Source organism: Patella vulgata, chromosome 6 (genome assembly GCF_932274485.2).
Source record: "Patella vulgata chromosome 6, xgPatVulg1.2, whole genome shotgun sequence".
Taxonomy (NCBI): domain Eukaryota; kingdom Metazoa; phylum Mollusca; class Gastropoda; family Patellidae; genus Patella; species Patella vulgata.
This window is the reverse complement of record NC_065884.2, coordinates 40,659,633-40,731,721: the sequence shown is the minus strand read 5'-3', so window position 1 is coordinate 40,731,721 and position 72,089 is coordinate 40,659,633. Positions and strand designations below refer to the sequence as shown.

General features: G+C 36.0%; 1 protein-coding gene and 1 long non-coding RNA gene across 5 annotated transcripts; both read left to right on the top strand.

The window, feature by feature from the left end:
* Nucleotides 1–5,264: 5,264 nt before the first annotated feature.
* Nucleotides 5,265–9,704, top strand: LOC126825433 (uncharacterized). Of its 4 annotated transcripts, none has more exons than XR_007681944.1 (4): nt 5,265–5,349; nt 6,822–6,977; nt 8,525–8,606; nt 9,592–9,704. It is a non-coding gene; the product is annotated as an uncharacterized LOC126825433 (long non-coding RNA). The 4 variants fall into 4 exon arrangements; XR_008788452.1 differs by having other exon boundaries at nt 5,300–5,349; nt 6,848–6,977; XR_007681946.2 differs by lacking the exon at nt 5,265–5,349 and adding an exon at nt 5,356–5,426.
* A 6,854-nt stretch (nt 9,705–16,558) lies between these two features.
* On the top strand, nt 16,559–70,224 carry LOC126825427 (autophagy-related protein 101). The gene is made up of 9 exons (XM_050555119.2): nt 16,559–16,860; nt 26,327–26,440; nt 27,551–27,587; nt 27,860–27,900; nt 28,029–28,112; nt 28,878–28,976; nt 31,611–31,725; nt 62,849–63,015; nt 64,243–70,224. Exons 2-9 carry the CDS (start codon nt 26,411–26,413, stop codon nt 64,324–64,326), a joined length of 657 nt encoding a protein of 218 aa, XP_050411076.1. The 5' UTR covers nt 16,559–16,860; nt 26,327–26,410; the 3' UTR covers nt 64,327–70,224.
* The last annotated feature ends 1,865 nt before the right edge of the window (nt 70,225–72,089 follow it).

Here is a 72,089-nt window from a genome sequence, read left to right as displayed (position 1 = left end):
CTGGGCATCCATTAATTGGGCATTTTTGCTCTCGGCCTTGCCTCCTCGTCCTAGGGTTTTCATTATGTACCGTCTGGTGGTATAAGGGCACTCGGGACAGTGACGCCGTTAGACGTGGGGGTTGTGAAAAATATAACGGCGTTATTGAGCGACCATCTGGGTGTTGCATCCAGTCCACCTGACTTAAGTTAGCCTCTGTCTGCTGTACCCATAGTGCATATGCCTGGTCTCTGGGTGGTTCATGCAAAAACCTCGCGGGCGTTCTCCAATTATCGTTCATTCTGCAAAAAATAAAAGCATACCCTGCCAATACCGTATAAGTCGGTAGGCAGTATTGTTGTTAGTTGTACCCCTTGACCCCCTTAATTTTGACCCGCCAAAATGACCGGGACCAGAATATTAATTGCAATTAGGACATACATAGTCCTTATCTTCCCAGCCATCGTTCGGATCTATACCGACACAACGGTAATGATACCAGTTATCACACTGATCGCAACAGATCATGGGACTGCCATCGTCGGGACCCTTACATATACAATATGTCTCGATATTCCCCGTCGGACTCGGGGATGCAGAATTAGGCTTATTTTTAAACGTCATGATCCAAGCGGGCAACTCCCGGTCTAGACACAATTTTAACCGATCATGATTCTCTCTTTTTTACGAGTTTTTACCTTAAACAAATATGGAGTAATTACTTGGGTTATAACACCCGGACCCTTCCAAGCCGATGATAGCTTGCGACTTTTACCTTTCTTTACCGCAGTATCTAGAATATATACTACGTCACCTAACGTATATTCATTAACCTTTGCACGTAGGTCAAAATCTCTCCTCATACGTTCTTGGTTCGCGTTTAAATTCTTCCGAGCTATTTTATGAACCTCTTTCAAAGTATTTTCGAGTTTTTCGACATAAGTAGGTATATCACCGCTATTTTCGCCAGGTGCGCCAAACATTAAATCAGCTGGGTGATTTATTTCACGTCCTAACATTAATTTATTACTCGATCGTAAAACCGGTCTGACGGTTTACACTAGACCGTAATGCACTTGCAATTTGTGGCAAAAAGATATCCCGTTTCCTGACATCCGTCTACATAACATTTTACCGCTTCCATCAAGATCCGGTTATACCGTTCAACTTGTCCGTTGGACGACGGCCGATATGGCGTAGTACGACTCTTGTGTATATGCAGCACTTTGCATAATGAAAGAAATAAGTTACTCTCGAAATTTCTCCCTTGATCCGTAAATAACTGGAAAGGACACCCAAATCGAGAAAAGAACTCATTCACCGCTGCCTTGGTGGTAATTTCCGCGGTTTGTGAAGGTAATGGAATACATTCGACCCACTTTGTGAATTGGTCTACTATCATCAAAATGTGTTCATTTCCACTCCAGCCTGCGTCAATAACAACGGGCCCAAAAAATCGAGATGTACCCTTTCCATTGGAGCTCCAGCATGATATTTATTTAAAGGATAACGAGCCTTCGTATGCTTATTTTTATTAATAGTACAGATAGCACACGAATTTACATAGGTACGTATATATTCTGTCATGCCGTACCAATAGAATTGTTGTTTAATTCGACTTTTTGTTCTACTTATTCCTTGATGACCTGATAAGGGAATGTCGTGACATAACTGACAAATATCCAGTTTTATTTCTTCTGGAACTACTAACAGCGTATCAAGTAAATTATTTAATTGTTTTACCCTAAGAATTCCATTATCATCGAGAAGAAATAAGTTACGGTTTATCCAGTAATATTTAGCTGTACGACTGGATAGCATCAAGTCACTTTCTTTAGGTTCAACCAAAGTTTTTAGCCAGGTTATTAACAATCCCAAATCTATGTCATTACCCTGTTTTTCTTTAATTACATCGGGAGAAAAATTACTTAATGATATTCCCTGATAGTCATCACTATCGTCGTCACTATCGTCGTCTATTGTAACAATATTTACCCGTGGTTTCTCAGGCCAGTCGGTAATTAATATACTAGCAGGTTCGTTAACCGGTTCATTCACGGTCACATTTTGCTTTGGCACCCCCTTAAACGACAAAGCCCTAACATCGTCAACATTTGTTGCGAAATCTACCCAATTTCGATGGGCTCTTTGACAATATTTACACCCACCGCACGGTAAATCGGTTACTTTAGTATTTATATCAAAATCAGAACAAGGTCGATCGGTTAAGTTCATCCGTGACAAAGCATCTGCATTTTGATGGTTCTGCGCTCTTCTATACTCGATTATCATGTCATATTGACTTAGCTCCTCTAGCCATCGCGCTAATTGTCCAGTAGGCTGTTTGAATTTTAATAGCCAAGTTAAACTATTGTGATCCGTACGAATGCGGAACGGTTTTCATAATAAATAATGTCTAAATTGTCTAGTAAAGCGTACTATCGCTAATAATTCCAAACGAGTAGCGCAATAACGGCGCTGTTCGGGCGTTAAGGAAAAACTGCTGTAAGCGATTACCCGTTCTTGACCATCCTGCACTTGGGACAACTCGGCTCCTATAGAATTCATGCTAGCGTCGCAATCTAAAACAAACGGATCTGTTGTATTCGGTAAAGTTAATACCGGTGTCGTAACCAAAGAATGTTTTAATTTGTCAAAAGCGCTCTGCTGTTCTGGACCCCATATAAATGGTTTCTTTCCAGTAATTTGATATAACGGATACGCTTTCTCGGCAAATTGCTTTATAAATGTTCTGTGATAGTTAGCGAAACCCAGAAACGATTCGGCTTCTCTAGTACAGGTTGGCACCGTCCATTTTTCCACGGTTTTAGTAAGATTATTGCCAGCTTTTAAGCCATGCTGACTAACAATGCGACCAAGGAATTCAACTTCCTGACGAAATAATTCGCATTTTTGAGGTTTAAGTTTAGCTAAATGACTGTCAACATCTTCGCCCATTACTAGCGTATCGTCTAAAAATGCTAATGCAATATTCCAGTTTAACCCATTTAAAATAAGACTGACCGCTCTAGAGTAGGTTGCGACAGCGTTACAAAGACCGAATCCCATTTTGGTGAATTCAAACAAACCGTACTTAGTTAAGAATGCGGTTTTTTTCCTATCTTCCTCTTTTCAGTGGAATTTGCCAGTATGCCGAATTGGCATCTAATTTCGAAAATCATTTATTTCCACCAATAGCCTCAATACATTTGCAACTTGTCCGTTAACATATCAATACGGACTTTATTGGTGCGCATAAAATCTAAACCTAGCAACATGTCATCTTCGATTGGAGCGACATACAAATGATCTAGTTCCATTTGAAAAGATCCAAGATCTACTACAGCAGGACCAACGATAAAGCCTGGAAAATCCATTTCGCGGCTAGCAGTATACAGTTTAACATCCGTAATTTTTGGAGTTTTTTTCTTAAGTATTTCATAGCGTCTATCACTAAGAATAGTGCATTGACTACCAGTATCTATGACAGATAAGATATCTTCTCCTTGTACTTTTACTTTTAATTTATACATAGCATCAGTATTGACGCGACGAATACTCGCAGACGCGAACACAGGAGTTTCGGATATTATACCTATGACACCATCATCAACAGTATCAGCTGGAACAATATTGACACCAACCTCCGGGGCAACGGTGTTTTCAACAGTGGCACCGACGGCTACGGAAGTATCACAAACCGGATCAAGAAGCTCACTCCTGCATTTAGGTGTACCGCTTAAACCGGCGTCGCTTAACGTCTCGTCAAAAAGTAATAAAGGCGAATCATAATCAAGTGGGACCGGACGCTCGCCCGTTCGTTCGATCCTTTCTAGTTTAAATCCGCAACGAAAGCCACGTGTTTGTCGGCATTCGTTTTACCGGACAAAGGTGTACTATGCCTTGGAGAAAATAAATTCGGACACTCCCGCTAATAATGACCTTGTTTTCCACAATGAAAACATGAAACTTGTTCCCTGGAAGGAGAACGAGATCTGGAAGGAGATCTTGAACGAGATTTCAAATGATCAATAGATTCTAATATCTTTTTTACAGTCAAAGACAATTCGTCAACACGTTTCTCTAACGTTTCCAGTCTATCATCATTTTTTGATTCATTCGAAGTTAGCGCTTTAGTATTTTTAGCAGAAGTAGCTAAAGTCTGAACACGTGCTTCGTATTCACGACTAGGACCACGTGAATTATTCCCATAGATAGCAATGTTATTATGCCTAAACCATTTAATTGACTGAATAGCCGATTCTATATTCGGAGGACCCATATTGCAAGCATACTGTCCCGCTTCTTTATCAAAGCAACCCTGACAGAACTTTAAAACAACCTGTCTACTTATGTGGGCTTCCGTACAATCGGAAAACGCTTTATTTGCAACCGTCAAGACGCGGTCGGACCAATCATTCAAAGACTCATCACAATGTTGTCTCAGGTTCGCAAACAAAAGCATTGAGGTTTCAGGCAGGTCCTGATTTCCAAAACGTTTTTCCAGTTTTCCCAATAACTCGAATAATGTCAAATGGGCATATCTATCAGATATCAAGCAATAGTACTCACTTGCCTTGCCTTCTAAACAAAAGCACAAACTATCACAACTTTCTTGATCGGAAAGGGAATTCATAGTAACGTAACGCATAAATTTATTCGCAAATGCATGCCAATTATATTGACCATCATAGCTCAACTATTTCGGAATAACTGCTGTATTCCTCCGTATATGACTATCGGGTCTTGCAGGCCTACCCGCATTCGGCCGGGTTGAAGTCGACGGACTATCCCCCTCTTCCTTACAGGATAACTTGACAAAAATACTTGCCGACAAATCCATCACTTCAGGAATGCCTAAAAGCCCACCCTGAGTTACATGTCCACATGCATGACGAAGATCTAAAATTCTTTCGGCCGCTATCGGACTCACGCCCATGTCCAATAAATCCGACAATGACGCGGTATTTATATTTACCGATATACTTATTTCATATACTACAAATATATCGAAATATCTAAACCCCTTTAAATACACTTTATAATTGTATAAACAATCAATTAGTTAATAGACACCTGAGGTTATCAAAATGTAAACACGTGCTAATCTGCACGTGCAATGCACACGCTCCTGTGTGTTACTCTCGATAGACCACGTGTATAATATCAACAATATATCAATCAACGATTAAGCAATACACACTATTATATTCCATCTATGCCCTTTGGGCATTTCGGATTAATATTGCATATTCCCGGTTATCCAGCCAGAATATGCTCGAACACTCAAGTTTAAAGAAAAACCAAAAAACTCACGAACCCTGACCTGTATCACGTGGCCGTAGTTGATGTCAGTCCGCGCAACCTCTGGTAAGTGTCTTTTTCTGCTATGATCTAGACCAGGATAGAGCTTGAATACTCTCTTCCTTTTCTTGAGGTGATCCTCAGTTAGTATTATAAGTTTTATAATTCATATTTATTTTTTATTGTAGCTCATATTATCTATTTTTGTTCGAGTCGTATCGCTGATTCGACTCTCATGGTTTATTGCTATTTTTAGCAACAAACAATATACAAACTGTAGTTTCGTTCTTTCAACGAAATAATAATATGAGTGATTTTCCCGATCAGGATTTTACTGGCTTTACAGCCCAAGATTTAAGTATTGCTGAAAATATTTTGATTAATAACAGTCAAGGTGATACAACCAAATTCGTTGATCTTTATTGCGACAAAGCAAATAATTCGAAACCGGAAGTTAAAACTTCTCAGGTAAACAAACACGGCCGGAAAAAGAAAATTACTGCTCCATGTAAGAAACAATTAAACATTGCTCGAACGGGTGCAAAACCTACTTGCACGGTCACTTCTGCAGCACTGGACCATGGTTCTGAATTTGCCGATGATTTTGCCCATTCGGCCGCTGTAACGAATACTAATAGGGCCAATTTCGAGGATACCACGAGCGGTGGTCAAGTAAAATTATCGAACGATCAAATAAACAAAAACGAACTTGTTGATTTAAAAAATCAAATAGCTTTATTGACATCTATAGTTGATAAACAGTTACACAAGCCTACTAATGCTGATCTAGGCCATCACGCCAATGATTAGAGAAATATAGAACAAAATGTTAGTCCTAACGATATTTATTCTACCAATATAAATCATGAATATGAAAATTTTTACAATGGACCGGTTATAGATCTGGTTGATCCTCAAGAAATGTACGATGAGTTTCAAGAGGAAACACTTTATGTTCTTGAGGATGATTTTGATATCCCTAAGATATTTCAAGGGGATGATACTTTTGGTAATCCAGTATCAGATAGTCTTGTAAAATTGGTTTCTGTTGCCACCACTAAGAAGGTGGAGATTGGAAAAATGACGTCCAAATATTCAATTCCTGAGAACTGTAAATGTTTGGTTCCACCACTAGTTGATGGAGACATTTGGAACATTTTGCCTAAGACGGCTCAATCTCAGGATTTATCGCTTCAAGATGTTAAAAAATTAATTAGTATTGGTATAGCCCCCCTTCTTACAATCTTGGCGTCCAAAGATCGAACTATCGATCAAAATAGTAAAATTGCAGTGATCGACTCAGTCGTGATTTTGGGAAACTCTTTGAATGAGATTTCGTTGAGACGTAGACATCTTATGAAACCTTTTCTCAGTAAGAGATACCATCCTCTTTGTTCCTCTTCTCGACCTATCTCAGGTACTCTATTTGGTCCAGACATTGCCACTAGGATCAAAGAAATAGACCAATCTGCCAAATTATATACTCCAATGAACTCGAACTATAATAACAAAAGATCTAATAATTATTCATATGGCAGGTCATGGTATAAAAAGCCTTTTTTAGGTGGAGGCCAGAGGAGGTATCAACCTCCAGATCGGAGAGGAGGGTATCAGAATTTACAGTACAACAGGGGCAGGTATTACAACACACGAGGCAGAGCCAGAGGCCGCTATACAAAGAACCAATAAATTGTGTAAGTAAGAATTTTGGTAACAAGAAGTTTATAGCGGGACAATTATCTAAATTTTCTCATAATTGGCAGTATCTCACAACTGATAGTTGGATTATCGATACAATTAGTAATGGATATACAATTGAATTTAATTCATTACCTGTCCAGTGGTCTCTGCCCAATTCGCCTTGTCTTTCAGTGACGGAGATTGATGTTATTGATCAGGAGGTTGCAAAACTTCTTGACAAAGGTGCAATTGAACCATCCGATCCTCTTCCGGATCAATTTATTTCTAATTTATTTTTAGTACCTAAAAAGAATGGGTCATTAAGGCCCGTAATCAATCTAAAAAAGTTGAACGATTTTGTATCTTATGAACACTTTAAGCAGGAAACTTTGGCTGTTGCTCTGAAGTCTATTACTAAGAATAGTTTTTTAACATCGATAGACCTTTGTGATGCTTATTTTTCTATTGGAATTAATCCTAGTGATAGGAAATATTTATGCTTTGTTTGGCATGATGTCATTTATCATTTCACATGCTTACCGTTTGGAATTTCGTCAGCGCCTCGGGTGTTCACAAAAGTTCTTAAACCTATTTTTTCTTTTTTGAGGAAGCAGTCAATTATATGTTTTTATTTTATAGATGATTCACTTTTTTCATCTACAACCATTGAAGAGTCAAATTCTAACACATATAAAGCTATTGATTTGTTTCATAATCTTGGTTTTGTAGTTAATTTGGAGAAATCACACTTAAAACCTTCGAAAGAATTGGTTTTTCTTGGGTTTATTATCAACACAGAATCTTATAAGGTTTTTACGACTCCTGATAAATTACATAAGATTGTATTGTTAGCTAGGAATTTATTAGTTTCTGTTTTTACTATACGAGATTTAGCTTCATTCATAGGCCTTTGCTCGTTTAGTAGAACTGCAATCCAGCCTGCTCCACTTTATATCCATTATTTAGATAAAGGTAAAACAAGGCTGCTTTCACAATCTGGTCTTAACTATGATGCTATTGCAGTTCTAGACTTTAATATGATCGATGAACTTCATTGGTGGATTCATGAAGCCTATTCGTTCAATGGTAATCATATTCAACCCCCGCCAGTGGATGAGATTTTAACCACTGATGCGTCTGAAATGGGATGGGGAGCTCATTTAAGGAATTTCCAAACAAATTCCTTATGGCTCCCATGCGAACAAGCAAATCATATAAATTTTTTAGAGCTATTAGCAGTTTCCAAAGCTTTAAAAAGTCTTTGTTCAAAATTTCGTGATATCCATATATGTATTCAATCTGACAATTCTGCTGCTATTGCTTATATCAACAATTTTGGAGGTGCAATTGATTCATTACATGGATTGTCTAAATCTATTTGGTTATGGTGTTATAAAAAGAGTATATACTTATCTGCTAAGCACATTCAGGGTAAATTTAATTTAGAGGCTGACTTCTTATCAAGAAATTTTTCAAACTCCACAGAGTGGATGCTCCATGAGAATACATTCAATAGGATTTGTAATTATTTTGGTACACCAGATATTTTTGCTCCTTTCAGTCTTATACCTCGAATCTTCAACAAGTTAATTTTGGACAAGGTATCAATGGCTATAATGGTTGTTCCGGCATGGTCAACCCAGGTATGGTATCCTTTGCTGTTAAGTCTTTTAGTGGATTACCCACTTCTTTTGCCCAAACGGAGAGATCTGTTGAGGTTGGTCCACAGCGGTGCGTTGCACCCCTTGAAAGGCAATTCCCTCAGGTTGACCGTTTGTCTTGTATCAGGGCAAACATTCAGAGTCGAGGCATTTCAAAAGAGTCTGCAGAACTCATCCTTAATTCATGGCGACCAAAAACAAACAAACAATATCAATTGGCTTGGAATAGATGGAATCTTTGGTGTGTGCAAGGAAAGGCCAATCCCTAATTTCCATCTATAGAAAATTTGTTGAATTTTCTTGGGTTTTTGCACAAATCTAAATTTTCATATAGTGTCATAAATGCAACTCGTTCTAGCATTGTCCAGACATTGCTTACGCTAGGGAATTCTCATTTGAAGGACCACCCTTTACTTACTCGCTTCATGAAAGGTGTCTTTGTCCATAAACCACCTAAACCTCGTTATTTGGCAACATGGGATGTATCCATCTTGTTGCATTATCTAAGTTCATTGTATCCGTTGGATACATTATCTTTACGTATGCTTACGATTAAAGCAGTTTCTCTATTGTCTTTGTCAACTGCTCAACGATGTCAAACGTTAGCATCTTTCTCTTTAGATTCTGTGAAAGATTCTGGAACAGATATGTGTCTGTCGGCATCGGGTGTCTTGAAGACATCACGTCCGTCTCGACCGTTATATACTGTCAACATTAATAATTATAAGGAAGTATCTATTTGCCCTTGTTATACGCTACGCACATATATTTCAGCTACCCAGAGTAAGCGTAAATCAGAATTTATTTATCTCTTTTTTCCACAAAAAAGCAGTATGTGCTGCTACTATAGCCGGATGGATTAAAGAAGCTTTGATTTCATCGGGTATTAATACAGATATATTTAAACCACACTCTGTAAGAGGTGCTTCATCATCTGCCGCTAATTTAGCAGGACTCTCTATTTCAGAAATATTGAAGACAGCAGACTGGAAGTCGGAGAAGACTTTTGCCGCTTTTTATAATAGAGATATTTTGCCTTCTTTTTCAGATGCTGTTCTAAATAAAATGTAAACACGTTTCCTCTTTAAATTATGCAATATTAATCCGAAATGCCCAAAGGGCATAGATGGAATATAATTCTACTCTCAGCCGAGCGCCCGAAGGGCGCGAAGGATAAGAGAAATTATATGAATATATAGCCCGAGGGCTTGAGGATTAATCTTCCCTCCTTAAGTCCCTCCCAGGTTATATGTTCATATAATTTTTTGGGTTGACAACATGCTTGACTTTAAAAAGACACTTACCAGAGGTTGCACGGACTGACATCAACTACGGCCACGTGATACAGGTCAGGGTTCGTGAGTTTTTTGGTTTTTCTTTAAACTTGAGTGTTCGAGCATATTCTGGCTGGATAACCGGAAATATGCAATATTAATCCTCAAGCCCTCGGGCTATATGTATTGTTTAATGGTAGAGAGCGAGACATTAAGTAATATATTGTAACAACAAGAGGACCGTCAGGTCCGAGTGTTTTTACAATATATTACGCAATGTCTCAGCTCGAGACCATTAAACATCTTAAAATACAGACACTCCGCACGTCCGTTTAAAGTGAAATACGTCACTCGAGTCTAATATTTGACTAGGTACGATTGGCAAGTTGCCCGTACGATTATTTGAAATAATGGTACGCCAACATCAAAGGGTGACGTCACATCTGTATTTTAAATTCATATAATTTCTCTCATCCTTCGCGCGCTCGGCTGAGAGTAGAATAATCCCTCCTCCCCGTCAATAGAAAAAAAACAACTTTTTTTTAATCAACGTAAACTTAAATAATTTTTATCCGGTACTACCAAATAATGTAAATCCCCGAAGTCCCACTTCGGAATATGTCCGCAACTATAACAAACAACAATACCTTTTCAATTCTGTATAACTCTAGATAATCTGCCTCACCATCGTTCGTTCGTTCGTTTCTGGGGTTTTACGTCCACTTCCACCTAAGGTGATATCGTAGACAAGGATGTTTCCTAAGAAACTTACTGGAGGAAGCCGTATGGATTAAGCTTTGGTCCAGTTTAATTTGAGACATAGTGTCTTAGCAGGGAATGCCCAAGTTAAAAATCTCATCGAAAGGAGCGGAGAAAGTTTTGGGGTAGAAAAGGGGTGGCGAGCGGGCGCAGTCTGGTCCGCTTGGCCATAAATGTTTCGATCGTTGTTTTGGGTGGGTAGGGTTAGGTAGGACTGTCAGCCGGGCCCAAGGGCCCCGCCGCCTGTCCGACCTAGGTTCAGGGGTGCAGCGATGCCTCCGGACCAGAACCAAGACAAAAAAACGGCCCCCCACAGGATACCCGACATCCCTTCACTTAGGGACGTCCGACTAGCAGTAGCCCTCGGGATGATCACTTATGGATCCCGTCCGTTGGGTCTTGGGGTGGGCCCCCAAATCTTCACAGAGTAAAACACTCTTTTCGTCTCTGCGGGGTCACATCATCATGTCAATGATACCGATCTCACACACGAATTCGTAGATTAACTCACAGATTTCGTGTTTGCTTACTTTTGGAAAAAGTAAGTTCGGAACACTGAGAGCCGTGTTAAGGGAACTCAGTTTATCCGTGAGAGGTTTCCTTTCAGCTGAGAGGCGAGCACAGTCTACTAGAATATGGGTAGGAGACACGTCTGAGCCACAGCTGCACCTTATAGGCTTAAATGTGCGATATCTGAGTGTTTCTTTCACCTTCAGCTTTGTTATTAACCGGCAGATTTTCCTGCTGGGATGATTTACTAATAACTTAGCCTTTAAGGACTCATCGGATCTGGATCTAAAGGTGTCGAGTTCCACGAGGGAGTTTTCCCATTCAGAGCTGACGCGTAACTCGACCATGCTTTTAAATTCGTTGATGCTATAAGGGAGTTCGACGCTAGGTTTCTCCAATTGTGACCCCTTTAGGGCGAGCCTGTCCGCCTCTTCGTTCCCCTTAAGGTAGATATGCGACGGGACCCATGTCAATACTATCTGGTTGCCCTTTGCCAGAGACTTTTCGTACGCTAGGTAGATCTGGGTCAGGAGTTCGGGACGGGCGTCCGACCTCTGATTTCTTATGGATTCCAGACTACTCAGTGAGTCGCTGAGGACAACATAGTTTGAATTTCTTTGGCTGGATATCCACACTACGGCTTCTTTGATCGCATACATTTCCGATGTGTACACAGAGCACATATTTGGTAGTCTATTTGCTACCTGTAACTCTTTCCCCGGGATATAAATCCCGAAGCCCGTCGTACCGTTCTCGGGGTTGTGCGATCCGTCCGTGTAAATGTGAGTCCATTTTGACCAATTATCCTCAATATGAGCTAAAGAGAGATGCTTGGCCGCCAATGGGTTATTCCCTTTGTCTACCCTCAGGACGAGGGTGGTATCTACCGGGGGTACTGGGAGGGTCCAGGGGGCCCTGATTGTATCCTCTATACCATTAATGGTGAGCTTATCGAGACCGTAGTCCCTAACCATTTCGCCGACTGCCTGGCCGTATGACTTCTTGGTGGGGTCCCCGACTCTTTTGAACCTCGAGATTTCGTTAAAGGCTGGACACCTTTCACCCAATCGGCTTAGTTTGGCCCAATGCCCCAGGGTCAGTTTCCTTCTTCGAAGTGACAGAGGGAGTTCGCCGACATCCTGTAGTAACGACTCGCGCGTAGTAACGACTCGCGCTTGGCACCTAAGCCACAGCCTGTGGCAATACAAATGGCTTTGTATTGTATCGTGTCCAACTTGCTTAGTGTAACGGGTCTTGCATTTAAGAAAGCCATGCAGCCGTAATTTAATACAGGACGTATTAGAGAACGATAGATCATCATGAGGGCAACTCGGCTTGCTCCCCATTCACGTCCCGTTATTTTCCTCAAACTGTTTCAGGATGCGCTGAGTACGTGTTACCACATATTTGATGTGCGGTCTCCATGTCACTTTCCTATCAAAGATTACACCAAGGAACTTGGTTTCGTCTTTGAATTCTATGTACTGACCATTGAGCTGCAGGGACATCCGGGAAACCTCGGGATCCCTGCATACTAGCATACCTACAGTTTTCGGTGACGAGATCTGAAATCCCCAATCATTTGCCCAAGAGGTGAATCCGTCCAAGGCTCCTTGCATGCGTTTCTGAACCTGCGAATATAGACTACCCTTGGTCCACAGGGTGCTATCGTCCGCAAACGTAGCAAGCGAAATATCTTTTCCGAGATATTCTTTGATATCATTCACCATAATATTGAACAATGTTGGGCTTATAACGGAACCCTGGGGAGTTCCGTTATCCAGTCCGGTCTCTTTACTGAGGTATTTGCCGATTGTAACCCTGATTTGTCTGTCTGAGACAAAACTCTTGATCCAGTTGTACATGTTACCATGCACGCCTACCAAGGACAGTTTGTGTAACAGTCCTTCTGTCCAGACAAGATCGAAGGCCTTTGACAGATCAACAAAGATGACACAGAGGTAGGATCCGCCTCTCGTGGCTGTCACCATGGCATGCTGGAGTCTGGCAATGTGATCGAATGTCGAGCGGCCTCGGCGGAAGCCGCTCTGGTTCTTGTCTAGCAGCTGGTTACTCTCTAGGTAGTATGTTAACCTATCGTTCACCAGGGTTTCAAGAGTTTTGCAAAGCGTAGACGTGAGGCTTACCGGGCGATAAGACTCCGTTTCCTTTGGGTTTTTTCCCACCTTAGGGATTGCAACCACCGTAGCCGTACGCCACAGACAGGGTATCTCACTTTTCCGCCAAGAGAGGTTGAAGAGGTCAAGGACGATTTTCGAAGCATTTTCGGGCAGATTTTTTAGCATAGAGTACTTGACCCCGTCCGGCCCCGAGGCGTTGTCTTTTTTAGAAGATAGCGCTTTCTCGTATTCTCTCAGGGAAAAAGGGGCGTTCAGGTCTGAGCGTCCAACAAGTTATCCGCCTTTCGGCTTAAACTTTTCTTTTTGCGGATCGAAGTCTTTTTTCCTGTTGCTAAATTCGGGCGTAAGGTTTTTATTGCTACTCGCCATAGCAAATGTTTTAGCAAGAAGTTCGGCCTTTTCTGCGCAGTTCTGGGCCACTTCTGCTTTGTAACAGAGAGTCGGTGGGCAAGCCGTCCTAGTCTTACCATTCATAGCATTAATCTTCTGCCACACCTCTTTAGAGTTTGAATTTGCATTCAGGGACTCGCAGTAGGCGTGCCAATGTTGGGTTTGACACTGTTTTATGACGTCTCTTGCCGCATACTTTGCCTTTAGGTATGCGGACCACGTGGCCGGAGAGAGGTGGCGTTGGCACTTGCGAAGGCATCTACGACGTTCCCGTACTGCGACTTGACAAGAATCGGACCACCAAGGTTTTCGAGGCTTAACAGATTTGGAGCTTGACATGGGGATAGAGGCCGTAGCTGCCTCTATTATAGCACTGGTTACGTTCGTGGCATACTTTTCAGTATCCTCCGTAACCAGTTTCTCTTCCCTCCACTCACGACAGAGTAGGTTGAAGCTGCCCCAGTTTGCCTTAGACATTATCCAGCTTGGTCTCCGCTCTGTATCGTCCCGATGTGGCGACTTGCTAAGAGTGATCGTTATCGCCATATGATCACTGCCAAGCGTTTCGTCACACCTTGTGGTCCAGTCGCAGTAACTTGCAATGGGTGAGGATGCCAACGTTAAGTCTAGATGAGATGGGTTGCAGCCCGGCCTAAAGTAGGTTGGGCTACCGTCATTCAGGGCGCAGAGTCCGTTGTCTTCGATAAAGCTGTGCAGAACACTGCCTCTACGATCAGTTTTCGTTGAGCCCCACAGAGCGTGGTGCGCATTGAAATCCCCGCCAGAGTATTCTGCCGGTATGCCGTGGACCACGCATTTCTCAGAGCTGAGAAAGCGTGGTGAGATAATCGACACTCTCACGCCCGTGAGGGTGTCATAGGAACGGGCCCGTTCCAGGTCCACTTCGTCCCGGAAAGCCAAGCGTAGCTCTCCGGTTTTCAATATCGTGATTGTGGGGAGGCAGGTCACCTTCCACACATCTCTGATCTCTTTCCCGAGGACGGTGGCCTTCTTACCCAAGAAGGTTGACCCGTCCAGGGGCTTAACTATCAACGGGTGTTGATAGGGAGCGGGTACGATCCGATGGCGAGAAGCAGCCGGGGGTGGCGTGCTTTTTAAGACGTCCGTAAAGGAGCGCTTGAGAGGCGAGACTGGTGGGGGGACCCCACCTTCAAGGACCTCTATCCCGTCCATGCCGGTGCTAGTGTTGGACATAGCTGCCGGATATCGTTCGACCAAAATAATAAGTAAATAAATAAATAAATAAGCAGGTCAGACACAGAAGTCAGGCGAGAGTTGGGAACCGTGTTATCCTCGCTATGCAGAAATAGGAGGACCCCCGTAAACTCTCGTCCAAAATCTTGCCTGAGAAGCGAGAAGAAAAAAAAACTTCTCTACCGCCACCGACGTGCTACCTAAGTATAAAAATAAATTTATTTTATTATAAAAATACGAGTAACCACTCGCTTGAGAAAGATTGGGGGGACCGCCGCAATGAAACACAAACGATTTCCAGAAAGTGAGGATCACTAACTCAGGCAGAGACTGCTGAGTTCGAACAAATTCTGAAAAAAGTTTTTGAAATATTCAAGATGGCTGCCGTACCCACGCCAAGTCAGTCTCCGTACAAAAAATATAAAAGTATAAAAATACGAGTACCCACTCGTTTGAAATTGATTGGGGGGTAGCCTTATTGAATTATAAAAGCTTTCCAGGTAATGAGGATCACTAACTTAGTCCGAGCTGGCTAAGTCCGTTCAAAACCTGTACTTGATTTTCAGAAATTCAAGATGGCTGCCAAACCCACGCCAAGTCAATTTCCGTCCTAAAAAGTATAAAATATAAAATATAAAACAATATCTCGGTCCACAAAGAGGTATAATTACCAGAGCAGTAATAAAAGCCACTCGTAGGCCGGTATATCCTTGCTTGATTCCAAAAAACACTGTGATAGTTCACCCAAGTAGTAGAGAACACAAAGTTGATCTGAGTACTTCGAGAAAAATCACACAATGCACGAGCTGAACTTCTTATGACCTCTAGCTTCGACAACCAAAAGTCCGCAACTATAACAAACAACAATACCTTTTCAATTCTGTATAACTCTAGATAATCTGCCTCACCATCTTATAGTTAGTTGTTAGTTGTGTTTTACGTCCGCTTCCACCGAGGTGATATCGCAGACAATGACGTGTTATGTGTGCAAGGTGCATTAATTTACAATGTGATTAGTGAGAAATAATAGGATGATTAGGTTTTCATATATATGTACATAGGACAATAAACAACAGTAGGATAACATGTGCAAAGGACGAAACAGGTGCCAGTAGACATTTACAAACATGCGATTTGACGGAACAGACATGGACAAAGACGGACATTTTCACAGACATAGACATATTATGTACATATATATATATGTACTTTGGCGGAGGAATTTGTCCAAAATAGTCCCGTCTATTATCGGGACGCAGACCACTGCTTACTTCCACAACATTACTATCAATTGCTACACGACCTAGCTGTTGAACCCTTCGTCGTGTGTGTCTGATTGGCGAGCTTTGTCACGTGATATGTTAAACCAAATCACTGCGAAATTCAAATACCATCGCACATTGATAAGTAAGCCTGTATTTAATTTGCGTTTTGTGTCAAACGTTAAAGAATGGATAACAGAAAAGTTGTGTGGCACCATAGATAATCGGTATTATCTATGGTGGCACGGAAAAACAGAAGCAAGCTAGCTAGCTTGAAATTTCACACCACTGCCTTACTTTACAATACTTACTACATTGGGTGTTATTGGGCAGTTATTGGGTGTTATTGGGTAATTCGACGCGCCGGTCACACCAGTATGTGATAATGGTAGTGGTTGAGTGAAAATTTACTGCCGATCAGTTTAGGTTGGTCCCTCCATGTTCCCTCAAACTGTTATCGATAAAGACCATGGATATGTTCAGTACAGTTCTATAATAAAGAGAACGCACACAAAAGACTTGATGACGAAGAGTTAAATTTAGACCATGGATAATCTCCCCTCTCGGAAACGGAAGAGTGCACTTTTATATTTGTAAATAATAACAAACTTTGCACTCAGCTGACAGACAATAATAATTTATTTATATTCATGATAACATGTCCAAAAGAGATATGGTTTTCTAGGTAAGTGTTTGAATCTTAATATAACGTGTCAAAGAAAAAAAGTGAAATAGAAAACGACAACGAATACTGGATGTTTATAACACCATTCTCAGATATAATTAATAATGTAATCAAATTGAATGTTGATCCTTTACTCATTACTATTTATTGTCTCACTAGTCTCAGTGTCTGAACCATGGTAAATTTTAAACGGATTTCTTCAATTGTGAACAAGCTACTTAAAGTAGCTAAGTCCGTAAACTCAATATCATCCAAAATCTTCGACATTGAAAACACAAATTTTTTTGCAATTTAAATCAGCATTGGTGTTGTGGTCTTACCTGGAAAAGATGGGCTTCTGATATTCAATATTTAAGATAAAATAAACATTTCACCATTGGTACACGAATCGTGTACCATAATTCGTTTCAGCGCCATTTGTAACACGGTGCTCAAAGAATGAGGCTAGACATATTCCACAAGTCATGTCAAACGGTGATACCATATTCTTATTTGGAGAGCATGCGCAATATATACTATCGGTGTTGACTGAAATAACCAGACGCTAGAAACTGTCTTTCGGTTTTGAGACTTCTGGCATATTTCGCCGAACATAACTGATGACAATTCACAGTAAAACAGAAACAATTGAATGTAAAACAGTTTATATAAATTCATATTACATTATTATATGCGTTGCGACCCATTTGTGCCAATTTCTAGGCCCAAAATATTAGCGATTTAGCTCCTTTAACTTTGGTTATTATAAATTTACCTGTGTGTTTGAAATCAGCTCCGGTTAAATAAAATCCATTGCACAACTAATTATCCCAACAAATAAAGTTCTCTCTTGAAAAATTGAAATCCCACAAATTTTCGACACACAAAAATACCAATATGGAAGCTGATTACGTCATTCTTCTGGAGATATCATTTCGTATAAGGCGTGACAGCATAGCAAATTGAAATGGTTTTCGACACTTTTACGACATTGAGTTTGGGCGTTCACACACAACTGTCCGTATTCTTTTATTTTGTTAATGTTTTTTACATTCTGGTAAAATCTCTGCAAATTTTATAACTTTACCTTTTGGAATATTTTGTTTTAATAATTATTTGATTAGCGACTCGGATGGGATAATTTTCTTTTGAACACACATGCGGAACAAAAACAATTACATTTGATTTACCGGCCTTAAATATTACCTATGATTATCTTTAATTCAATATATATAGGCCTAAGTATTATAAGCAACACGCTTGTAAATGAAAAGCCCCTGAGAAAAACGATCTAAGTCACTTTTTCAATGAATCTCAGTTAATGGTGCCATCTGGTAGCAAATTGTATAAGCTTTCTGTGGAACAATCTATTTCAGGTAAAAACGATTGGAGTCACATCCAACCATGGCCCTTCTGAAATGGCCTCCCGGACAAATATGTCCATCGTACCCTTTATTTGACTGAAAAGTTGAAGTCAGTTGTTGTACTTGTAATTATGATTCGTATTAAACATCATTTTGAAGTTGTAATTAAAACCCACTCGTTGTTATGTTCGCGCCAAGCATTCCCGTCCAAAAGTCTGTTTTGCCTTTTATGCGAAAAGACAAAAATATGACTTAGATCGTTCTTCCCCTGGACTCTTCAAATGTTATTGAAGCAGTTATTATTTGATTGAAAGAATGCTATCAAATTAACAATAGACTCAGAGACTTCGGAGGTGAGCTTCATGGTCCTTGTTAAATTATTTATAACATAAAGAAGATAGGATATTTTTAGTTTATATATGACTTTATTTTTACGAGTATCCGTGCAATCAGTGATATTTTCATTGTGAATAACATTTGATAGACTGGCGATCAATGGTTTCAATATAAATCTCCTGTAATTGCCTTCAGTTATATTTTTTGTTGCCCAAACTCAAACGATCGTAATAATCGCGCTTTGTTTTCATTGCAACAAGTGACTGTCAAACCATCTGTCAAAATTAAACCACCCCTGCAACAGCTGCATTGGTTTAGCCCAACGCGTAACGAAAGCATTGTTGTCTTCCTCTCAGTCGAAATTACAAGTAAATAGTCAAATTTGTCAAGAGAGAACTTTTTTTTTTCGTTGCAATATTTAGTTATGCAATGGATTTTATTGAACGCACACCTCTGGTGAAGTCGCGTCAGGGTAAAAAAAAGTCCACAGCATATTTTTTGCATTTTCATTGAACACATACCCAAGGCTGTTCAGAAGTGAAAAAATGAAAATCTTCTATAGACTAAATTCAAAAATATGCCAAATAAAAGAAAAAATATCTAAAGTTTGTTTCTTCCGCGATATTCTGAGACATTCATTCTTGAAATTACTTGACAATTGAAGCAATATGCCAAATAAAAGAAAAAATATCTAAAGTTTGTTTCTTCCGCGATATTCTGAGACATTCATTCTTGAAATTACTTGACAATTGAAGCAATATAGTAAAATGCATATCTATACCATTTATCACAGACGAGACATTATGCGAAAATCGGATACTCCCGTCAGATAAAATATCCCTGAGAAATCCTATGTTCAAAAGTGCCAAAAATGCAAAAATGTAAAAAAATATCGAAAATTAAATTTCAGTAACTCAATACTTATTACACATCGCTAGAATCGTAATTAGGTCAGCTATCTGAGTGTGTAACCTTTTTGTAAAAATCGGTTTAAATAATAAAGTAATAGACCATTTTCCAAAATTTCTCGATTTTTCGACTTTTTTCGATTTTATGTCCCTTTTTTATCCTATTCCAGACATTTCAAAGTCTTATTGGATGGCATAATGCACAAGACTATCGAATGGACTCTCGATAGAGAATTGTAGGTTAAGTTTTAGAGATAAAGGCGTCCAAAAACGTTCCAAATCAGAAAATACTTGATTTTCAGCGTGTCATATTTTGCTGTTTAGTCATAGTATCCATATAAATTGGGCATCATACGACAGTCCATTCCCTGGGCCACTCAACGAAAGCTTAATTCGTTTAATCCGTTGAAATTGGACAGAGAAATCCTGTTTTTCCCAAAAGCACCCATTTTTTGCGTTTTTTCAAAATATCGGGCATTATTTCGACTACTTCCGGTTTACGGATCTTTGTTGAAATTGCTTTATCCAACGGTCTGACAATCTGGCTTTACGATCCTGGAGTTTCAGAAAGATCGATTATTAATGCTTTCAAAAAAATATAAGGGTTGGAAAATGACCAGAAAATTCGAAAAAAATTGGAAAATAAAGGGCGATAACTCGGAATGGAACTTATATTACTTGAATGGGAAGGACTTCAGGTATTCAAAAATGTAGGTCAAATTTGAAAATTTTGAAAAATAACAAAAATTATCTCATAAACAACGTGTTTTCAATTTTCGAACGATAGAAGTCATAGACAAATATTCGAAATTGAAAAATGTGAGATAGCCATTATCTCTGAAAAGATTCAGGGTTTCCGAAAATGTCATTTGTTTAAAAATAGGTAAAGAATTGACAAAAATATGGCCGATTTTCAATTTTCACTTCCGGTCTGCGCAGAAGTTTCAAAAATAGTTTATCAAGTAGCCACCACATGGTTTCTCGATAGAAAATTTGGTTCCAGATCGATATCTGTTTTCGATCATGGAGAAATAGAATCCCGCGGAAAAAAATAATAATAATAATAATTTTAGTAAAAACAATAGTCTTTCAGACAAAGTAGTCTGAAAGCCTAATAATCATTTTCTATAGTGCTGGACATTCAGTCAGTCTGACTGCTCTGTGGTGCTTTACAATGTACATGTAAATATGATCATAAAAAACATACGTACATGTATATACAAATCATATCATATCATAAATCATATCCTTTCTTTGGAATATGTAGGTCATTTGACCTGCGTCTGCTTTTGTAAGTTCTCGGCCATTAGCTTCGGATAGTCAATAATACATGTATATCAAATGTTCTAATATGTTCGATGTCACAAATTTAAAATCACATTATATACATGTAACACAGTTGGGAGTATCACAAAGGAATAGTCAAGTTACAACAATGTAGGCCTACATAATCATGAAAGATGAAGCATTTAAATTAAAGTTCAAAAGTTTGGGTAAAATAAAGATTTTTCAGAGGTTGTTTAAATATATAGCCAGGTTTGGACTGTTTTGGACTTCCAGTGGCAATTTGTTCCATTCTTTTGGTGCTGCTGTACACAAAAGCTCTCTCATCAAATTTTTACTTCTTTACTGAACACACAAATTGTTTTTTATCAGATGAACGTAAGGAACGAGAAGGTACATAAATAGGATGGTGCCACAGGATTGTTTAAACAATTGAAAGATTATGTTAATTTTGAAAATGATGCGTTGATTGATCAGTAGCCAATGTACCCAATTTAAAAAAGGTGAAATATAGTCAGATGGTTTGGTGAGAGATACAATTTAAGCTGCTTTATTCTGGATTTTCTTTAGCTGACTTTTAGGAAGAGAATACAATAATGAATTACATTAATCTAAAGATGACTTAACAAAAGCATTTATTAACATTTTAGTGGAATCTAGGTCAATATAGGGTCGAATTTTGCCAATGTTATACAGATGAAAGTTTTTGCACAGCCTGGATACATGGGTTTTCATATCAAGGGAAGAGTCAAAGAACACACTAAGATTTCTGACACAGTTGGATAGGGTTATGACAGTGCTTCCAATAGTCACGTGCTTGATGTCAATGTTCTTTTTATTCCCGATTACGGTATTATATTCTCTGTTTTTTCATCATTCAATTTCAAAAAGTTGCAGTGCATCCAGATTCTAATTTGTTCAGTGCATGTTTTAAGTTCTGATGTAGTGGTAGCTGGTGAAAGGTCAAGTTCAACATATAACTGGGTATCATCCGCATAGAGGTGGTAATTAAGACTCATCTCACGGATGATATCTCCGATTGGTGTAGTATATGCTGTGAACAAAACCGGTCCCAATACAGATCCCTGGGAAACACCAAAATCAAGAGCTTTAGGCATTGATTCAGATGCGTCAATAACGATACTCTGCTGTCTTCCACTCAGATACAACTCAAACCATTTCAGTGCATCTCCAGAATACCGTATCGAGTTTCAAGTCTCCGGAGTAGGATTGATTGATCTATCTTATCAAATACTGCCCTGAAGTCCAATAAAACTAGCGACACTGGTTTCTTCTGATCCAAGCTACAATTATCTGTATGCTGACTGAAATTTTTCTTGGAGATTGTTTTCACACAAATTTTATTTAAAATAATTAAGGACAATAAATTATTTTTTCTATAATTTTAAAAATGAAAGATAAATTCGACACAGGTCAGTAATTATTTTAGCACATCAGAATCAAGGGCTGATATTTTAATGAGGGGTGGGTGTCACATGGGTTGTTTTAAGCATTTCACATACTTCTGCGCCTACTTAAGACATGTTCACGATTGGGGTTATCACTGGAAGTAACTCTGCTTCATACTTCTTTAGTAGCCATGTTGGCAGAGGATTGGGGGAACATAACTTTGAGGCTAATTTTTTAATTGTTTGTCTTATCTCATCTTCTGTTGCTAGACAATTAGTTTTTAAGTGTACAACCTTCAAACTTTTTGTCAATAAATATGTTTGTTGGTATATTTACACTTGTCAAATGGGCTTGTCCATCTGTCTTTCTGTCAGTGATGAGTGATGAAACTTGGTGTATAGTTTCATTACATCAATACCTTGATAAAGTTCGATAATGGGCATTCTCTGCTTAGGGTAAGCAGAGTGATAAGGAATTTGATTGGCTGAGACTTTGGAACACAATAACTCTCCTTCTAATTGAGGTAGAATATTCAAACTTTGTGTAGACGTTCATTCTAATTGAACTAGAACATTCAAACTTGGTGCAGTTGTTTATTAGGGCAATGCCTTGATGTAGTTTGAAGATGAACATTTTCTGCTGAGGGTAAGCAGAGATAAGCAATTTAATTGGTTGATGCTTTGGGACATGATAACTTTAGTTCTAATTAAGTGAGAGTGATGAAATTTGGTGTATAGTTTTATTACATCAATACCTTGATTAAATTTGATAATGAGCATTTTCTGCTCAGGGTGAACAGAGCGCTAAGCAATTTGATTGGACGAGACTTTGGAACACAGTAACTCTCATTCTAATTGAGCTAGAATGTTCACACTTGGCGTAGGTATTTATTATGTGAATGCCTTGATGGAGCTCGAAGATGAGAATTTTGTGCTTAGGGTAAACAGAGATGAGCAATTTGATTGGTTGATGCATTGGGACACGATAACTTTAGTTCTAATTCAGTGAGAGTGAGGACACTTGGGGTATAGTTTTATCATATCAATACCTTGACTATAAGTTCGATAAGGAACATTTTTCTGTTTAGGATAAGCAGAGCAATAAGCTATTTGATTGGTCAAGAATTTGGAACACAATAACTCTCCTTCTAATTGAGGTAGAATGTTCAGACTTAGTGTAGGCGTTCATTAGGTGAATGCCTTGATGGAGTTAGATGATAAACATTGTCTGCTTACTGTAAGCAGAGATAAGCAATCTGATTGGTGGATGCTTTGGGGCACGATAACTTTGGTTATAATTAAGAAGAGTGATGAAACTCTGAGTATAGATTCATTATATCATTACCCGTACGTAACTAACATACAAAAATTAAATGGTAGCTAGGGTGGGTCTGTCATTCAGATTGATCAATACCTTCACTAATGAACGATAAGCAATTTGTTTAAACTTGATGTAGATGTTCATAAAGTGAATGTCTTGACTGAGTTCAATGATTAACATTTGGAGCTAAAGCTAAGCTGAGCTAAGCAATTTCATTGGTCGATGCTTTGGGACAAGATAACTTTGATTCTATCTGATAGAGGGTGATGAAACTTAGTGTATAGTTGATAATCAGTTTGATTGCTTGATACTTTTTAGTCTTGGTCACCAGAACCTCCTAGTCTTCAACGTACGTAAAATACATTGCCCATGTGTAACCGGGAGTTTGGTTTTTAATGTGGTTGATTATCCAGTATGGCCACAGATCACTAATGATTTCCCCGTTGACTTTAATGTTAATTCTCGTCTCGTAGACCGGCTCTAACTTTTTCCCAAATTTTCGTTGGGTAGAACGCTTTCTACCACAGATGGAGCAACATGTGGCAACCTCTTGCCCAAAAGCACATATGAGGTTCACCATGGAAAACTTGAAATACACAAGCTGGAAGTAGAGACAAGAAAACATGCAATTTTTGACCCTACATTTCAACCTAACCAATCTCTCAACTCTTGGCAGAAAATATATTTTCAAACATTTTTCTTCGATTCTACACCAAAAAGTCAACAAAAATTGCCATGCAAAAGGGGGAATAAGGAAAAGGGAGAAAAAGACTAAAAATAACTTTCGCCCTACATTCGTGGGTGACGGCGTAGAAATATTTCCTGAGCTGTGTCCTATATAGGGGTGAAACTTCAGGTATCACCAAAAAGCCTTTTTTATATGCTTCCCATATGTTCTGGCAACATACTGGTGAAAGGAAATCAAAATCAAAGAATAACTGCAAAAATGATGGCCCTTTAAGTATACATGCTACTTTATGTACAGCGGTGCATCTCAGGTCCATGGGCCTTTTGTGCTAAAATTTAAACATCTTTCTTATTAAAGGCAGTATTTGAGTTCTGTGAAAAAATTAGACAAGTTACAAACAAATTACACAGAAAACACTCATAAGCTGGATTTTTTTTCAAAAATATAATTTTTTACTGCCATGTCATGAAAAATGTACAAAATTTACATATAGCATCTTTCATAAAAACAATAATTTTCCACTTTTTAGATAGCCAGACGGGCAAGGAATATATTTTTAGAAACCCTGGACAATATGCAAACAGAAAAACCACAAATCAGCTGCATTGATGGTAATATTAGAGATCTATACTGAAAAATGTATCCCCACCCCCTAATCATGTCACTGACTGAATCAATCTAATCTTTGGTTGCAGAAGTAACATTACTAAAGGAATCTGTCTAATAACCATGTTTTACCATCCCTGGCTAACATGTGTACATATAAACTAAAATATGTGCAATAAATATGAATTATGGCAAAAAAAAATAGGCCTTGATGAAAGAAAAAAATGCCATATTTGGTCTATGACCACCCCTCTCTAACAAAAGGGTCACAGAATACACAATTTTCACAAATTTGGGAAAATTTCAATGTTTTCAACATCTCAAGGCTCAGAGGCACCATACAAATCTTTATTGCAATTCTTGTGCTGAAGCAAGATGTCTGGACCTTTACATCAATTACCCGAAAAAATTAAGTCAAAAAAGTAGTTATGACAGAGTTGACAACATGAAGGAGGCCTATAAAGGAACAAAATTAACATTTTACTGTTCTATAAGTAACATAAATGCAACAAACACCACAAACTCCTAGATTTTGACAAGAAAATATTGAACATTAAGCTGACATTTACACATCTACACAATTTTTATATCAGGGTGTGGTCTCATTGGCCTGACATGTCTCAGGATTCTAAGTTTGACTTTAAAAAAAGGGCTAGAAATCTTTGAATTGTACAAAAATATTTGTGGCATGTCATCATGAATTTACTTTGGCGTAGGCTAAACTTTTTCAAACAAAGATACTTAATCACTGCTCTGCATTCAGCTTTCTCCCTTTTGAGAGCAAATGGATGGGTCATCTGGTTTGACAGCTATATGGGAAATGATTGTGCATGGAATTTATGTTTTGCATGTCAAGCACACACTGAGTTTGGGCAAACTGTTCTTGGTGAGGCTGGAAATTTTTGGTACACACCCCGTAGGTCCGGGTGCAGAACCAGTGTACATGTACTACATTGATCAGATGCCGATTTTCTGATTGACAGATTAATAAACATCAAACACTGAAAGGTAAAGCTGCAATGGCACAGATTAATTCGCTTATCGAGTATTCAAAAAGTGTTAATGATGGCATTATCACCTTTTGAAAGAGGAATGAACATAGTATGTGTTTCTTTAATCCTCTCCGGTTTTCTCCCACTGCTAAAGACCCCTACGCGCAAGCGAATTATGTAAATAAAATTATACCATGTGTTAGTCCCGAAATGACCTAGTTTGTGTCGAGTGGACGTTAAACCCCATTTCTCTCTCTCTCTCTCTTTAATCCTCTGTATGTGCTACTTCAGAAACCAAATAACATATTTAACGTTTTCGGTATAACAGACATGCTAGGAAGACTGAAAGATGCAATGAAATCAGTATTAATGACTATACACCAAAATCTGCTTTTCAACCCATTTACATCTATCTTAAGTTCCAAAAGAAAAGAGCTGTATACACCCTTAAAAATATGGATATAATTTATTATGATAAATGATTTGACTTGATATAATATTGTTTCTTTTTTAAATTCATATATCCAGGATCAGTCAGTTTATCCGTAATCTATAAAATTAATTTGGTTTTTTTTCCAGGAAAATCGTAGCAAGAGTGTAAGACATGTCTATGTTAATACATGTATAAACTTATAAAGAAGCGAGTTTCACTTTACATAGAGAATGAATGCAAGGTCACAGGTATTTGAACTGGTAAGTAGTTGGCATGTGTATGTTAATAGATGTAAAACATAGGTTATACCAAGTAGGTTTACTTTGTGTATAAAACTTGCATCACCTGTTATTTCATAGAATTAAACCGATGTGTACAGGTCTAAGCCAAGAGTTTCAACCAAAATACTGCAGGTTTTGAAAGATGTGGCATTGTATTGTTATAAACAACATTCTGAATCTTACGGTTAAAATGAGGCTGCAAGTTACATCATGCCTCGACAAGAGGTTAGTTGTGCGATTGGTCAAGTTTATATGTAAAAGAACTCGGTTCCTTTCAATATTCGTGCATATCGGACCCTAACTCCCTGTATTTTGCTTCTGATTGTACGAATAAATCGCTTTTTTAGCTTGTGGGAGGTCACAATTTTTATCCGATTTAAAAAAAAAAAGTTTAAATGTATCACCGTTACATCATAATTGCAGTTAAATTCAAATTTCTCGAAAATTGGACGGAAGCTGCCTGACAAAATGGCTCCTCCCCATACACAAATAGTGTAAAAGTATGTAAATACCAAGGTTGTTGACCCTCTCGAGGTCACAAATTTTTATCTGATTTTGATGAAGCTTAAAATATATGTTTATATCCCAAAGGGTCCCTTTTGATATTTGTGCCTATCGGCCTCTAACTTCCTGGATTATGGCCCCTGATTGTACGAAAAATCACGTTTTTAGCTTGTGGACCCTCTACAGGTAACAATTTTTATCTGATTTAAAAAACTATTTAAAATATATCACCGTTATACCATAATGTCATTTGAGTTCGACTTTTTGTGAAAAGCAGACCAAAACTGCCCGACAAAATGGCCGCTCCCATTCGCAAATAGTGTAAAAGTATTTAATACCGTACCAATGTTGTGGAGCCTCTAGAGGTCACAGTTTTTATCTGATTTTGATGAAATCTGGGTTCCTTTCAATCTTTGCACGTATTGGACCCGAACTTCCTGGACCCGATTGTATGAAATATCACTTTTTTTTATCTCGTTCTCTGTCCATCTCTTGCAAAATGTGGACGTATCTTGCATGGCAACCACTTGTTTGAAAAGATATACTGTACCTGCTCTTGATGGTAATTATGATTAATTATTTCAGTCTGTGGAGGGCAGACAAATAGAAGAAGTTGTTCAAAGTAAGTATTAAGTGTAGAATTCTTCAAGTACTGACATAGAGAACTGGCTGGAAAGGCAATAAAGGCATAAACCAGTACTTACCTTACCTATGAAACTGTAGTAACAATTCGATATAAACAAGATTTTAGTAATTATTATCAATTGTGCTTCATTCTGCAAGTTAGGGTTGCAGCATTTTTTTGTTTGTTTTTTTTTTTTAAAAAACTAGCGATATATTGTGTATATTGTGTTAAATTGTTGTAGTTTCTTAATGTTAATTTTTGTGTTGCAGGTTTATTCCACACACTTCTTCTTCATAGAACATTAGGAAAGGTTGGTAATTAGTTTGGTATATTAGAGTGGGATATAATAGTATTCTCATTAGAAATTTCAACAAAATTGTTCTGTCTTGTAGAATTTAATCTTACCACTGTATAACTTACGAATTGTTTTAATTACAGTTTCACTATAAACATGAAGGTAGTTATTCTATTGGGACAGTTGGTATAGTTGATGAAGACTGTGATTTTATAGATTTAACTTATGTAAGTTATATTCAATTCTGTACAATATGTTTTTTATTAAGGTATAAAGAGTTTAAAAGCATACTCTACAGCAACATTCTACTTTCAAGATGTTCTGGGTATGATCAATACAGGTGCAATTGTAACATGGGAAATTTCTTTCAACAATAACATTAAGCTGAGACTAAGTATTATGACTTGAGTCTATTCATATAACATTCCACTTTCAAGATGTTCTGGGTATGATCAATACAGGTGCTTGTAACATGGGAAATTTCTTTCAACAATAATATTAAGGTGAGACTAAGTATTATGACTTGAGTCGGTTCGTATAACAAAATTCTTGGGGCAAATAACTTGTCTGAAACCGATTCTCTATCAGTATTAATACTTAAAAGTGTAAAACACAAATTTTATACCTGTTAAATTTGCCAATTTATGTCTTAAATTTTGGTTTCAAAATTGTCAGTAATTAATGGCATAGTAACCAAAGAGATGACATCTAAATGTCTCACATGTCATGAGTGTAATAGAGTATAAGGGCAACTAGAGTTTTTTGGGCTGATAAATTTTATAATTAATGTTGTACTGTAAATATTGATTATTGGTCAGTTTAGCCAACGAAGGATCAACCTATCTTCTGTCATTATTCTACCGATTAAACTCACAGACATGCAATTTTGTAGTTATACATAGCATTGCTTTTTTTCAATGAAATTCTCAGTGTACATTATAAAGCAATGAATCATTTAGTTGGATCACATGTTCATTCACTGAATTTTCTAGGTTCGAGTAGGATCTGATAATTTAGATCTTGCAATAAGAAGAGAAATAGCTTCATTTAGAGATTCACTGCGCTTTAATGATGGTCCAAGATCAGGCCAGGTATGTAAAAAATGATTAGTAAAAATATCATTGTTTAGGTTCATTACCAAATATTTGCTGGTCAACAGACAATGTTTTGAGCAAAGTATTTGTTATTTGAATAAATTTAGCAGTAGAAGTAGCTGAGACAGTAATTCAGATCAGGATAATAAAATACAAAATAAACAACATTAACAAATCATATTTTACTTAAAAATGGCCAGCATGGAGTAATCCAGTCTGTCAATTCTACATTGAAAGTGTTAATTAAAGGCGAAATGCTCTGTACTTCATTGAAACCAGTGATGGGATTTCGCCCGTATATTCCGGACATGTCCGACGCTATTTTCCAAACGTCCTAAAGTGTCCAACCAGGAATATGCCCAATCGGACATCAAGACATGGTGAATAATATTCAAAATTCCAAAATTAATATAGTATACTGAGCAGTGATGGGATTTCAAAATTTTTCCTGTTGTACATTTTACTGAAAATAAAGGGGCATAACTCTTATCGTTAATTAAGCTGGCATATTCATACCACAATTAAAAATCATGTGTCAACAAAATATTCAAATCCTGTAGTAATAAAAAAAGGTGAACCACGTTATTTTTCATATTTAATTCCCGTACATTATTCAAATTTATGTCGGTGATATTCCTGTAAAATTACATGTTTTCTTAATATGATAGATTAAGTAGTTAATCAAGGTAGGTGTATAGATGGTATAACACGATAAATACATTGATCACTTAATTACCTAATCAATCCAGCCTATTATCAACGACAATCGGGTTGAGTTGTAGCTGTAGGCCTACACTCAGTAGACTATATTAATTTTGGAATTTTGAATATTATTCACCATGTCTTGATGTCCGATTGGGCATATTCCCGGTCGGACAATTTTGGACGTTGGGAAAATAGCGTCGGACAAGTCCGGAATATACAGGCGAAATCCCATTACTGGTACTGAGTGTATAACTGCCACTCAACCCGATTATCGTTGATAATAGGCTGGATTGATTAGGTAATTAAGTGATCAATGTATTTATTGTCTTATACCATCTATACACCTACCTTGATTAACTACTTAATCTGCTTTGATTGACTGACTTAATCCTTTGTCGGACAATTCATCAATCTAATCTTAAACAGAAGTCATTGCTTCCCCTTTGTCGGACTGTTCATCAATCCAATAAGAGTTATTATCATTTTAATCTCATGTTGACCTCGTGGTTTCTCCATTGTCGAACATTTTAATCCCATTGATGTGAGCCGACAATATGTATAAACTAATCATAGATGTCACATATTGTAAGTGTATATAACACTCCAAATCAATATATTATCTGTTAACTTGTAAATCAATATATCCGTTAATTTGTCTGCGTTATCACTTCGGTTGAAGCGGACGTTAAATAAAGCTATTTCACACACACACACACACACACACACACACAAACACACACACACACACCCACACACACGTGGTTATAATACAATAATCGAAAACTAAAGTAGAAATCTTGCGAGACACGTGAAATTAAAAGAGATGTAACCGTGACAATTATCACGTTAACTTATAAATCAATATATCCGTTAATTTGTCTGCGATATCACTTTGGTAGAAGCGGACGTTAAATAAAGCTATTTTATACAAACACCCACTCGTGGTTATAATAAAATAATCAAAAACTAAAGTAGAAATCTTGCGAGACGTGTGAAACTACAAGAGATGTGATCGTGACAATTATCACGTCGGAGGAAAGATTCTATTTTGATGGCATATTCTCGGGTTTATGATAGTATTTTGAATGGGGGTTATGTTTAAAAAAAAGAAATAAACAAGCTGAGAAATGTCGACAAATATTTTGATTGGAATAGTGTACATGTAAGTAGTTAATTGTTTTACACGATAACGCGTGCGAGTGCTATTATTTAGCAGATGATTTCACTGGCTCGATATCGTGGAGCGACGATCACTGCCCAAAAAATTTGGGGATGTCTTTTTTTTTTACCTCCATCCATATAGAAGTCAAAACGTAGTATAAGACGAATGCCAGATTTCTGCTGGAAAAAAAAATCCACTTATACCCCAGAAAATATGTTAATTTTGGAGGTGATTTTGAACAAAAGTACGGGTCGACAATAGTCGGCACGCTTCCATTCTATCGTATAATGACAACATGTAATTTTGTAGGAACATTACTGACACAAATTTGAATACCGTACAGGAATTAAATATAAAAAATAATGAGGAGCACCTATTTTTTTTAATACGTACGAATTTGAATATTTTGTTGACACATGATTTTTAATTGTGGTCTGAAACCCCCTGCTTAAATAATGATAAGAGTTATGCCCCTTTATTTTCGGTTAACATGTCTGACAAGAAAAATTTTGAAATCCCATCACTGATTAAAACTATTTTGTTTTCTACATAATGAATGAAATCTTAAAAGTTTCTGCAACAGCTGGAGTTTTACTTTAAACTATGCAGTCAATTTTAGTTGTCTTTTAGTTTATTTCTGTAAATTCTATAGTAAAAGCAGGAAAACTGGACAATTCTAATTTCTAAAGAATTAACGAGATTGTTGCTTGTAAAAGATTTTTTTTATAATTAAAGCTTGTATACGACAACAATTCATATTTCAGATTTCATTAGAATTTTATCAGAAGAAAAGAGCTCGTTGGCCATTTCAGGCTGAATGTATACCATGGGAAGTATGGACAGTTAAACTAGATGTCATTAATTTAGCTAATGAACATGGTAATTTTCTTAATTCATTTAGTTATTTATTAACAACGTTGGTCCTAGGTTTGCTGGCCCCCAGTGTCTTTTAGAAGTATAATTTTTTAAATCTGAACCTTTTATTGATCAGACTTCTGGGAGTGTTAGGATATAAAACATCACTTGTTCTTACATCCCTTACCTTACATGCTACAAAAATTTCCACTCTCCTACCAGTACCAAGTCAGCTGGGAAAACTGAAAGATTGGGATAAAGAGTCTTAGTTAAAGATTTGACACCCATATTGTAACAAATTTAGCTAAGCTGTTTGCTCTTCTCCGTGTGTGCATGGGGCTGCGTTTCCACCAAGTTTCACGTGTCACGTGACAAGAAATAGAAACATATGATTTTGGTAGGAACCGTTTCCATCAATGTCACTTTTCACGTTTCACGCGTGAAATGACACGTTTTTGAAGAATGAACATGTTCATTCTTTTTACCCGTGTCATGTTTCACGTCTGTCCGATCTGGGGTTTCCCCTGGATTTTCCACAGCTTTTACTTTCCCTTTTGGTAACTCCACGTGTTCGTATCGAATGTAAAAAGAGCCTGTGTTTTGATCGTCTAAAATTAGTTATTTACGCTTGTCCTAAACATGAATGACTATAAGCACAACCTGATATGCCTTGTGCAGAAGACCCCACTTCTGTGGGACCCCAGAAATAAAGACTATAAAAACAAAGACCAAAGAAAACAGGTGTGGGAGAAGATTGATGAAAAGCTACAACCACCAGTAGAAGGTATTTAATTTAATCAAACATAAATCAAGAAACAGATGTATGAACTTGAATTGAACAGTTTTGGCTTGCATATAGTTTCAATTTTTTGACCTTTCTAGTCCTCAAGAAGAAGAACATTTCAGAACACATTCTGATCTTGCCACATGACACTACCGCGAGGATCGTTGAAAAATTCTGCAATCAAATCACGGATTTCTGTAGCCTCATCCAAGTTTCTGCCACCTTGCTGGGGGCGCAGATTCATTAATCCTTGTTCATTGTTAGGCCTGACGGCAAGAATTTCCTCGTCAGATGAGTCTGAACCGTCACCCATGGCGAACGCAGGACGAATGACATGTGACATGTTCGATGTGAAATCCAGTGGAAACCCCTAATGTCACGTATCACGTGTCATGCATGACACATGACATGTGATACGTGACACGTGAAATTTGGTGGAAACGCAGCCTGGTGTACTGAGATGCAGTTTTAAAATCTTGTTTGAGAGACCGACTTTAAAGACGACTCCCGGGGTACAAACTGTGTGATTTGATAATATATACTCTTCAAAAAAAGTAGGGGATATTCAGAAACAATACAAAACTGGGGTAACCAGTGTATGTTAATAACAGGCCAATTGCCTACACATGAACATAAACAGTTCATGTGGGCGGCATATCTGACGGCCCCATATCACTCGCAAAGAGATACACTGTCAAAAGTGAAAATGGATGTTTTTGATTTTTGTCTTAATAATGAGAAATTGCTCCACCAATCCTCAGTGTTATCGGTTGACGTTGACTCGAACCGATAGGAAAGCAAACATGGATAGATAAACCAGCACACGTCAGTTTTCATCAACCCTTCCTTGAAGTGTCAAATTTGACAATGAACCCCTCCCACGTGTATGGCGCCATTGCGTGTCGCAGGTGCAGCTCAGTGGTTCTGTTGGAGCGATAAATTCTTCATCTGTGAACATACTCGTAAAGCATATCAAGTGTCCATGAGTATTTATCATATCGCAACCTGCATAGGTATTTACATTTCAATATCCCCTACTTTATTTTTGAAGAGTATATTTAGACTAAAAACATATTCAAACTAATTTATATATCAAAAGTTTGCTTCAAATCCCTCTCAAACATTTTAATCGGAAGGGTACTAGGAAAGTACCCCAAATATATATTAAGCAATCTTGTTTGTCACATGACTTGACTGGGGAGAATCGATTTTTAGCTTGTATTATAGTCGTTAGTTGCTGTCCATGTACCATAAATATTGAAGCCTGTGTAAATTTTTGGAGTATCCTCTTTCAACTTATTTTTTTGGTGTTTAGTCGCAGAGTCTACTGGAGTTTATTCTCTCAATGTTCTCATAACCGTTAGCCATTAGATCAACACATAAGAAGCGCTCCTTACAGCCATTAGATCAACTCATAAGAAGCGTTTCAGTTAAGGACACCTTTACAATATTTGTCTTATTCGTGCCCCATGGGTGTTTTTCAGGGAATCCAGTATTTTTCTATAGACAAAAAGTGACATACTTTTATTGGAAATATCTGCCCGATAAATGTTTTCGTGGGAGTGTATCAACCCGATAAATATTTTCATGGAAATTTAATCTGACTATTCTGAATGTACATACTTAAGATCATGATGATGGCATGTGAGAATGATGTTTTCATGATTGCATAAACATACCACAGATCAATTCTCTCAAACACATGAATTTGACAGAATGTGAATGATGGTGCAGACATGGGATATAAAAGCTAGCTTCAGTACAAATGTCGGAGATGCAACAATATACAAATGTTTACACCTGAGCCCTTGAGAATGTGTCATTGTGTTAATTTAAAGTTACAATTTCATATTTTTAAGTTATATTTTTAAAATGTATTAAAATAAAGCCCTAAAATAGATGGTATCTATAAACAGTCCTACCTTGTTAAAGAATAATCCTATTAATCCTATAATTCACTATTGCCAGTTGAGAAATTGGCAAAAATGTGACTGGCCGCATCTAAATGAGTCGAAATGCGCAAGAATAATGTTGATATTTACATCAAAGCCAAAATCCACGAAAGTGAACGTAAGCATTTCTTGACTATGAAATTGACATTTCTATAGGGACTCATATTTTGATAACGTCTGTGAAAATAATAGACCTATCGTATACGCAAAATCTTATTTTAATTCACGTGTTAAATGAACACGCGTACAGCTGTTGCGGCTTCTTTGATGATTATCCAATCAACAATCTTAATCTCCTGACCACTAGCTGGCACTAAGGTGCTAATTAATTGATGAGATTAAGATTAAGTTAATCTCACTAAAGTTATATTATACACAACAGACTACTAATGTATAGATTGTTCTTCAGTATAACACTATCATGTGAATATTATGCCGTATGTGTTGTGGATGTTTCGTTACGAAAGAAGTGCTTTTATTATGATTTTCGTCGTCAGCACCCTTGAAATCCTAAATAAAAAACATATTAAACGACAAAATATAGTCGGATCAAATTTTTACTACGATTTTCGTCTTCAGCACCCCTGAAAACCCATGGAAAGATATATTCAACGACAAAACAGCAGATAAATGGCCTGGTTGCTATGGGATTTTGTTTTGGAACATACCAAATCTTTGACTTGCTTTTTCTCGAAACTTACTTTTGTGAGTTGGGTAGCTTCTAATGAACACAGCTCAGTCAATTTTTGCCCAATTCAAACAAACTATACATCAAATTGAAGGTAATGAGTTGGAGAATGTGAAAATAACAATAACTCAATTTTCAAAATTTCCTCATTGTGACTCAATATGCTGTGGGGGGTCACAAATATCATTTTCAACTTTAATTCAAACGTTTGAAGATAGCTATTCCATGGTGGGGAATAGGAAAACAAGAGAGGTAATTGTGTTATTATTTCTGATGTAAAGATTTTTAAGTGTGAGAAAGATAACCTGTGATCGTATAATAGTGAGTTGACAACCTATTGAGCAAAAGACATAAATATAATTATGTTTTGACTTTCTTAAAAAATATGAAATTGTAACTTTAAGGGGGCATAAGTGACTACCAGAACCACTGGAATCAGCATCACAATGAGAGTGGAGAAGGATGACACATGCAGCCAATCAGTAGCTTATCTGTATGGCTGTGTGGCTGCAAGAGGTATACACTCGTGTTATTGACTCGTGATATTTACCCCTTGTGTCAACGTTTCACTGTAAAGTAAAGTTGTTAGGCCTGTGTGGGTTGTATCGGTAAACGACCAGTCTACAATCATGCTAGAAATCACATTTCATCTGCTTTACGTTATAATACTAGAACACTTATTATGAATACAATAACTTGGTTTATTATACTGCAACGTTTCAATGAGATTTCACAAGTCGTTTTCAAGCAAATACCTAATGTACAGATGAGATATATCATGGGTGAAATATATATAATAATAATATATTTATTTCATACACAAAGGTATACATGCAGAGGTACAGATGCGATAATAATAATGGTAGTAATACTAATAATAAAATTTACAATTATTTACAGTTTCATAAATACATGTTTAATTAAATTAAATTCAGTTATTTTGTACATAAATACTCCATAATCTCGTTTATTTGTTTTTTATCACAGACTTCATGAGAATGTTTCATAAATAACATGTCATTTATAGCGGCAGCAGTTTGCAGGTCATTAACTTTATATTTGTTAGTGGCGACATTTACCATCTTACTTATTATTTCAGTTTTTTTCATTGAACAGAAGACATTCTCACATTTGATGTTTTTCACAAATATAATTAATATCCTCACTTGCATTTGATTTAGTGCAAGTAGTCCACATATGTGTATGCATTTGTTTTTACTGTTTAAAACAGATACAATAAATTTTACAAACCGTTTATGAATTTGGACATCAAAAGGTAGATCATTACAAATCAAATGTAATAGGACATTATGAGTTCTATATGGAATATTAAATGCGTCTTACACTTTTGCGCCAGGCACAGTAAAATTTCTCGGTAGATTTATTACTTAGGTTCCACAGTTGACATCCATATAATGGCATACAAAAAGTTTTAAATAGTTTATATTTAATCCATGGCGAGACACACTTAAATACATTTGAAGTTACATTGAATCTTACAATAAAGTTATTTATACAGTTGTCTATATTATTTTTAGTTTGATCACTAAAGATTGGATTACCTAAATGTAATTCTGAAGTGGAGATATTAATATTTTTATCACCAAATTTAATTGGACAAGTACTTGTATCAGGTTTATTATTATGTCTAAATATTAGAAACTTATTTTGTCGGGGTTAAATTTGACATCGTATTCAACCGATCAAATGCCTGACTGGCATCAAGCAGACCAACAAATACGTTATGATAATACTTAATAGTTTCATTCAATACAAAGGTTCAATGAGTAGTCGAGTGTTCACTCTTAAAACTAAATTGTAATTGCGAGGAGTTAAATATATGAGGATAACTATCTAATAATATCAAATCAATTAATTTACCTATAATACTACTCAGTGATATTCCTCTGTAGTTACTAGAGCTATTCAAGGATTGTCTACGATTTTTAGGTATGGATGTAATAGTTGACAAACAAAATGATTCTGGACAATAACCATGTTTAATCATGGCAGTTATTAATGTTGATAAATGGACATGATATGTATTTGAGGATTATATAAGATGATCACTACTATGACCCATATAGCCATCATTTTTACTATGTTTCAGTTTGTGTACAGCTTCAGAAACATTATATTTAGAGATATTATGTTTAGCATTGCATGTATTTGTCTGACAAAAGTGCATAATGTTAGAATCAATGTCACAACTTAATTTTTCCATGTTAGCATTGTCGTAAGAAATACAGTTATACAATTCTTTATATTTCCGTGTAAAACATTTAGCTATATCATTAGCCCCGACATTACCATCAATATTAGTGGTCATGGGTTTTGCTTTACCCTTGATTTTGTCAATTTCTACCCAAAAATCTTTAGTTCTGTCGTTCAGTAGAGATTCAGACAACTTTTCAGCTATTATATTATCTTGCTTAGCCCTAACAGATCTCAATGTATAATGGTATTGGGCCCTTGTTCGATTACATATATCAGCAAGAATTCCTGACCGAGGACGATTATTGTCTTTCCATATGTTATGCCAAAATATAGAAGTGTTTCTACTGTGTTTGACATGATCTTTCCAGCCGGGAACTGGGGGTTTACTGTTCTTATTATGCTTAGACATTGGTATTGCATGCTCAGCACGATAAACTAATCTCAATAAGTCTGTTGTAGTAGTCATTAATACACTGTAAATGTGATTTACAAAGACAATTATTACAATTTATAGCATCTATAGGAATGTTAATACATTTTAATCTGGAGTCTAATTCTTGCTGAAATTGTTTAATATGAATATCAGAGGCTTTAAACCACCGAGGATATCGCTGGTGGGAACATTTTGTAAGAGTACCGTATTCTTAAATCTGTCCTATTTCTTAAAATTCTCGGCGAAATTAGTTATTTGTCTTCGCTCGCAGCGGGACGACCGGTCATTCCTCTTGCATAACAATTGGCATCGTTGTAAAGCGGAGCATCTCTAGTTTATAAATATGATCAAAATATTGTCGATGAATTGATTTTGAACGGATACAATCGAGTTTTAAAACCCTCCAAAAATATAAATAAACTCCGCCTGTTGCCATGCTGTCCACACAACTCCTTTGCTGATTGGCCCAGACACCGCATGCAAGACATTATCCATAAATATTTGGTTTTGGCGATAATGTTTTTGGGTACTTACATGCGATTCACTCTGATAAGTGGCAGAAAAAAAAAAAATTCTGATCATAGAGATTGCTGTTGAGTCTTAATCGAAACCATGTGGCTGATGATGTAAATTAATCGACAAGCGGGTGTGTGTCATTGAGTAATACTATTACTAATCAACTGTCACGGGTCAATGATAAAGCCGTCGACAACTCATTATTTACACCGGAAAATTAATCCAAGTGGTGATTAATTGATATTTAATATCATCTTTAAAAAAATAATCTATAGGCCTTAAATGGAAATAAACAAAATGGCCAATAATTTTCTTTTCGAAGAGAATTTTATTGATAGCTGAATTCCGTTTACCGTCGCTTCTTCATCAGGCATGCAAAGTAAGGAATGCATCTGGGATATTATTGTTTAAAATTCTCTTATCACAATGGGTCGAAAAAATGAGAACGACCAACGAGCCGAAATGCGACGATTCTCAGTCTGCCATTGAGTATCCTCTGAATAATGTTGATATTTACATCAAAGCCAAAATCCACGAAAGTGAACGTAAGCATTTCTTGACTATGAAATTGACATTTCTATAGGGACTCATATTTTGATAACGTACCTGAAAATAATAATAGACCTATCGTATACGCAAAATCTTATTTTAATTCACGTGTTAAATGAACACGCGTACAGCTGTGGCGGCTTCTTTGATGATTATCCAATCAACAATCTTAATCTCCTGACCTCTAGCTGGCACTAACGTGCTAATTAATTGATTAATCTCACTAAAGTTATATTATACACAACAGACTACTAATGTATAGATTGTTCTTCAGTATAACACTATCATGTGAATCCCTTTAGTGACGGCTGTGGATACCAAAACCGAAACGCATCTTTATCGAATGCTTTATTGCACACTGCCGTCCAAAGGAATGTTGTCATTATCCAGAAGTATCATGAGAAAGGTCACACCCAAATGGAGGTGGATTCAGTCCACAGCACTTTAGAGAGGAAATTTCGTAAAGTACCCATCTATTCTCCATCAAACTACGTAGAATTGATGAAACATGCTAGACCAAATCAACCATATGTAGTGAACTACGTTAACCATGGCTTCTTTAAGGATTTCAGCTCATTGAAGTATTTTGATACAATCAGACCAGGAAATAAAGTTGGGGACCCTTGCGTCAACGATTTAAGAGTTTTGAAATATTTACCATCAGGTGTTATTGAATTCAAATTAAATTTTGGTGATCAGTATAAGCCATTACCAAGACGTCTAAATTCTAATGCACCAGCAAATTCGGAAATGAAATGAAATGGGGTTTAACGTCCTACTGTTCTGCTCCTCCTATACTGGGCTAATGAAGACGGGCATACGCCATACAGTGTGCTATGAGGGAAATTTTGCCCAGGCAACGGCACTATCGCCTACTCTTATATCGAATTCCAACTGCCAGGGGATCTTTTACGTGCATTCCAATATATACACGGGACCTCGGTTTTTCGTCTCATCCGAAGGACTAGACAGCTGTCCTTGTCAGGCCCTCCGTTCTGCACTACTGACAAGGGGAAACCACGTCGGAAAATCTGGACGAACTTTCTCGGCCAATGCAGGGATCGAACACCCGACCTCCAGGCTAGCGAGCCAGCATCTTAACCACCTAGCCACTGTGGCTCCCAGCAAATTCGGATACAGTATCCCCAGCATACCACGTACGACTACCAATAAAGAAATCTAATTATGATCATCTACAACAACTTAAATCTGTGATTCTAGTTGACTACCATGCGTTTTATGATCAACTTTCTCATGATTAGAAAAAGTTAAAATACAGATGTGACGTCATCCTTTGATGTTAGCATACTATTATTTCCAATAATGTACAGGCAACTTGCCAATCGTACATTATCTGTACTAGATGAAATATTGGACTTGTGTGACGTATTTCATTGAAAAGCACGTTTGGGATAGTGTCTTATTTTAAGTTGTTTAATGGTCTTGAGCTAAAGACATTGCATAATATATTGAAACAACACTCGGCTAACGCCTCGTGCAGTATCAATACATTACTTAATGTCTCGCTCTCGACCATTAAACCATACATAAACTCTCTTAGGTCGTTAGTGTTGATTATTGTTTCCATTTGTTCGCATGTAAAATGTAGAAATTTAATTAAATGATATGATGGGATGGTAGTCCGAGCAACATTCTCATGTAATTGTAATATACAAAATAATAATGGTTGTCTCAAAATGACCGAAGTATTGTGTTGATGAGACATTAAACCCCATCCATTCCAATCTTCCAATCTTAATCGTCATAACTAAAGAGTTTACAAGCTGATGATGGACATTAGCTATAGTCTCAAACCCCAGACTACAGAACAGACATTTTTAGTCGCTCCAGTCATTAACATATTAGCAAATATACGTTTGTTTTATAAAAGAAATCCTTGTATCTTCATAAATTTGACAGTTTCAACCGAAATGTTAGACACAAAAGTCTCGTACAATTCGTATCTCAAAATTTGGGAAAAAAATTTTGATCGAACTTCCAATAAGTCGGAATACAACAAAACCTACATGATTTTAATATCTGTACTCCAATACATGATAATTCGTTTAATTTGGATCTGCCATGTACGCTTTAGCGATTAGAAAATGTATTAGGCATAGATTTAGAAAGTTTTTTCTTCATCCTGAAAACTTGATAAAATCAATTTACGAAATTTTTGACGCCCAGCGACGATATATAATCGCTTGTTATTTCCCTCCACAGATTAGTGTTTATTATTGGTCAGTCCCTGATTTTGACCCTTTTGCTGAACTCCAAGACCTAATACTTAAATACTCCATTGATGAAAATGTATTATACTATTCAATAAAGTAGGGGATATTTGATTTTTAAGTTTTATTAAAGTCACCTAATGAAACTGACGAAGAAACAAATGACAAAATGAAATGAAGTTCACATTCATCGATTTATTCCAAATGATCGTTAGACTAAGTAAGGCACAGACTGACCATTATAAGGGTAAAATGATACCCGGGGTCAAACAGCAAAGTTACCACAGCATCACAACCAAGTCAGTAACGGGTAAATCCTCCTCTGTTTGCCAAACAAGCATTGATCCGACGTGGCATACTCCTAATGAGACGTCTAAGGTCATTTTGGTCCAGATTGTCCCATTCCTGTTGCAACGCAGCAGCAAGTTCTTGGACATTGGCAGGACGTTGTTGACGTTGACGTAACCTCTGTCCAAGCATGTCCCAGACATGCTCGATGGGGGAGAGGTCGGGACTCAGTGCTGGCCAAGGTAATGTGGTGATGTTCTGTTGTTGGAGGTAACTTGTAACGATCCTGGCCCTGTGACATCTTGCGTTGTCATCCTGGAAGATGAAACGGCAGCCATGACGTCGTGCGAACGGCACAACATGGACTGCCAAGATGTTGTCCCGGTAGTACTGGCCTGTAACACACCCTGCAACAACATGTAAAGCCGTTCTTCCAGCAACAGTGATGCCTCCCCACACCATAACAGAACCACCCCCAAATCGATCATGTCTGATGACGTTAACGTCTTGGAAGCGCTCGTTTCGACGACGCCACACCCTCCTACGTCTGTCCAAAAAATCAACAGTGAACCTTGACTCATCTGAAAACATCACATTGCTCAAGCGTCGATTATCCCAGTGTTGACGATCCCTACACCAACGACGTCTTGCCTGAATGTGATGATCTCTCAAACAAGGGATCACGCGAGGACGTCGGGCGCAAAGGTGACCCCTATGCAGTCGATTCCGAATCGTCTGGCCACTCACTCTCACACCAGTGTCTGTTTGAAGACGAGCGCTGATCTGATTTGCTGTGATGACACGATTTCTCAAGGCCAAGGTACGGATAAATCGATCCTGGGCTTGAGTTGTCGCCCTTGGTCGACCTGAGCGTGGTCTGTCCTGTACAGATTGTGTATCACGGTATCTGGACCATAGCCTGCTTATGACAGACTGAGAAACATTCATCGTCCGCGCCACAACCGCCTGTGTTGTGCCGATCTGTAGCATGCCAAGGGCACGTAACCTTTCATTTTGGGTAAGCCGACGCATATCAAAATTTGTTTTCTGGTCACTAAAACAATTAAACTGATGTTTCCACCCTGGAATTCAATGCCACAATGACTGTAACATTCAAAGTCAGAGTCGTGCAAATCTTGGGTTGGACCCCCATGATGATCCCAAGCATCACCTGCATTCCATGCGGTAGCTATTGGTGCGTTTGGGCGTCACATGTAACTGGAAATGTTTCTTCTGTTAGGTTCTATAGTGACTTTTTTCGTAGTCATTTGCATATTTTAGTATTATGCCCCCAAAATCAAATATCCCCTACTTTTTTTGAATAGTATAGTATTAACTGGAGATTTTAATAGCAGAACTTCGACTAATCCTGATTTCATTCAATATGATAAATTAAACCCTGATATAGAGTCGAATTTATTATCTCTGTCCCATTACTTATATGATAATTGTGAAAACTTACAAACTAGAAATAATATGGATGAAGTCGTCAACTGTTATGGGAGACAACTTCTATACTTATGTGTTATGGCTGGTTTTCGAATTGTAAACGGTAGATTTGGGGAGGATGAAGACGGAAAGTTTACTTTCACTAGTTCAAAAGGCTCCAGTTTAATAGATTATCTCCTACTATGTGGTGACAATTTCAATCTCTTGAGTTATTTCTGTTCTGGAATATTTACTGAGTTATCTGACCATTCACCATTGTGCTTTAACATTAATTTAGCAATACATAGAAATCATGAGGAAAATGAAGTGAAGGATCAAAATTATGTACATTTTAAATGGGACGATAGATATGATGAATGACAAAATCCAGAATGACTTTGAAGCGTCCTTGAACCATATTTCATCTATGTGTCATGTCACTGAGCAAACTCAAAATGGCATTGACCAGACTTGATAACTTTTCAAAATCCCTTAATGAGATAATATAACCATATTACAAGAAATCCGTTTATACACGTAAGGTGAATTCAAATCGCATTAAGAGCCCAGATAAACCATGGTTCAATGATCTTTGTAAAGATAAATACAAATCATATCAATTGGCCTTAAAATCCTTTAACAGGAATAAATCAATTACTAATCGAATAAATCTCTCACAATGTCGACTTGATTACAAAAAATATGAAATTAAAGTAAAGAATATTTACAAAACTCATCAAGGAAATATGATGGATCTTTTGAGTAAAAATAATCCAAAGAGATTTCATAAACTGTTTAACAAGAAAAAGACCAAAACCTTAAACATACATTATGCAAGAGCTAAATCTGATTATTGCAAGTCTTTATTTAGGCTTCAGATGTCAGAAATTATAGATTAGATCTTTATTTACACAACAAGCACAAAATCAACTCTGTAGACCCACGGATGGCTTGGATTTAAACAGGATTTCATTGATTGATTAAATTTTTAAATGGCGTCGTAAGTGGAGATTAACCGTTACGTTGACGTCATACTCCCGGAAATTTTAGATCAAGGTTAAATGATAGAGTGTATGAAGCGAGGCCGCTGTTGAGCGAGGCCGCATGTCAGTCAATTTGATTGAAAGTTTTATATATCCGGCCTTGATATTATGTTTAGTTGTGGTTAAAATGAGAGTTTGGATGTCGGTATGACTCCTATTTCTAGTCAAAAATTACAATGGTGATAACTTTGTTCATAATTAAGTAATTTGACTGAAATTTTCAATATATTCTTCTTTCATCATCTATTTTTGAACTGTTATAGCAAGAATGGCCAACTCTCTATTAAAATCTCCCATAATGTATCTTTAAGTAAAATTGAATTAAAAGAATTTTTTGAGCATTTTTCTAAACTATCTTCACATGAGTCAGAACATAATAAAAAAATTGACGAATTTATAAATACTTATATTTATTTCCCTCATCACTATAATGAGGATTTAGATTTTCCAATCAATACTGATGAAATTTTTAAGGCTATAAAAAAATTGAAAGCGAAGAAGGCTTGCGGTTTTGACCAGATATTTAATGAGGTGTCTATACTTTATTCAACGAAACTAATTCCATGTCTGCTAATATTATTTAATAATATTCAAGAGTCTGGAATATACCCAACGTCATGGTGTATAGGAAATATTGTTCCCATATTTAAACTCAGAAATGTCAATAACCCTGATTGCTACAGGGGAATTACTTTAGTTAGTTGTATGGGGAAGCTCTTCACTAAAATTTTAAATAATAGACTTGTAGCTTTTGACAAGATAAATAATCTAATACCACGTAACCACATTCACAATTTGGCTTTAGAAAAGGTTTGTGTACGACTGATGCTATATTTATCTTTCAATCCTTAATAAATAGAACACTGAAAAAACCCAAAAACGGTTGTATTGCTGCTTTATCGACTATACATGTAGTAAAGCTTTTGACTTGATCAATCGATCATATTTATGGTACAAATTAATTCATTCAGGTATTGATGGCAAGCTTTTGAAAGTGGTTCGCTCTCTATACAGTAAAGTGAAATGTTCTGTAAAATTAAATGGTAGTTTATCCGAACTAGTGCTGGGTTGTTTCAAGGTGAAATATTATCACCTTTATTGTTTTCATTATATATTAGTGATGTCAAATCTCATCTTAAATCTAGTAATTGTCAACCACTTGCCTTATCCTACATTAATATATTTTTAATAATGTATGCCGATGATAAAGTTTTATTTTCTGAAACGCCAAAGGGATTGCAGGAGTTGTTAGATTCACTGGCTGTATATACTAATAAATGGGATTTAAGGGTAAATACTGGTAAAAAGTTATTATTTTTAGAAATTGTAGCAAAATAACGGGTAAAGAAAAATGGTATTTTAACAGTACTGAATTAGAGGTTGTGAATGAATTTAATTTTCTTGGCATCTTACTTAATTTTAACGGTAAATTCTTGACTACACAGAAAAATTTAGCATTACAAGGAAGAAAGGCAATGTTCTCAGTTATTAAAACTTGTAGGGAGAATTACTTTAATGTTAAAACTTCGTTGTATGCTACGGAAGCGTATAGGGGTCATGCAAAATTTTGTAGAAGGTCTCGAGATCCTGTGATACTTTCTCGAAATCCTCTGATCACCTGGTAATTTTCTCGAGATCTTAATTTAATGTTCTCGAAATCTCCTGATAATTTTCCTGAGATATTGACATCCTATGTAAATTTTCTCGAGAATTCGAGTTAATGTTCTCGAGATATTGACATCCTATGTAAATTTTCTCGAGATCCTGAGTTAATATGAAACCTTATATGATAGTGTCTCTGTAAGTTGTTTGGGGTCTTATTAAAGACATTATTAATGTTCAAACAGGTTATTTATTAATTAAAATATAATTCAGTGACTATTTAGTCAGCCATCATTGTTTACAACTCTATTATCATACTACAGCGCCACCTGGACACAGACCACTAATTATTTACTTAGGGAGTCAACTTGTATTGTCTATATGTATTAAACTATTAATGTCAACATCTCCCTTTTTATATAAAATAAAATTTTAAACACAAATTAAACTTCACTCAATTAAAGTAACAAACTAAACATGCAATATCCAATTGTTTTAAATTCACAGAACAAAATATATTTAGTTATCATAGTCTCTCATCCATGATGGTTTCCTGCTTACTCTTCCACTAGCAGTTCTCAATAGATTTGGTTCATTTATATCAGGTTGAATTTCTTCTTGTTGTTCATTTGGTCCATTTGGTTGATTGTGCTCTAGTTCAAAATTTCCTGGAAAGTTATTGTCTCCATTTTGTCCACCATTTTGAATTGTGTTGTCAACTGGATCATGATTAAGATATTGTTCTGTGTAGAAAGGTTTTAAATGTTGTCTATTTCTCCTTATTACTGAACCATCATCACTTCGTACCATATAAGATCTTGGACTGTTGTGTTGATATAGAATTTTACCAGGAGTCCATTTCTTTCTATCAAAATTCCAAATGCTGATTGATTGACCTGGTTGAAGTGGTTTCAAGTCAATTGATGTTTTGTCAAATTGTTTCTTTTGACCTTCTATCTTCTTTTCTCTTTCCTTTTGAACACCTATCTGTCTTGTAGGTCTTAGATATGATTTGGATATTGGTAAATTAGTTCGTAATCGTCTTCCAAATAATAACTGTGATGGAGTTTTCGATCCAAGAACTGGGCTGTCTCTGTAGTTTAATATAGCTAAATAAGGATCTTGTTTATCAGCTTTAGCTTTTATGAGTAACTTTTTAACAATTCCAACATATTTTTCAGCTAACCCGTTACTTCTTGGATAATGAGGACTCGATGTTTTGTGATTTATTCCCCATTCAGTTGAAAATTTTCTAAATTTTTCATTTGAAAAATTTGTCCCATTGTCAGACACAAGGGTTTCTGGAATTCCATGTCTTGCGAAGATGGATTTCATTTTTAATATGGTTTCTTCAGCTGACAAATTTTTCAACTGAGCTATCTCAAAGTAATTTGAATAATAATCAACTAACAGTAAATAGTCTAAATTATTAAAATGAAAACAGTCTGCTCCAACTTTTAACCATGGAATATTTGGTCTTTCATGTGGTTGAAGTGTTTGATTTGTTTGTTGATTTTTATATGTTTGACATATTTCACATTTTGTTACGTAATTTTCAATGTCATTTGACATGCCGATCCAAAACATACAGGATCTTGCTCGAGTAACACATTTTTCAAAACCTAAATGTCCTTCGTGTAATCGTCTCAGCATGTCGCTTTTCCACTCTTTAGGAATTAACAATCTATTATTTTTGTAAATTAAACCTTTAAAATTTGAAAGTTCATCGCGGAAGTTCCAATACGGTTTTACAGTGTCATTTAAATCATGACGATTATCTGGCCATCCATTTTGAATGATTCTACGTAATTCTAATTGTTCATTATCAGCTTCACACGATTTTTGAAAGTTATCTAACATTGTGTTACTAAATGGTAATAATGCATGTACCACATGCACATAATAATCTAATTCCTGATGAAACTTTAAATCTTCAGGTTTTGGGGGTTGTGGTGCTCTGCTTAATGTATCAGCTACTTTTAAGTCTTTTCCTGGTATCCATTCGTACTCAAAATTATACTTTTGTAAACGTATCATCAATCTTGCTATTCTCGGAGGTGCGGATGTCAATGATTTTGTAAATAAAAATTTTAATGGTTTATGATCATTAACAACTTTAAATTTATTCACACCATAAACATATTGATGAAATCGTTCTGTAGTAAATACAATTGATAACAGTTCTTTTTCAATCTGAGAGTAATTTTTCTCAGCATCAGTCAATGTCCTTGATATAAACGCGACTGGTCTGTTATTTTGTAATAGTGCACCACCTAAACCATATTGTGAGCTGTCACAAGTTATAGTAATATCTTCTTTTGTATCGAAGAATTTTAAAACTGGTGCTTCTGTCAACATTCTCTTTAGCTGTTGAAATTTTAGTTCATGGTTTGCTGTCCATACAAACACATTTTTCTCTTTAATTAAGTCTCTCAATATTGCAGTTTCTTGAGAAAGATTGGGTAGGAAATTAGCTAGGTAGGTCAACATCCCTAGAAATCTATGTAGTTCTTCCTTAGAAGATGGGCTTTTCATATTTACAATGGATGAAATTCTATCCGGATCAATTTTCTGACCATCTCCAGTGATAATTACACCAAGATATTTTACCTCAGTTTTATTCAGTTCACATTTATTTTTATTCAGTTTTAAGTTCATTTCACGACATTTGTCTAGTGTAGCTTTAAGTCTTTCATCATGAATTTTCTGATTTTCAGCATGTATCATTATGTCATCTACATAAGCTTCTACGCCTTCATGATTTTGAAATGTTTGACTCATAACACGTTGAAATACTTGACTAGAAATGTTTAAACCATAAGGAAGTCTTTTGAAACAAAAATTACCAAATGGAGTTGAAAATGTTGTTAATTTTGATGACTCTTCATCAAGCTTTAGCTGCCAAAAACTTTCGGTAGCGTCTAATTTTGTGAATATCTTCGAATTATTCAGCCTAGCAGTCATCTCATCAATGGTTGGCATCTTATATTGGTCTGATATGATGTACTGATTTAAATCTCTGGGATCTAAACAGATACGTAGCTTACCATTAGGCTTCTCTACGACCACCATTGCATTTATCCACTCGGTTGGTTCATTTATTCTCTGAATAATACCATTCTGTTCCATCCTATTCAACTCTTCCTTGACTTGTTCACGAATAGCATAAGCTATTCTTCTGGGAGGATACTGGACTGGTTTAGCATCATCTTTCATATAGATTTTAACTTCAGGCACATTTATACCTTTTATTGTTTTATTAAAAACGTCATTATATTTATTAAATATATCATTGTCTTTGTTATTTAAACTTTCTACTCGTTTTATTAAATTTAAATCTTCACAGGATCTCAGCCCTAAAACTGGAACCGTTTTATCTCGAATAACTATAAAGTTGACCAATTTCTTGTCATTCTTTATTTTAACCATAAGAATAACTTCACCAGCTATATCTAATCTTTGACCATTATAGGTAACTAGTCTTCTTTTGGTTGGATTTAATCTTTTTCTAGATATTTGTCGATAGACATGGTAGGGTAACACATCAGCTTGCGCTCCACTGTCTAATTTAAATTTAACTTTTCTGTCTTGAACACCAACTTTGGCTTCTATGTTCCATTCTAAGGTATCTTTACTATTGGTATTATTTTCTTTCACCATTGATATGTATAAATTATCTTCATCATTTGATTCATCAATAATTTCTTCATTTACCATACCAAGAAATAAATCTTCATCAGAATTGTCTTCAGTAAATTGGTCGACTTTCTTGGTCCTGCACATTTTACTAAAATGACCTAATTTATGACATTTGGTACAAGTTTTACCATATGCTGGACAATCATTATATTTATGATTGTAACCACATCGTTGACAAGTTTTGTCAAACTTCTTCTGGTTTGTTGGCTCATATTTATGTTTTGTTTCTGTATGTCTTCTATTTTCATCTTTTCTTGGATGATTATTTGTTTTTCTCCCTTTTTTACTAAAGGCATCAACGGTTTGGTGACATACTGCAGTAGCGCCTTCTTGACCTTTAGATGTCATTTGATTCATCTGTTTAGTTACATTTTCAAATGTCCTGCATTCCTGTATGGCTACTTCTAATGTTAAATTTTTATTGGTTAGTAATTTCTGCAGCAAGACTGGACTACTTATTCCTTCTACTATCTGATCTCGAACACTTTCGTCAGACATCTCACCATAAGCACAGCTTTTTACTTGTTCCTTGATTTCTGTCAAAAATTCATCAAAATCCCTTTTCTCTTGCTTTATATTTCTTAAAATATGCCGTTCATAAATAATATTTCTGGCACCAATAAAATAATCATCAAACATTCTGATTAAATCTTCTATTGAGGTTTCATTTTCACCCTCTTCTTTTATTTGGAATGTGGAGGCTATTTTCCTTCCATCTTCACCAACAAGATGCAGCAATCCAGACCTTTTAACATCATTTGGTTGATTCCTCGCTCCAGAGGCTGTCAGGTACAACTCAAATTGTTTCTTGAACGAAGTCCATGCTTCCTTCTTATTTCTACTATTTGTCAAATCTAATGACTTGGGAGGTGGTAGATTCTGCATACTTGCTGTCACTTTAAACTTCTGACACCATGTAAGTTGTTTGGGGTCTTATTAAAGACATTATTAGTGTTCAAACAGGTTATTTATTAATTAAAATATAATTCAGTGACTATTTAGTCAGCCATCATTGTTTACAACTCTATTATCATACTACAGCGCCACCTGGACACAGACCACTAATTATTTACTTAGGGAGTCAACTTGTATTGTCTATATGTATTAAACTATTAATATCAACAGTCTCCACGTTGTGAAGCAACCATTGTCCCAATACTTTGCACCAAATTTGATAAAAAAAAAACCTCTAACATTTGTTACAAAGGAAAACTGCTAATTAATGAAAGAATAAATGGACAGTCGATAGGGTACCCATAATTTACACTAAATTTGAAATATGATTAAAATCGATAGGGTTCATCGTCTTATGGCCCCCATACTTCACACCAAATATGAAATTCAAAGGTTAGCTTTAATGTGTGAAGCTTTGAATTACAGACATGCTTGTTAAATTATTTCAATTTAATGTTTGGGCGACGTTTTGCATTGTTTTCAGACCATATTTTGTTTTAGAATAAAGCTAGACACAGAGTTTTTTGTCTTGTGGCACAAATGCTTCGGAGCAGATTTTAAATAAAAAATCTTGAAAAACTCTGCGCTCTAACGCGTTCACAAGGGAGCGCTGCAAATCAATAAGGTTCATTGTTCCGCCGAAAATAAATAGGGTTCCTCTCCTTGGGACACTAATGATTGAAAAGAAATTTGAATGATAGCCACACAAAGTGTGGAGATACGCCCACGCAGTGTCTATGCCTCAACAGCAGATTATTCAAAAGGAAAACTTGGTTGTTTAATAAATTGAATAAGGATCTAGCATTCATCAAGAAATCTAATCTCTATCGTGTTCACATGCTTGTTATATCGCTAGGACAGAAATCTTATATTGCTGAAAATTAACCGGGGTCATCCTTGTCGCGGAACATCGAATATCGAAAATCTGTTAAAAACAAGGTTTTCAAAGAATGGAGAGTATAACTCCGGAACCGAAGGTCGCTAACCATTGAATATCAATAAATTTCATGACCCCAAAGCTTCACACAAAATTGTAAAAGTGAAGCCTCTATGACGTGAACAAGGCTTTCAGGGAGCGGGCGGCGAGGGGGGCGGGTATATTAAGGAACAGAAGGTCACAGAATGCTGAATATCGATAGGGTTCGTCCTCTCATCGTCACATAATATTTGAAAAAAAATACGGGCGGAGGGGGGGTTATATTAAGGAACAGAAGGTCACAGAATGCTGAATATCGATAGGGTTCGTCCTCTCATCGTCACATAATATTTGAAAAAAAATATGGTCAAAGATGGTAACCTTCGAACAGAAGTTTGCGGAGTACTGAAATTGAAAGGTCCTAGTGCTTCACACCACATTTGAAAAACAAAATCAGTTAAAAACTGTAGCCTCTATTGTGTTAACAAGTTTTTAGGAAAAGGGAGATAACTCCAAAACGACAAGGTGTGCTAGAAGCTACAGGGACTGTCCTCTCATGGCCTCAATGCTTTACACTAAATTTGAAACAAATCCGTTAAAAACTGTAGGCTCTATCGTGCTATTAAGGTTTTGTGTGTGGGGGGGTAAATACGTTAATATGTTAAAACTATGTGCACACATAAAAATAACCGAGATCTCGAGAAAATCTACACAGGATGGCAAGATCCTGAGAACATTAACTCGAATTCTGGAGATCTTTAACACGGAATGGGAGATTCTCGAGAAAATTATTAGGGGATTTCGAGAACATTAAATTGAGTTCTCGAGAAAGGATCGCATGATCTCGAGGTCTTCTACAAAATTTTGCATGACCCCTTTACGCTTCTGTAGTATGCCTTTGATACTTATGTTGGTAGTATACTAAATTATGGTGCTGAAATCTGGGGGTTTCACAAAGCACCTGAAATTGATAAACTACATTTTTATTACCTAAAATTGATTTTAGGTGTTAAACAATCCAAGTATCATGACCTGCTATTATTTGAATTGGGTAGATATCCCTTACAGATCTTAAGGAAAATTAAAATTTTTAAATATTATATTAAACTTTTTTCTACTGAAAACGACTAACTTAGATGTTGTTTAACTGACATGTTTAATAATAATGATAACTGGATTTGTAATCTTAAAAAGGAATTAGATTGTTTAGGATTGGGGTATTTGTGGCAAAATGTTGACAAACATTCAGTGTTCATTTTTAAACAGAGAATATTTGATATCTTTAAACAGTCTTGTTATGGCAATATCTGCCAGTCTCCTAAAGGAATCTATTATCAACATGTTGTTTTAAATTTTACACTCCAACCGTATCTTTTAAAGCCTATAAAGCCTATATTATTGAAACATTTAACTCGTCTACGCTTATCAGCCCATAAATTATATTTATCAGCCCATAAATTATATATAGAAACCGGTTGATATACTAAAGTGCCACATGATCAACGACTATGTACATTTTGTCAACTTGATGAACTGGAAGATGAATTTCACCACGTTAATTTGCCCATCATTTGAGGATAAACACATTAATTTTATCAAGCTGTATTATTACACTAGACCTAATATAACGTTTTTTAAATTCTTTCAGTTACTAAGTACCAGAAATATAAAAACTTGTATAAACTAGGTAAATATTCCAAGTCAAAGAGACGATGAAACCCCCACACTCGAAAAAGTAGGAGGGCGGAAAATTCCCCTGTAACAATGTGGTCCGGTTTGGATCTCAGTGATGCATCTGAGGGAGAGCAGGAACCAGTCCGTGTAGAATAGATTAGTAAAGATAATCCCCCAGGAACAAACTAGATCAACACTGTGTGAATTTAAATCAGTATAATCTTCACCAATATGCGTTTCGGGCTAATAGCCCTTCATCAGTTGGCAATTTGAACAATATTAAAAAATAATCCCAGATTAGTGGTATATATACAAATTTTGGGCGCATGCGCCTTAAAATAAATTGGGATTAAATAATCCTTAGGTTAGGATTATTATTTAAAAGATTGAAAAAATAATCCCTATACTGGGATTAAAAAATGTTGAAAATTAAAAGATGTAGAAATTTAATCCCTGTACTGGAATTATATTAAAAAATCAGTGATCAAATTAAATTTTTCTGCTAACTGCTTCCAGGATTCTTCATATAGGTCTGGATCTTCTTGAGTAGGGTTCATTACGGAAACATTTTCTTCTTTCTGTTTTATTTCGGGAACATTTTCTATCAAGTGACTATTGTCAGGTAACATCAATGGCGGCCGTTTCCTTAGAGACGAATACGTATAGTCTCGGTCATCCGGAACCTCCTAGTCTTCAAACGTGCAGAGGTAGAATAGGCCTATACGTATGGAGTTTTATGCGATCGGTCTTAAAATGCGTGGTTATGAATTCAAAGGGGTAGTTTCATAGCTAGTGGTTCAACTCTGGATCGTGAAATCGGTGATGCTGATAGGCGGTAGATATCGTATTGCGAGTGAATAGGGGGGTTGTTGGTCACCTCTATGAATAAAAATAATATTCTGTAGTCTAGAGGGCCACGGGAGGAAAATGTACGAAGTATAGCTTAAAGGTGAAGTTGTCAGAATAACAGTTTCTCTAAAACGGATGCTGTAAAAATAGACCATAGATTTGGTTTCAATAGGTATTCCTCGATCTGGTATGTACTGGCGGTATTTATTCTTCTTTAGGTTTTTCTAAATCAAATCCAAGTGTGTATAGATTGATCTTCTAATTTCTTTGTTATTGGTATAGTGGAAACTTTAAATAAAATAAGTGTGAGTTCTTTGCCAAAATTTTGATGCGCCGCTTCCCAACGTATTTGGAAGCGACTCGGGAAATCCGGTGTTTGTGGTAAAGTCTTGCTTTGATTTAATCCTTTAGGTACAAAGTGTTTTTCTATGGATAAATTCAGGAAAGTAATGTGATTTTCACATTTCAGTAAGTTGAATCGGAGTTTTCTAAAGACCCGTAAATACAGGACAAGATTATCTGGAAGCTTTTTGCTGTTGGTAAAAGTAGTGGAAAAAAAATGTTTCAGGTTCGATATCGTTTCTAGGTCGTTTATTCGGATTTTCTTCTTCCATACCGGTGGTGATTGGTGATAGAGAAAGTACGCTAAGGTAGCGCTCAGGTGTCTCTGGAGTGTGAGGGGATCCACAGAGGATGCTGGATCGTCCGAAAAAAGTGAGATAAAAATTCCAAGTCAAAGAGACGATGAAACCCCTACACTCGAAAAAGTAGGAGGGTGGAAGATTCCCCTGTAACAATGTGGTCCGGTTTGGATCTCAGTGATGCATCTGAGGGAGAGCAGGAACCAGTCCGTGTAGAATAGATTAGTAAAGATAATCCCCCAGGAACAAACTAGATCAACACTGTGTGAATTTAAATCAGTATAATCTTCACCAAAACGCGTTTCGGGCTAATAGCCCTTCATCAGTTGGCAATTTGAACAATATTAAAAAATAATCCCAGATTAGTGGTATATATACAAATTTTTGGCGCATGCGCCTGAAAATAAATTGGGATTAAATAATCCTTAGGTTAGGATTATTATTTAAAAGATTGAAAAAATAATCCCTATACTGGGATTAAAAAATGTTGAAAATTAAAAGATGTAGAAGTTTAATCCCTGTACTGGAATTATATTAAAAAATCAGTGATCAAATTAAATTTTTCTGCTAACTGCTTCCAGGATTCTTCATATAGGTCTGGATCTTCTTGAGTAGGGTTCATTACGGAAACATTTTCTTCTTTCTGTTTTATTTCGGGAACATTTTCTATCAAGTGACTATTGTCAGGTAACATCAATGGCGGCCGTTTCCTTAGAGACGAATATGTATAGTCTCGGTCATCCGAGGTAGAATAGGCCTATACGTATGGAGTTTTATGCAATCGGTTTTAAAATGCGTGGTTATGAATTCAAAGGAGTAGTTTCATAGCTAGTGGTTCAACTCTGGATCGTGAAATCGGTAAATATTTGTCATATGCCGATAAGCATCGATCAGAATTGTTAAAAAAATAATGGAATTAAAAAGGATGTAGAAAGCCTTAATGATTATAACCTAAATGATGTTTAGTATAATTAACCATAATATTAAATTACTAATTTTGATGACATTATAGTAGATATATAATATAAATTTCCACTCTCAACTTATTTACTTTGTTATATTGTACATACTATAGATTATGTAATTATATGTATACTGATGAATTTTATGCTCAAAGTAAATAAAGAACTGGGTCCGTATTCAAAAGATATCATAAGTCTAAGATAGACATTTAACTACTAGATTTCACTTAAATATACATTAACTTCATGTAAGTTACTGGTAAGTGGTATTCAAAGGCAGTGTTAAGTATCAAATTTTCCCTTAAAGTTAAGCTGTCTTAACTTATAAGTGTTTAATCTTTTAGTGGTATTCAATGGCCAGTTTAAGTGAGAAAAATCCACTTAACTTTAAGTGACCTATGGGAGGTACCTTAAAGTTAAGTGAGATAATAATGACTTCTTTTGACCGAAGTACACAATGTAGTAACAGGGCCGTAATGGCGATTTCAAAAGTTAGGGAATTGAGATTGAAACAAAGACAATATCGCTGAGCTCAGTTGGCATCAAACGTTTTTTTGTCATCATCAGCCTTGATTTTGTAGAGCCATAATAGCGTATAAGGTTACTACCACCCAAATGGTTACTATCATGTTTGTATTGCTTAATCAATCATGTTTGCCACGACTGTCATATAATAAAGTTTGATGCGTTAATTTTATTTGTAAATTGACTGCGATGACATTCCATTGTAGATTTCAGAAAATATTAATACGGCCGCGAGAAGCAAGGCATGGTTTATTTTTCACAATTCATTCCCATCTACATATTTGAAGTATATGATGATGACTGCTGACCAAAGCGTGCCACCAATGATTTACAATGTACCGTCATGACCAGGCCTTTTGGATTCTAAAGTTTAGGAACTGACACAATTTCTATGAATTTCTCAAATGATAGATTTATAAACAGCACTGAATGATTTGTTCAGTTTACCTTTAAAGCCAATAGCCCTGCGTATTGCTTATATCTTATTTTCTATTCGTTATAATAAAGTTTACAATATCCATCATTATACTACCACTATTTGATAACTGCTATTGAAATCTTTTTTTTTTTTTTTTGAAAAACATCTATACGAAATCAGCTGTTCCGGTAAAAGATGCGTACCATCATAATCATATATAATAGTCATACTATTTTCGTGCATTACAATATAATATTTCGACAAACATTTTCCTAGTAATAACAACCAAGATTTTAATAGAGTATAGTGCAGTGCTCTTAAGGGGACATAACTTGCGTCTTGCGTGCAACGTGAGTAATTCGTGATTTTTGGCAGTGGGGGTTATTCCATAAGTTAGAAATTCATGCTTTTTGGCTAATGGTGGTATTCCATATTTTAAGTGTGCAGTTAAGTTTTTCCATAGCCAAGTATATGCTAAATACTTGGTAAAGTGGAAAAATTGAGTATTTTTACTTAACTTTAAGAAAACCTTTGAATACGGACCCAGATATAATGTAAAACAATACTTAGTTAATGCTGACCAACCAGTGATATCCCTTGATTACTTGTACCTAAAGGGAATCAAATTTAATTAAGGATTACAAAGTTTAACACTAATAACAACATTCAATAAGACCAATTTAACTGAAAATTAACACAAATTGATTAATGGATAAGTTGTTGTGGAAATGAAATCAAATGAAATGGGGTTTAACGTCCTACTGTTCTGCTCCTAAACTGGGTTAATGAAGACGGGCATACACCATACAGTGTGCTATGAAGGAAATTTTGCCCGGGCTGCGGCGGTACAGCCTTCTCTTATATCGAATTCCAACTGCCAAGGGATCTTTTACGTGCACGCCAATATGTACACGGGACCTCGGTTTTTCGTCCCATCCGAACGACTAGACAGCTGTCCTTGTCAGGCCCTCCATTCTGCATTACTGACAAGGGGAAACCACGCCGGAAAATCTGGATGAACTTTCTCGGCCAATGCAGGGATCAAACACCCGACCTCCAGGCTAGCGAGCCAGCATCTTACCCACTTAGCCACGTGATCCCCAAGTTGTTGTGGAGTATATACTATGATTTTAATAATGACAAACGTTCCAAGAAGACGAAATTTGATAAAATGTTATCAACGACCCCTTTCACTGAAATAAACACAACTGATTAATGAATAGATTGTTGTGGAGTATTTACAATGATTTGACCAGGTTTTATTAATCACAACACCCCAAGAAGATGAGATTTGGTTGGTATTATAACGAAAAATGATTGATATATGCGTGTTGATGCAAGTGATTCTACTGATATATACGAAAAACCCTGCACTGCACAATGACTGCACAAATGATCAATGGTCTCCTGAAGGCTGACTATTTAAAATAGTGAGTAGTACTTTCACTGGATGTTATAGTGATTTAGAAAGGCAGGATTTGAACTATTAAGTGCATTGAAATTCAATAACAGCAGGCCTGAAAAGCAAAAATAGTTGGCAATTATTAATTATCATGTGGACGTATATTGTCGTTGCCACTGTCTGTTTGGACATCCGGACGTCCACAATTGTTTGTGGACACTCAATAGGTCAAAATTCTTATCCGATTTTGACGAAACTTGAAATATAGGTTTATCTCCAAAAGATGTTGGTTGCTTTCGATATTGGCATGTATCAGACCGAAACTTCATGGATTATGGCCCCTGATTGTACAAAAAATCACGATTTTAGCTTGTGGACCCTATAGAGGGCACAATTTATATCCGATTTTGTTGAAACTTGGAATGTAAGTTTATAACCCAAAAATCTTGGTTCTTTTCATTATTCGCGCATATCGGATCGTAACTTCCTGAATCACATTTTTAGCTTGTGGACCCTATAGAGGTCATAATTTTTATCCAATTTAAAAAAAACTTTTAGTATATCACCGTTACACCCGAAGGATGGCTGAGTTCGAAATTCGTGAAAATCAGCCCAAAACTGACAGACCAAATGGCCGCCCCTTGTTCTCAAAATAGTGAAAAAAATATGGTATATCAATGTCGTGGACCCTCTAGAGGTCACACTTTTCTTCTGATTTTGATGAAACTTGAAATGTAAGTTTAAAACCCAAAGATCTTGGTTCCTTTCCATATTTGCGCATATCAGATCGTTACTTCCTGAATTATGGCCCCTGATTTTACGCAAAATCGCGTTTTTAGCTTCAGGTCCCTCTAGAGGTCACACTTGTTATCCAATTTATAAAAACGTTCAAATAGATCACCGTCACACCGTAATTTTGATTGAGTTCGGATTTTAAAAACGGTTTAAATGTATCACCATTCCACCATAATGAATGTTGAATTCGAATTTCGGGAAAATCGAAATGAAACTACCCGACAAAATGTCCGCTCTTTAGTCTTTGTACACAAATTGTGTAAAAGTATGCAATACGAAGGTTGTGGACCCTCTAGAGGTCACAATTTTTATCTGATTTTGATGAAACTTAAAGGGACAATAACACTCTTGCTGGCTTGACAGCTTCAGAAAATAAATAATAGCCTTATTCTAAGCACTAGATGTTTAAGTGTCCTACCTGTTGTGTAAATTATCCATTACATCCTATTTTACTTGTCCAGAGGGTTCGAAAATATTTTTAAATCCAAGTCACATTTGAAAAGGTTTACGTTAGGCTTTTCAAATCATTTAGTTGAAATTTTCCAATTTTTTAAATTAGGTGTGTTAAGATGGAATTTGTACCATCAATTAATTGGAATATTGTAAAATAGTACAATTTGTTGACCAGAATAAAGATTGGGACATATTATTCAGTTACAACAAGAGTGGTATTGAGCCTTTAAAACATATCTTTTTATCCCAAAGATCTCAGTCCCTTTTGATATTTGCGCATTTCAGACCATAACTTTCTGGATTATTGCCCCTGATTTTACAAAAAATCCCATTTGTTTTTACCTTGTTCTCTATCCATCTCTTGCAAAATGTGGGCATATCCTGCCTGGCAGCCGCTGGTTACAAATTATAGTGGTCATTACAAACTTAAAATTGGTACTAGAATATTGTTAAGTATTAAATATGATCAATTAAAAATAATTATGCTTAGCCTTTGATTATGTGATAAGAGTATCATACGCCCTGGGGGGGGGGGGGACAATATAAGCAACAAGAGGGTGCACCGATTGCATGAAGCCATTCAAATACGACGACACAAACCAACGATGAACAGAGATCAACACGTTATTATGATCAACTATAGATATATTTATGATAACATAATTTAATTTATAGTAAATTTGTGATCAATAACGGAAATGATACATTGTCATAATGGACGTTTACACCACTGGAGATATACAACTGTTATCACTGATAAATCCATCTGGATTTTACAGACTCTGAAAACATTACGACCTAAAACCGATGAGTATTAACAATTATGTAACAGTAAACATGTCACCTGATTGAGTCCACATGACAACAAGGTGGCTCGCTAAAGAGTTAAAACATTATCCAACCATATTATTCAATAATGTTTATGGGATTTTGATTATTTGAAACCTTCTTTTTCATGGACATATTTACAAAGGACATATTTCGTACCCTGGATTGTCATTTTTAGATTAGTCTTATTTTTGACATTATCCAGCTGCAGCTGTGTTCTAACTAATAAGATGCTTTCATTCCTCTTTTTAATAAAGATTATCCCATCACTCGTCCATGTAGATGATATCTTATTTTCTTTTTGAAGTTGCCTTACCTGGAAAGCTAAGTTAGATCTTGTTTTAGTTAGATCTTCGTTTATGTAGATATTGTGTGCCTGGAATATATCAGGGATAGTTTTGTTCTCGATCACTGGTACATCTGGTACCTCTGACTCCGTTTAGGGACGGGGCATGAAAGACATGTTGATGTTGACCTCTTTGGACCTTGATCAGCTGTGTAACCCCGTAGAGACTTTAGGTTCTTTGCTTGTTTAAGGAATTCACAGTTAGTGTAATAGCCTTTGAATCTGCTGTTGATTTTTCTAGGCTCAGACTTGGCCCCAGGGGGGAATAATTTTCCAACTCTGTCACTTCTGTTTATGTGGTCACGAGTGATATTAATACTTGTAACTTCTGTTTATGTGGTCATGAGTGATATTAATGCCAATAAGTTTAGCTACCTGAATTACAATCTTGTCTGTGTCTTCGCCTATACGTTCGGTGATACCAGATATCCTAACACCTTCCCGTCGTCCATATTGTTCCAGCTCATCATTTTTATCTTTCAGCTCTTGAATAGCCTGATCCTAGGACTGTACTTCAGTCTCTAACTTGGTTATCTTTTCTTCTAGAAAGTTCATTTTTTATACGGCCACATTTTCATGTGGATGTATATTGTTTTCGCCATTGTCCGTTTGGACATCTGTCGGTCCACAATTTGTTTGTGGACTGGACACTCTACAGGTCACAATTCTTGTCCGATTTTGACGAAACTTGAAAATAGGTCACCAAAAGATCTTGGTTCCTTTCAATATTGGCATGTATCGGATCGAAACTTCATGGATTATGGCCCCTGATTGTTTGAAAAATCACATTTTTAGCTTGTGGACACTCTAGAGGTCACAATTTTCATCTGATTTTGATGAAACTTGAAATGCATGTTTATAACCCAAAGATCTTGGTTCTTTTCCATATTTGCGCATATCAGATTGTAACTTCCTGCATTATGGCCCCTGATTGTACGAAAAATCTTGTTTTTAGCTTGTGGTCCCTGTAGAGGTCACAATTATTATCTGATTTACAAAAACGTTTGAATATACCACCATTACACCATTATGTTGTTTGAGTTCGAATTTCGTGAAAATCAGACCAAAACTTGTGGTCCCTCTGGAGTTAAAAATTATTATCTGATTAAAAACTGTTCGAATATATCACAGTTACACCGTAATGTTGGTTGAGTTCGAATTTTGTGAAAATCAGAGAAAACTGCCAGACAAGATGGCCATCCTTCTACGCAAATAGTGTAAACATCTGGTATATCAAGGTTGTGGATCCTCTATAGAACACAATTTTGAGTCGATTTTGATGAAACTTGAAATGCATGTTTATAACCCAAACATTTTGGTTGCTTTTGGTATTTGCACATATCGGATCGTAACTTCCTGAATTATGGCCCCTGATTGTACAAAAAATTGTGTTTTTATATGCCCATATTCTCATGTGGACGTATATTGTCGTCGCCTCTGTCCGTTCGTCCGTCCACAATTTGTTTGTGGACACTCTACAGGTCACAATTCTGATCTGATTTGGACGAAACTTGAAATACAGGTTTATCTCCAAAAGATCTTGGATGCTTTCGATATTGGCATGTATCGGATCGAAACTTGATGGATTATGGCCCCTGTTTGTACGAAAAATCACGTTTTTAGCTTGTGGACCCTATAGAGGTCACAATTTTTATACGATTTTGTTTAAACTTGAAATGTAAGTTTATAACCCAAAGATCTTGGTTCCTTTCAATATTCGCGCAGATCAGATGGTAACTTCCTGAATTATGGCCCCTGATTGTACGAAAAATTGCGTTTTTAGCTTGTGGACCCTATAGAGGTCATAATTTTTAACCAATTTAAAAAAAACATAATATTATATCAATGTTACACCCTAAGGATGGCTGAGTTCGAATTTCGTGAAAATCGGCCCAAAATTGACATACAAAATGGCCGCTGTTCATTCTCAAATAGCGTAAAAATATGGTATATCAAGGTTGTGGACCCTATAGAGGTCACAATTTTTATCTGATTTTGTTGAAAACTTGAAATGTGAGTTTATAACCCAAAAATCTCAGATCCTTTCGATATTCGCGCAAACCGAACCGTAACTTCCTGAATTATGTCCCCTGATTGTACGAAAAATCGCGTTTTTTTCTTGTGGACTCTATAGACGTCATAATTTTTATCCAATTTAAAAAAACGTAATATTATTATGTCACTGTTACACCCTAAGGACTGTTGAGTTCGAATTTCGTGAAAATCGGCCCAAAATTGACAGACAAAATGGCCGCCGTTCGTTCTTAAATAGCATATAAATATGGTATATCAAGGTTGTGGACCCTATAGAGGTCACAATTTTTATCCGATTTTGTTGAAACTTGAAATATAAGTTTATAACCCAAAGATCTCGGTTCCTTTCAATATTCACGCATATCTGACCGTAACTTCCTGAATTATGGTCCCTGGTTGTACGGAAAATCGCGTTTTTAGCTTGTGGACCCTATAGAGGTCATAATTTTTATCCGATTTAAAAAAACATATTAATATATATAACCGTTACACCCTAAGGACAGCTGAGTATAAACCAAGTGATTGTATCCATAATAAGTGTTCTAGTATTATATCATAAATCAATTGCTAAATGCCTCTCAAAGATTTTTGCATTATGTCTCGCCAGCACATCAGTCAAATCAGTAATTTGTTTTCATAGCATTTCAGTGTATATGTATTAAATAGGCATTTTCAATTTTAATGAAAAGCTAAATATAATTAGTATTTAAATAACATTTTGAAACCAGTTTTGTAAATAAAACTTAAAATGTTGAAAATTAAAATATTTAGATCTCTGCAGTGGATTGGTAGTTCTGTCTCAAGGTTTAAATGCAAGAATAATAGGCATTGCTAACAGTAGCCACATGGTGTGTGACTACTATACATTTGTAGTACCAGTACATATTGAATTAATAATATACAAATTTTTATGTTCACAGAAAGACAGGTATGTAGAGAGAAAATTGGTGAACTTTTATCAGAGAAAGTTTTATTTGTAGCCGAGATTATGAACCGACATGAGTATGTACCTAAGACTCCTAATCAGTCAGAATTGGATCTGATTTTTGATACTAGCTTCCTTGATGTACAGCCTTATTTATATCGTGTAAGTCTAAACAGTGTTTATATTAAACATTAAAAGTTTTATAAGATTAGAAATATAATTTGGGAGCAGCAGGTTTTGTATATTCTATGATTACAGCATAATTATGTAGTATCAATGATTAAATAAATTAAATGCCGCTGCCCTGGCAAATTACATATTCATTGCACTTGTGGTGACTCATTCACTTCAAGTTTACTTAAATTTAAACTGAATCCAAATTGAATGGCAGGCTTTGGCGTCTGGTTATTCCAGTCTACACCAGTAGAATTATCCTGTGAGATATATTCAGCCTCGTTCATGAAGTTGCTTCATTACAAATGGCACTCGAAAGCATTCTGCATTTTCATTTTGTCTTAAATATTGGATACCAGAAGCCCATCTTTTTCGCGATAAGATAACAACATCAATGTGGATTTAAATTGACCAATAATCGTATATGCAATGTTGAAGACTTGGGATAATATTGAGTTAGAGACTTGCTGTCTTTAATGGATCTTTTTCATATTTTGCTTGAAGCATTGGGGTCAGTGATCCCAATCAATATTCATAATCCACAGCTTTCCGTTCCTGAGTTACCCCCCTTTGCCAAAAAACGTGTGAACACGATAGAGACTATAGGTTTTAACAGATTTTTTTTCAAATTTGATTTGAAGCAATAGGGTCATAAGAGGATGAACCCTCGAGATTAGATTTTTTCAAGGATCCTAGATGCTTATCCAATTTACTCAATATCCAAGTTTTCCTTTCGCATAACCTGCAGTTGAGACAAATCTGCTGTGTGGGCTTTTTCCACACATGGGGGGTTGGATGGCTGAATGGTTAGCACGTGCGTGCTGTATCATCAAGTCTGTCATTGAGTCAACTGGCGTGTTTTCGATTCCCTGGTTGTACGTGACAAGGAGTAAGATCGTTTGTCCAACCTCGTGGGTTTTCTCCCACCCCTACGTGCAAGCGAATTATTTTAATAAAATTGAACCATATGTTAGTCCTGAAATGATCTAGTTTGTGTCGAGTGGACGTTAAACCCCATTTCTCTCTCTCTCTCTTTTCCACACATTGCTTGGGCAATCTTTGGTAATCTTAAGGACTACTATTACAAGGTGTTTACATCTGCTTCCAGCTTATGGTTGTGTCATAGATGATATGTTTGATACACATAGTGTGGCTCTTTTGTCAGTCTAAATTTGCACAGATTGATTTTAATGTAATACTGTTTCTTTTCTTCAGATTTCCCATTCAACAACTGAACCTAGTTCCACTTCTGTTGGCATTTCTATGAGGAAATTTCTAAAAGATACACTAGCCTTGTGATGATAGATAATTCCATTTTTAGAGACAATTTTAACAAGTTTTTATTGACACTATGGAGATGCTTGGTGATTGGTATATAATATAATACTCCCTCATACTTTTCACTGAAGTGAAAGAAAGTGTTAAACTGCCATTTTCCTGTATATTATTTGTACAATGAATATTTATTAAGTAATCACCATTTTTATACGCCCACATGGAAATGTGGTCATATATTGCCGTCGCCCCTGTCCGTCTGTCCACCGTCCACAATTTCTTGTGAACATTCTACAGACTACATTTATTATCTGATCTTTTTGAAATTTATATATTTTGTTTATGTTTAAGCCTATTTATTTTCAACAATTTCCATTAATTATTTCTAGAGTTATAGGCCTTGTTTCACTTTGTAGAACCTTGTGAACACTCTAATGACAAAAGTTATCATCTGAACTGTATTAAATTTATATGCATTATTTAAATTAGTGAAACGAAAAAGCCTACTGAATTTCAGCAATTTCTGTATATTGCTTCTAGAGTTATAACCCTTGTTTCACTTTGTTGTACTGTGTGAACGCTCTAATGACAAAGGTTATTATCCGATCTGTATGAAATTTATATGTGTCTTTAAATTAGTGAAATGTAGAAGCCTATTGAAATTCAACAATTTCCATTAATTGCTTTTAGAGCTATAGCCCTTATTTCACTTTGTAGAACCTTGTGAACGCTATTTCGACAAAAGTTATCTGATCTGTATGAAACGATATCAGTGTCTTGTAAATGCTCCCTTATCTACAAAACAATAAATATGTGACAACCCTTGTCGACTGCGCTGCTGTGGGCACATGTTTTGTTGCCTGGCAACCTATTTTTATACGCCCACATTTTCATGTGGACGTATATTGTCGTCGCCCCTGTCAGTCCGTCCACAATTGTTTGTGAACACTCTACAGGTCACAATTTTTGTCTGATTTCAATGAAACTTGAAATATAGGTTTATCACACTAAGATCTCTGATCTTTTCGATATTGGCATGTATCGGACTGTAACTTCATGGATTGTACGGAAAATCACGTTTTAGCTTGTGAACACTGTAGAGGTCACAATTTTGATCTGATTTGGTTTAAACTTGTAATGTATGTTTATAACCCACAGATCTCGGTTCCTTTCAATATTAGCACATATCGGACCATAACTTCCTGAACTATGGCCCCTGATTGTACGAAAAATCGTGTTTTTAGCTTGTGGTCCCTTTAGAGGTTACAATTATTATCAGATTTAAAAAAACGTTTGAATATATCACCGTTACAATGTAGTGTTTGTTGAGTTTGAATTTTGTGCCAAAACTGCCGGGCAAAATGGCTGCCCCTCGTACACAAATAGTGTAAACTTCTGGTAAATCAATGTTTATCCGATCTCGATGAAACTTGAAATACATTTTTATAACCCAAAGATATTGATTCCTTTCGACATTCACGCATATCGAATCGTATATGATCATTACACACTAAGATCTTGGTTCCTTTTGATAATCGCGGATACCCGAAATCGCATTTTTATACACCCACATGGAAATGCGGTTGTAGATTGCCGTCGACCCCGTCCGTCGTCCACAATTTCTTGTGAACACTCTACAGACTACATTTATTTTCTGAATGTTTTGAAATTGATATATGTTGTTTGCCTTAGTGAGATAAAGAAGCCTATTTAATTTCAATAACTTCCGATAATTTCTTCTGGAGTTATGGCCCTTGTTTCACTTTGTTGCACCTTGTGAACTCTTTAACGACAAAAGTTATCAACCGATCTGTATGGAATTCATATGCATCATTTAAATTAGTAAAGCAAAGAAGCCTATTGTATTTCAGCAATTACCGTTAATTACATCTAGAGTTATGGCCCTTGTTTCACTTTGTTGAATCTTGTGAACGCTAGTCTAATGACAACAGTTATCATCCGATCTGTTTGAAATTGATATGCATCATTTAAATTAGTGCAGCGAAGAAGTTTATTGAATTTCAGCAATTTCTGTCAATTACGCCATGAGTTATGGCCCTTGTTTTACTTTGTTGAACTTTGTGAACGTTCGAACGACAAAAGTTACCATCAGATCTGTATGAAATTTATATGCATTATTTGAACTAGTAAAACGAAAAAGCCTGTCGAATTTGAACAATTTCTGTAGATTACTTCCCGAGTTACGGCCCTTGTTTTAGTTTTTAGAACCTTGTGAACCCTCAAATGACGAAAATTATAATGTCATTTGTATGAAATTGTCTCTTAAATGCCCCTAATTACCTACAAAAGAATAAATATGCGACAACCCTTGTTGACCGCCCGGACGAATTAGCTGCTGTGGGTATATGTTTTGTTGCCTGGCAACCTATCTTTATCTTGTGGATTCTATAGAGGTCACAATTTTTTTCCGATTTTAAAAAACGTTTAAATACATCACCATTCCACCATAATGAAAGTTGAATTCGAATTTCGGGAAAATCGACATGAAACTGCCCAACAAAATGGCTGCTCTTTGTACGCAAATTGTGTAGAAGTGTGTAATACCAAGGTTGTGGACGCTCTAGAGGTCACAATTTTTATCTGATTTTGATGACCCTAAAACATATCTTTATATCCCAAAGTTCTCAGTCCCTTTTGATATTTGCACGTTTCAGGCCATAACTTTCTGAATTATTGCCCCCGATTGTACAAAAAATTGTGTTTGTTTTTAGCTTGTTCTCTATCTACACTTGCAAAATGTGGGCGTATCCTGCCAGGCAGCCGCTGGTTATACATGGCGAGACCTTTTTAATTTCTGTCAAAAATTAAATTGTCAATTTCTTCTGTGGGGTGACAGTATGTCTTCGTTAATATATTTGCTCAGTATATATTAACACAGTGACCCCAAAATTAATTAAAATCAGTAAACAAGCTGACTTTTACTCAATCCTTTGAATAAAAAATGTAACCTTAAAGAGCTTGTCCCATCATTAATGAAATAACACATCAGATAACCCAATGAAATGCTTTATTTTTACCTTAAAGAAGTTTAGGTCCTTTACTTTAATTAGGTCATATATATTGAAATGTCCATGGTCCGTTCACATTTTTATACGCCCACATTACAGTTAGGGCATAGTATGTTGTATGTTATATTATCTTTATTACAGGGATGAAACCAATGAAAAAGCTGTTAAAGCATGTCTTTACATTATTTACATAGTCATTTCCTTTACCTTAAAATATTTAGTAGATTTTAAAGGAAAGTTATTAATGAATTATTCTTTAAACAGGATTTGTGCATTCGGGGTTAGATGGAAATAGTCACTCTTTTCTTTGAGCCGGATGACTTGCTGTGAGCTAGCATATATTGTATTGGCATCCAATACTGTGTTATTGCTCATCATGACATTTTTGTAATCAAACACATTAACATTGCTATCCCTTTCTGTTTATGTGTGTTTGTTGTGATGCTCCAACACTTACTATTATAAAAGGTTTTTTTTAGTCTACAAGACTCAGGCTCTGTAGACAATGTGCCAATCTCAATCACCTATGATAAGCTATTCTTCTGACAAGAATTGTAATCATAAAAGCATGGACTGATCATCTGCAGAGGTTTGGACAATCATGTGGACAATCATGCACAGAACATGGGGCATATAGAGTATGATTGTACTGTACCAATCACATGGCAAACATTCAAATGATATGAATGTTTTCTTTGAAGAAAATAGGGACAGTTTCTAAGGGAAAAATTTTTTTTTTTCATTAAGAAGAAAGGCACAATGTATTACTAGCAATAATAATAATGTTCTCAGTCAGAAAGTTTTCTTATCAAGCTTAAACCAGTTACCGGTACATATGTTTAAGATATATTTGTATCAAACAAAGGCATCGATCTAGACAAAAGGGAGGGTTTTCCCCACAATGTTTTTAGCAATCATGCAATATAATATTCTGGTAGAAGTGCCCAATAATTTGCGCAAAGTTTTTAAATAATTTAGATTTTTCCAGTTCATTCTAAATTATGAAGGTAAATATAATATTAGACAAAAGCTGTATTATTCTGGCAGGGGTTGCTTTCCATACTAAAAATTATGGAGTCTGTATGCCTATGGTATCATATTACTATACATTAAATGAATGTAAATTGTAAATGATTGTATGTATAGCATGTCTACTAGGCATGATTTAATGTTTGTTTATTAGTTGTAACTGTAAATATATGTTTCTTGGACGTGCCATGTAGTTTTGCTTTATATTTATACAGTTAGAAAATGACAGAAGTTCAGACATGATAAGTTACAAGTAACTCATGGTTTCCTTATGATTGGCTACTCTGTTTAAGCTGTAACTGGTAAGACCAAACATAGCACAATTAAAAATGTTTTACCTGTTGTCAATTTCATTGGATTTTATGTGCTAATTTGCTTTGTGGGATGACAACCTGTGTACATTGAAAATATTACTTTTACAGATAAAGTGTGTTCTTGTGTTGACACAGTAAACAAAAATGAAAATAAAATTAATAAACAGAGAGCTTGTTCTATCACTTAAAGTAGCTAAGTCTCTAACTCAATATCATCCAAAGTCTTTCACATTGAAAACACGAATTATTTGTCAATTTAAATCAACATTTGTTTCAAGGGACAAGAAAGAACAATGCCTGACATTCCTCAAATTATGTCAAAAGGTGACGCAATATTCTTATCTGGAGTGCATGTGCAATAGACTGGAATCTAGAGATTACCATTAAATTGAGACTTCTGGTGTATCTCGCCGAACATACTGATTTGAAATTAGTAAAAACGGAAACGATTGAATGTAAATCAGTTTATATATATTCAGATTACATGCGACCAATTTCTTGTCAATATCTAGGTCCTGAATAGTAGCAATTTAGCTCCTTTAAATTACACATCAGATCCACCCAATTCAATACTCTTTTTTCATACCCCATCTTAATAATCATCTGGTTTTCTTATATCATCTACCATTGTGATGTTTAAATTTTGTGTATGTAGGTGATTAATATTTTCTATATATTTAATTGCGTGTATATAACATAGAAATAAACAGAAACTGTTTTTAGCTGTAGATATTAAGTACATGTAAGAGTAATTACAATCTTACATCAAATTATATATATATATATATATATTAGCTTATTATTATTATGTAAATTCGTATATGTAATAATCATGAATTTTTATATTCCCATATTGAAATTTGGTCATATGTTATCCTTACTCCTGTCCATCGGTTATTGTTTACTAGAGCGTGAAGTTATTAACTTGAAATTTTATACACAGTGTAAAAGGTCATGAAACACAGTGTTTATGTTCATTTCTGATAGTTACTGGCAGAGTTATGGCCCTTGATCAATTTGAAAAATCTTGTTGACACCCTAGAAAGTTATCATCCAATTGAATTTTTACACAGAGTTTACGTTCATCACACAAAGAAGCCCATTTGATATTTTTACTGCCAGAATTATGACCCTTGATCTTTTTGAAAATACTTGTGGACAATCTAGATCACAAAGCTATCTTTTGATTGCCGTTACATTTATAAACGGTGTTTATGCTCATGAGCTGTAGAAGCTTAGGATTACTTTCAGAGTTATTGCCGTTGATCAATTTAAGAATCTTGTGGACCCTCCAGTGGCTAAAGTTATTTTCCTGTTGAATTAAACTTGTATTGTAAAGCTTAACATCAGGAAAAACTAGAAGCTAATCAAATTTAATTATTTCTGATGATTACAACATGGGTTGTTACCCAGAAAAGAATAAATGGGCCACAACTCTTTAGGACTGCACAGATGACTTAGCTGCTCTGGGTGTTCATTTGGTTGACTGGCAACCTATATTTATTGATGTATTGATTTTAATTATGCAATAAATTATATATTTGTGTCTATTATATTGTTTTATTTTCGAAGCAATTTTAAGCTAAATCCATAATTTTGTCATTTTTTTTATGAAATCATTTAAATGATGGATATAATTTGTATGCATATCTATAACATATCTTTCCTTGTGGGTAGCTTTAAACTAAACATGAGAGAAGCAAGCAGTGTCCCACATAACAACATGATGTTAAATTTTCGTAAAATTTACGTAAAAATGGTCTGTCAGTTTACCATCATTTTGCTCATCTTTTTAACGATAATTTTACGTCAGGAAATGACGTAATGTAAAGTTTTCATCATTTTTATCCGCCCACAATGAAATGTGGACGTATATTGCCGTCGCCCCGGTCCGTCCATCGTCCACAATTTCTTGTGAACGCTCAAACGCCAAAAGTTATCATCCAATTGTTTTAAAATTGATATATGTTGTTTACATTAGTGAGATGAAGAAGCCTATTTAATTTCAATAATTTCCGTTTATTATGTCTAGAGTTATGGCCCTTTTTCACTTTGTTGAACCTTATGAAAGCTCTAATGCCAAAAGTTAACATACGATCTTTGTGAAATTTATATGCAATATTTAAGTTAGTGAATCGAAGAAGCCTATTGAATTTCAACAATTTCTGTTTATTATGTCTAGAGTTATGGCCCTTGTTTCACTTTATTGAACCTTGTGAAAGCTCTAACTCCAAAAGTTATCATCTGATCTTTCTGAAATTTACATGCATTATTTAAATTAGTGAAACGAAGAAGCCTATTGAATTTCAGCAATTTCCGTTTATTACGTCTAGAGTTATGGCCCTTGTTTCACTTTAGTGAGCCTTGTGAGCGCTTTAACATCAAAAGTTATCATCCGATCTTTCTGAAATTTATATGCATTATTTAGTTTACTGAAACAAAGAAGCCTATTGAATTTCAGCAATTTCCGTTTATTACATCTAGAGTTATGGCCCTTGTTTCACTTTATTGATCCTTGTGAACGCTCTAACATCAAAAGTTATCATTCAATCTTTCTGAAAATTATATGCATTATTTAAATTAGTGAGACGAAGAATCCTATTGAATTTCAGCAATTTCTGTTTATTATGTCTAGAGTTATAACCCTTGTTTCACTTTATTGAACCTTGTGAACACTCTAACTCCAAAAGTTATCATCCGATCTTTCTGAAATGTACATGCATTATATAAATTGGTGAAACAAAGAAGCCTATTAAATTTCAGTAATTTCCATTTATTACGTCTAGAGTTATGGACCTTGTTTCACTTTATTGAACCTTGTGAATGCTCCAACGCCAAAAGTTATCATTCGATCTTTGTGAAATTTATATGCCTTATTTAGATTAGTGAAACGAAGAAGCCTATTGAATTTCAGCAATTTCCGTTTATTACGTCTAGAGTTATGGCCCTTGTTTCACTTTATTGAGCCTTGTGAACGCTCTAACGCAAAAAGTTAACACCCGATCTTTGTGAAATTTATATGCATGATTTAAATTAGTGAAACGAAAAAGGCTATTGAATTTCAGCAATTTACAATAATTACTTCTAGAGTTATTGCCCTTGTTTCACTTTGTTAAACCTTGTTAATGCTCAATTAATGATAGTTATCATCCGATATGTATGAAATTTATATGCATCATTTAAATTTGTGAAACAGGTCTATTGAATTTCAGCAATTTCCGTCAATAATTTCTAGAGTTATGGCGATTGTGAACGTTTGAATGACAAAAGTGATCATGTGATCTGTATGAAATTTAGATGCATTATTTAAATTAGTAAAACGAAAAAGCCTGTCAAATTTCAACAATTTCTGTAGATTACTTCCAGAGTTGAGCCCCTTGTTTCAGTTTGTCTAACCTTGTAAATCCTCAAACGA

Bases quoted from the DNA above. Each gene is read 5' to 3' on its own strand.
- LOC126825427 (XM_050555119.2), top strand. From the start codon at position 26,411: ATGAATGCAAGGTCACAGGTATTTGAACTG. The intron at 28,113-28,877 runs GTAAGTTATATT...TGAATTTTCTAG, and splicing joins ATTTTATAGATTTAACTTAT to GTTCGAGTAGGATCTGATAA. The intron at 31,726-62,848 runs GTAATTTTCTTA...TTATGTTCACAG, and splicing joins TAATTTAGCTAATGAACATG to AAAGACAGGTATGTAGAGAG.